The 65,791-nt window shown below is 59.7% G+C and overlaps 8 protein-coding genes and 1 long non-coding RNA gene across 11 annotated transcripts in view; 2 read left to right on the forward strand and 7 right to left on the reverse strand.

Annotated features, from left to right (window-relative positions):
- MRPL4 (mitochondrial ribosomal protein L4) overlaps positions 1–3,141 on the forward strand; it is a 14,107-nt gene extending 10,966 nt beyond the window's left edge. The window contains exons 12-13 of the mRNA XM_039910463.1: positions 1,720–1,968; positions 2,103–3,141. Of these exons, the coding sequence (XP_039766397.1) occupies positions 1,720–1,968; positions 2,103–2,284 (431 nt within the window). The 3' untranslated portion in view covers positions 2,285–3,141. The remainder of the gene's footprint in view (positions 1–1,719; positions 1,969–2,102) is intronic.
- A 3,316-nt stretch (positions 3,142–6,457) lies between these two features.
- Positions 6,458–15,991, forward strand: ICAM5 (intercellular adhesion molecule 5). Its single transcript, XM_039910574.1, has 13 exons — positions 6,458–6,617; positions 6,912–7,211; positions 7,558–7,869; positions 8,197–8,347; positions 9,327–9,907; positions 10,258–10,527; positions 10,775–11,095; positions 12,191–12,487; positions 12,615–12,869; positions 13,357–13,605; positions 14,488–14,760; positions 14,963–15,235; positions 15,577–15,991. The coding sequence occupies exons 1-13, from the start codon at positions 6,458–6,460 to the stop codon at positions 15,780–15,782; spliced, it is 3,648 nt and encodes a 1,215-aa protein (XP_039766508.1). The 3' UTR covers positions 15,783–15,991.
- Positions 15,992–18,122: 2,131 nt separating this feature from the next.
- On the reverse strand, positions 18,123–20,501 carry ZGLP1 (zinc finger GATA like protein 1; the record flags this gene model as incomplete). Its single annotated transcript, XM_029053349.2, has 5 exons — positions 18,123–18,597; positions 19,167–19,298; positions 19,580–19,673; positions 19,883–19,980; positions 20,179–20,501. Coding segments are annotated over 5 exons (765 nt in total), but the record flags the coding sequence as incomplete, so codon positions are not given.
- A 15-nt stretch (positions 20,502–20,516) lies between these two features.
- On the reverse strand, positions 20,517–21,504 carry LOC114807403. The gene is made up of 3 exons (XR_003755490.1): positions 20,952–21,504; positions 20,673–20,750; positions 20,517–20,583 (listed from the first exon to the last, which is right to left on the reverse strand). It is a non-coding gene; the product is annotated as an uncharacterized LOC114807403 (long non-coding RNA).
- A 164-nt stretch (positions 21,505–21,668) lies between these two features.
- Positions 21,669–23,142, reverse strand: FDX2 (ferredoxin 2). The gene is made up of 5 exons (XM_029053157.2): positions 22,976–23,142; positions 22,723–22,762; positions 22,478–22,584; positions 22,142–22,229; positions 21,669–21,915 (listed from the first exon to the last, which is right to left on the reverse strand). Exons 1-5 carry the CDS (start codon positions 23,118–23,120, stop codon positions 21,759–21,761), a joined length of 537 nt encoding a protein of 178 aa, XP_028908990.1. The 5' UTR covers positions 23,121–23,142; the 3' UTR covers positions 21,669–21,758.
- Positions 23,143–23,277: 135 nt separating this feature from the next.
- RAVER1 (ribonucleoprotein, PTB binding 1) lies at positions 23,278–31,281 on the reverse strand. 2 transcript variants are annotated; one of them, XM_029053156.2, is made up of 14 exons: positions 31,053–31,281; positions 29,356–29,422; positions 28,632–29,101; positions 28,198–28,389; positions 27,960–28,089; positions 27,641–27,741; positions 26,715–26,835; positions 26,202–26,407; positions 26,028–26,112; positions 25,767–25,891; positions 25,402–25,473; positions 24,974–25,117; positions 24,755–24,832; positions 23,278–24,514 (listed from the first exon to the last, which is right to left on the reverse strand). In XM_029053156.2, the coding sequence occupies exons 1-14, from the start codon at positions 31,263–31,265 to the stop codon at positions 24,368–24,370; spliced, it is 2,151 nt and encodes a 716-aa protein (XP_028908989.1). In that variant the 5' UTR covers positions 31,266–31,281; the 3' UTR covers positions 23,278–24,367. The 2 variants fall into 2 exon arrangements, with proteins under 2 accessions (XP_028908989.1, XP_028908988.1); XM_029053155.2 differs by having other exon boundaries at positions 26,016–26,112.
- A 1,791-nt stretch (positions 31,282–33,072) lies between these two features.
- ICAM3 (intercellular adhesion molecule 3) lies at positions 33,073–36,911 on the reverse strand. Of its 2 annotated transcripts, XM_007656338.3 has the most exons (7): positions 36,810–36,911; positions 36,238–36,504; positions 35,578–35,898; positions 35,085–35,381; positions 34,725–34,979; positions 33,869–34,117; positions 33,073–33,772 (listed from the first exon to the last, which is right to left on the reverse strand). In XM_007656338.3, the coding sequence occupies exons 1-7, from the start codon at positions 36,862–36,864 to the stop codon at positions 33,567–33,569; spliced, it is 1,650 nt and encodes a 549-aa protein (XP_007654528.1). In that variant the 5' UTR covers positions 36,865–36,911; the 3' UTR covers positions 33,073–33,566. The 2 variants fall into 2 exon arrangements, with proteins under 2 accessions (XP_007654528.1, XP_016080915.1); XM_016225429.2 differs by lacking the exon at positions 35,578–35,898.
- Positions 36,912–37,609: 698 nt separating this feature from the next.
- Positions 37,610–49,728, reverse strand: TYK2 (tyrosine kinase 2). Its single transcript, XM_039910543.1, is given in 23 exon segments — positions 37,610–39,353; positions 39,461–39,571; positions 39,663–39,780; positions 39,862–40,034; positions 40,164–40,282; positions 40,404–40,596; positions 40,717–40,814; positions 40,939–41,089; positions 41,401–41,552; positions 41,684–41,819; positions 42,085–42,212; positions 42,384–42,471; positions 42,636–42,788; positions 43,037–43,140; positions 43,876–44,086; positions 46,357–46,480; positions 46,557–46,714; positions 46,836–46,949; positions 47,062–47,554; positions 47,798–47,961; positions 48,180–48,327; positions 48,492–48,615; positions 48,709–49,728. Coding segments are annotated over 23 exon segments (3,741 nt in total). The 5' UTR covers positions 49,001–49,728; the 3' UTR covers positions 37,610–39,164.
- A 2,102-nt stretch (positions 49,729–51,830) lies between these two features.
- Positions 51,831–56,257, reverse strand: CDC37 (cell division cycle 37, HSP90 cochaperone). Its single transcript, XM_029053490.2, has 8 exons — positions 56,061–56,257; positions 54,124–54,411; positions 53,730–53,835; positions 53,415–53,530; positions 53,169–53,291; positions 52,596–52,778; positions 52,425–52,496; positions 51,831–51,995 (listed from the first exon to the last, which is right to left on the reverse strand). The coding sequence occupies exons 1-8, from the start codon at positions 56,160–56,162 to the stop codon at positions 51,849–51,851; spliced, it is 1,137 nt and encodes a 378-aa protein (XP_028909323.1). The 5' UTR covers positions 56,163–56,257; the 3' UTR covers positions 51,831–51,848.
- Between the last annotated feature and the right edge of the window lie 9,534 nt (positions 56,258–65,791).

Here is a 65,791-nt window from a genome sequence, read left to right on the forward strand (position 1 = left end):
CACCCACCTCTGCCCAATATCAGAACTTGAGGTGGCCCTGGACCATTATGACCCTTTGATGGGAGCTGACTTTGCTTGACCATAACCCCACCTGCCCTCTAGCCCCTACTTCATCTGATCCTGCAATAACACCTGTCCCCACAGTTTCCCCTGCAGCCCATTCCCACACTGGGTTCTAATCATTCAATCAATAATAGTTACTCTACCCAGTGCCTACCGTGTGCAGAGCACTGCACTAAACGTTTGGGGGAATACAGTTGAGCAAGATACACAGAAAGTGCTCTTAAGGAGCTTACAGTCTTAACCTGGGGGACCAACAACCTAAGCCATTCACAAAAGCTCTGGCTGTTTCTAACAAATGTATGGAAGCCTAAAATGAAAACTATGTCAGTTAATTTGAGCCGAGACTACGCATAAGTAAGCTCGTTGTGGGCCGGGAGTGTGTCTGTTGTTATATTGTACTCTCCCAAGCACTTAGTACAGTGCTTTGCACACAGTAAGCACTCAATAAATACGAATGAATGAATGAATGAATGAATATTAAGGGTGGCTGTTTGATTGGACATGACCTGGGAAGGTGAAATTTAATCAGAGAGTACTTCTGGAGGAGGTGGGTTCTGAGGAGAACTTTGAAGATAGAACTGTGGTAGGGCAGATTTGAAGGGGAATGGAGATGGGAGGGTCAAAAACAAAACACAATAAGAAGATGAGCTTTGGAGGAAGGACGAGTGCAAGCTGGGGTAGAGTGGGAGAAGACAGTTGATAAGACGGAGAGATCCTCTGGAGTGCCTTAAGGCAGTGGTCAGGAATTTCTGCTAGATCGGAGAGGAATGAGTAACCCTTTGAGGTTTTTGAGGAGCAGTACAAACAACATAGCAAACAACACTGAAGAACAATGATCCAGGAAGCAGAGTGAAGTAGCCTAACCTTAACTCTAATGGAAAAAGCACAGACCTGGGAGTCAGAGGACCTGGATACTAATCCTGGCTCCATCACTTGTCTGCTATGTGACCTTGGGCAAGTCACTTCATCTCTCTATGCTTCGGTGACCTCATCTGTTAAAGGGGGATTAAGACTGTAGGACAGGGACTGTGTCCAACCTAAGTAGCTGGAGTCTACCTCAGTGCTTAGTACAGTGCCTGGCACATAATAAGCACTTAACGAATACTGGCAGGAGAGTGGAGGGAGGGCGGTCAGTGAAGAGGCTGATACAGCAAAGTCAAGTCAGGAAATGACAAGCCCCTGGACCCAGATGGTACTTGTTTGGATGGAGCGGGAGGGGAGGAAATGTTGTGGAGGAAAGGGTGGCAAGTTAGTGACAGAGTGGGAAAACCAAAACACACGAAGAGTCGAGGAAAAGACCAAGGTTACGACGGGCTTCTGGGATCAGGAAGATAGTGTTGCTGACCGTGATGGAAAAGGTAAGGGGGGGGGTGGGTTTGGAAGGGAGGGTGAGGAGTTTGGTGTGAAATACATTGAGCTCGAGGAGCTGGCAGGACATCCATGCGGAACTGTCTGTGAAGCAAGAGGAAATGCAAGATGGCAGAGAGTAAAAGATCAGGATTAGTGAAATAGATTGGAGTCGGCAGCCTCGTAGAAGTAGTAGCTGATGAAGCCGTGCAAGTGGCCAGACCCAGTTCAGGCTGATTGGGGGGCGGTTCACGGGGCACCACTGGCCCCAGAGCTGATCTCCTCCCTCCTGGTTTTGTGCTCCCCCAGATGGACCACGGATGAATGCCTCGGACTGCCCGGGGAACTTGACGTGGCCCGAGGGGACGGAGCAGGTTCTACATTGCCGGGCCTGGGGAAACCCAACCCCGACTGTGCAGTGTATCCATACTGAGATCAAGAGCACGTTCTTCCCCGGGACCTTGCTGCAGGTCACCCGAGCCCACGCCGGCACCTACCGCTGCACAGCCAGAAGTGAACTGGGCACCGAGGCCAGGGACGTGATTGTGAATGTGGAATGTAAGTGAGGGCAGAGGATGTGGATTGCGCTCCTCTCCTTCTCCTTCCATTCCTTCTTCCCCACCCGCAGGCTCCCCTCCCACCTAACTTCTGCCACTACCCACAATCTTTTCCCTCCATCCTCCCTCTGACAGTCCATGAGCAGAACGTGACCCTCATCACTACCTTGGTCCTGACGTTTGCGTTGATGACAGCTGGACTGGGGATCGCTGGCTACCTGTACTACCGACAGCAGCACATCCGCCAGTATAAGCTAAGGAAGGCACAGGAGCAGGCGGCCTTGATGAGATCTACACCTCAGGGACTCAGGCCCTGAGCCCCTGGACTCAGCCAAAGAGTAATCCAGGGGCAGGACTATGGGTGGGGATGGGGTTGGTGTTGGGGAAGGGGAGTAGGTGGCCAGATTCTTCACCAGTACAGGTCCATCTCCTAGGTGGGTGTATACCCTCCCCTCCCTGCCCCCATGGTCCTGAGACGATGGACCAGACTGGCAGGTGGTTGGGGAGGGGGCCGGCTGCTCTTTCAGCAGCTACCAAACAGAAGGTGGAGGTGACATGATTGGATGGGGTCATTTTCCCACCCCCGAGGTCAGACCAGCAGGAGAAAACAGCAACTCTGGGACCATGGGGGCTTTCAACAGCCCCAGATCCAGGGGTTCCAGAACCAGATCCTCACATCACGCTAGACTGGATGGTCCAAGGAGCTGGGAGCAGGGGACTGGGAACCAGCCAGGTCAGGTCAGGGGGAATGAGCACTGACCCAAAGGACTTAATGAGTTTGGGGAGCTGCAAGTGCAGACATGGACACATGATCATGCAGGGACACAATAGTACACCGGGGGACATCCTGATACTCCACAGGCACGCACACACACACACACACACACACACACACACACACACACACAAATCATCATGACACCCACCCTGGCATAGACTGACACAACACACATAGCAACACAGTAACGTAGACGAAACCAGCGACACACCGATCTGGGGTAGAGGAGCTGCTCCCTATTTCAGGTTGAGAACTGTAGGCCCCAACATGGTATCGTGTTGGACTGGGGCTATATTGGGCCTAAGGACTAGGTACCCCTTCATCCTGGTAATGAGACAGATCACTCACCTTGTAGGCTCCCTATGCCTATTTTCTCAATTAAAAAATATCAATGTATATCTTGGTTCAGACTCTCTTATTGGCAATCAATCAATCAGTCGTGTTTATTGAGCGCTTACCGTATACAGGATACTCTACAACAATATAACGGACATTCCCTGCCCACAAGGAGCTTACAGCCTAGAGGGGGAGACGGACATTAATATAAACAAATAAATTACGGATATGTACGCAAGTGCCGCGGGGCTGGGGAGGGTGGGTGGTGAATAAAGGTAGCAAGTCAGGGCCGACGCAGAAGCGGGTGGGAGAAGAGGAAATGAGGGCTTATTCAAGGAAGGCTTCTTGGAGGAGACGTGCCTTCGATAAGACTTTGTAGGTGGGGAGAGTAATTGTCTGTTGGATATGAAAAGGGAGGCGTCCCAGGCCAGAGGCAGGATGTCGTCGAAAGGTCGGAGGTGAGAGAGATGAGATTGAGGTACAACGAGGAGGTCGGCACTAGAGGAACGAAGTGTGCGGGCTGGGTTGTAGTAGGAGAGTAGCAAGGTGAAATAGGAGGGGGCGAGATGATTGAGTGCTTTAAAGCGAACGGTAAGGAGTTTCTGTCTGATGTGGAGGTGGATGGGCAATCACTGGAGGTCCCTGAGGAGTGGGGAAACGTGGCCTTAACGTTTTTGTAGAAAAATGATCCAGGCAGTATGGACTGGAATGGGGAGAGACAGAAGGCAGGCAGATCAGCAAGGAGGCTGATACGGTAATCAAAATGGGGTAGGATAAGTGATCGGATTCATGTGGTAGTTTGGATGGAGAGGAAAGGGCAGATTTTTAGCGACGTTGTGAAGATCGAACCAACAGGATCTAGCGATGGATTGAATATGAAGGTTGAATGAGAGGGAGGAGTCGAGGATAACGCCAAGGATATGGGCTTGTGAGAGGGGAAGGATGGTGGTGCTGTCTATAGTGATGGGAAATTCAGGGGGAGGGCAGGGTTTGGGTGGGAAAATAAGTTCCATTTTAGACATATTAAGTTTGAAGTGACAGGAGGACGGCCAAGTAGAGATGTGTTGAAGGCAGGAGGAAATGCAAGACTGCAAAGAGGGAGAGAGATCAGGGTGAGGCAGCGTTCTGGGCTGTAGTGGACAGGAAGCTCAGCTCCTCTTGGACAGGCATCCCATTTCCTGTCCCAGGCCAGAGCAGTGGTTGAAGGATCAGTGATTCTTGCTAAATCCCCCTCCCCGTCCCCGGTGATCTGGAAGGGACCGAGCCAGTCCAGATCCTCCACAGGTCCATTACTCAGCATGGGGTGGACGTCTTAGGCCCGGGTTGCTCCGATTATTTTTCTAAAAAATGTTCGGTTTACGTTTCTCCGCTTCTTAAGAACCTTCACTGGTTGCCCATCCACCCTCACGGGATATTAATGATATCTGTGAAGTGCTTACTATGTGCCGAGCACTGTACTAAGCGCTGAGATAGAAACAAAATATTCAGGTTGAAAACAGTTCCTGTCCCACATGGGTCTCACAGTCTAAGTAGAGGGAGTAGGATTTCATCCCCATTTTACAGATGAGGAAACTAAGGCAGAGAAAAGTGAAGTGACTTTCCCAAGGTCACACAGCAGCCAAGTGACCAAAGCAGGATTAGAACCCAGGTCCCCCGACTCCCAGGCCTGTGCTCTTTCCGCGAAGACGCGCTGCTTCCCATGGCATCAAATAGAAGCTCCTCACCATCGGCTTTAAAGCACTCAGTCAGCTCACCCCTTCCTACCTTATCTTGCTGATTGACTAGTTCAACCCGGCCTGCAAGCTCTGCTCCTTTAACACCAACCTCCTCCCTGTGCCTCCATCTCCTTTATCTCACGCTGATTCCTTGCCCACGATATCCCACAGGCCTGGAACTCCCCCTTTACATATAAAAGACCACCACAGGGTGGTCCAGTGGAAAGAGCACAGGCCTGGGAGTCGGTGGACCTGCGTTCTGATCCCAACTCAGCCACTTACCTGCTGTGTGCCGTTGGGCGAGACACCTCACTTTTCTGTACCTCAGTCCCCTAATCTGCAAAATGGAGATTCGTTACCTGCTTTCCCCTCCAACTTATTATATAAGCCCCATGTGGGACCTGATTAACCTGTGCTTAGTACAACGCTTGCCGTATAGTAAGTGCTTGACGAATACATTGTTGTTGTTGTTGTTGTTATTATTACTAACATTAAAATCACATTTTCTCCAAGAGGGCTTCCCTGACTAAGCGCCCATTTCCTCTATCCCTCTCCCTTCTGCATCATCAAAGCACTTGGACCTTTAAGCACTTGATATTCAACCCACCCCCGGGTCCAGTTTCCGTAATTTATTTTAATAGCTGACTTCCTCTCTACCAAACCTGCCAATCAACTCTGTTGTACAGTATTCATTCGTTCAGTCATATTTATTGAGCTCTTACTTTGTGCAGAGCACTGTACCAAGCGCTCCGGGAAAGTACGATGCAACAGTAAACGGTGACATTTCTTGCCCACAACGAGGTTACAGTTTAATAATAATAATAGCAATGGTATTTGTTAAGCGCTTATTATGCAGCAAGCACTGCTCTAGGTCTAGAGGCGGGGAGACAGACATCAATACAATAAATAAAATGACAGATATGTACATAAATGGTGTGGGGCTGGGAGGGGGGAAGAGCACAGGGAGCGAGTCAGGGCGACGCAGAAGGGAGTGGAAGATGAAGAAAGTGGGGCTTAGTCTGGGAAGGCCTCTTGGAGGAGATGGACCTTCAGGGAGGCACCGAAGGCCGGGGAGAGTCATGGGCGGCTCAGAGGAGGGTGGGCCTTCCGGGCCGGAGGCAGGACTTGGCCTAGGGGTCAGCTGGGAGACTGGTGAGCTTGAGGTACAGTGAGGAGGTTAGCACTGGAGGAGCAAAATGTGCGGGCTGGGTAGTAGAAGGAGAGAGACCAGGTGAGGTAGGGCCGGGCAGGGTAATGGAGTGCGTCGGTACTGTCCCAAGCACTCGGGACAGTGCTCTGCACAGAGTGAGCGCTTAACTTAACTTCTCTGTGCCTCAGTGACCTCATCTGTAAAATGGAGATCAAGACTGTGAGCCCCACGTGGGACAGCCTGATTACCTTGTATGTACCCCAGCTCTTAGAAGAGTGCTTGGCACATGGTAAGCGCTTAACAGGTGCCTTAATGATTATTATTGATAATAAATACTATTGACTGAGTGTAAATCCAGGTCCCTAGACACCTCCCTCGAGGGCCCGAGGGGGTGGGGGGGCCGGGGGGTGCTGAGCCTGATAAGGGGGGGCGGGGCGCCTTTATCTTCCCTCCCACTCCCTGGCTGCCTGGGGCCCCAGTAGTCACTGGCATTGGCCCCGGGCTCCGCTCCATGGGGCCACCGCTCCCCCTCGCTCTGCTCGCGGCCGCCGCCACCGTTGCCGCTGCCTCCGGCTCCACCAGTGAGATGCCCCTTCTGCCCCCGGGTCCCCCTCGTTACGCCAGGCCTGGCGAGGGTCGGGAGGAGGAGGAGGGGGAACACAACACGTGTAGTGAGAGGCCGGCTGGGAAGGGAAGGATGGGGCGGAGGGGCGGGATGGAGGCCCGGGAGAGGTCCTCGCCGGCAAGGAATGTGTCTTTATTGTCGTAGTCTCCCAAGCGCACAGTACAGTGCTCTGCACACCGTCAGCGCTCGGTAAATACGATTGAATGAACGAACGAAAGGAGAGGCGGGTTGGGAATCTCCTCCCGCCTCCTACCTTCGCTCTTTGAGCCCTGAAGGAGTAAAGGATCAACAGTTGAGGCCCAGGAGTTGAGGGGCAGGGGGGTGGATGCCTGACCTTCAGCCCGCTCCTCCTCCTCCCCCCACCCCTCCTCAGGATCCCCAGGTTCGTTCCGGGTGCAGGTCCGGCCCCAGCAGGTGTCCGTGCAGCCAGGAGGTTCCGTGTGGCTCAACTGCAGCACGGACTGCCCACGGCCAGACGGTGGGGAGATCCAGACGGACCTGTCCCGGGGCCAGACAGAGCGGGGGCCCGGCTGGCTCGCCTTCCAGCTGCTGGACGTGAGGGCGTGGAGCTCCGAGCCACGCTGCACCTTCCGCTGCGCCGGGGTGACAAGGGAGGCCGTGGCCAGAGTCTACGCTTACCGTGAGGCCGGGGAGGATCGGGGGAGAGGGAGGGGCCCCCCCCCAAAAGATCGGGGAGGGTCGGGAACCGCCGAGGCAGAGGCACTCAGTGCGGGGCGGGGGGCAGTGAAGTTAGTGCCAGATCCCGCACAGATTACAGGCCCAGGCCTATCCCTTCCTCTTCTCTCCCGAAACGCCTCCATCATCAGGCTCATCCTTCCTTGGCCCAGGCCCCGCCCTCGCAGATTGCCACTGCTCCCCAAACCCCCTTCCTCTCCCTGGCCCACCCCCTTGCGCCCTAAGTCTCCACACCTCCAGGGGCTCAGGCCCCACTCCCTCATCGTCCCTCCTTTTCCGTTCCCCAACAGAGTCTCCACGCCACGTGCTCTTGGAGCCGCTGACCCCACTCGAAGACGGCTTGAAGTTCAGGCTGCGCTGCCACGTGACGCGAGTATTTCCCGTGGGATTCCTGACCGTGATTCTGCGGGCCGGGGCGCGCCCCCTGTTTGTGGACCGCCTGGTGGAGCACCGCCGGCCGGAGCCCGCCAACGTGACGGTGACCCACGAGCTCCGTGCTCGGCTCCGGGACCACGGCCTACCCGTCATCTGCCAGGCCCGGCTGGACCTTGGAGGCCAGGTGGTGGGACGCAGCTCAGAGCCCGTGATGCTGTGGGTCCAAGGTGAGGTCGGGCCCCGGGGAGTGGCATTGCGAGGTCTGGGGCAGCAATAGTATCTCCTCTCTGGAGGAGCCACCCTCACCGGAGACCCCCCCTACCCCCCCCCGGGAAATCCTGTCCCTCGGAATTTCCAACCCGGTCCCTCTCCACTGACCAAGGGGGTGCAGGATCCGGGTAGCTCCTTCGCCCACACAGACCCGGCCCCGGGGAAGGCGAGACCAGAGGGTCCGGAGGAAAAACGTGTAGTGGTGGGGGGAGGGGGGGGCGGCAGGGATCGTGGGAAGGAATCCCCATCGGAGAAGGTCTGACCTTCCTCCCTCCTCCGTGCAGGGAGCCGGAAGGCTAAGGTAATGTCCTGGGCATCGATCGGCGCCCTGGCCACCCTCCTGCTCCTCGGCTGCATGTTTCTGTCCGGACGGCACCTGGCTCAGGGACCTCTGAGCGGGGAGGGGGATTCCTCCAAACACACCCCGGGCCTGCCGTATTCTGGAGGGACGCAATACCAATAAAACAGTTTGGATCCTTCACCTCGTCCTATCCCAATCCCCACCGCCGCGGGGGTCGGGGGAGGGAGAGGGGAGCGCAAGGAGGTCTCGGGCAGCTAAGGGGACGGTGAGGACGGGGAAGAGGGCCGCACGGGTCCGGACCTTTCGGTCTCCGGCCGGCTCCTCCGGGGCTTGGACGGTCCTGACGTTTCCTCCCGCCTTATCTCCGGGGTGCAGAAGGTGGTGAGGGGGCGGGGAGCGGGGGAGCCGTCGGGACGGGTTTTCCCGATTGGTTCCGCTCTGGGAGCGCGGCCGCTTTAATTGGTCCATTTACGATCCCCTCCCGAGCCGAGAATAGCGGCTTCCCGGGATGTTGGGACCGGTGCCTGGCACGTGAGCATATTCCCCCTCTCCCTCTCTCGTTCTTTCTCATTCTCGCTCTTATTCTTTCCCTCTCATTCTTTGTTCTCCGCACGCACACACACACACACACCCCCCCCCCGCCCCGAGACAGTCACACTCACGTACACACGAACTCGACACCCCGGCGCGCTAGCCACAGAGCGCTAACCACAAAAACACCCCATTATCGAGCTCTAAATTGAGCACGGGTATACACCTCCACACGCACACATCCACGCGCGCCCCAACACGTGCTTGCCGCCCGGAGACCCCCGCACGGCCTGGAACAGCTCCGCCTCCAGACACCCACGGACTCCGCGAACACACGGCAGCACGCGGAGTCCCAGTCCCACGTGTCTGCCTCCCGAGGTGCCTCGGCGCTTGGCACACCGCCCCCGCCCCGGCGATTCCTCCTATCGGGTCCCTCCTGCTGGAAAGGGACGGTGAGTTTGAGAAACACTACCCCCCCCCCCCCACCGCCCCGGCCCTGGCCTGCAAGCAGGCGCGCACACATAGACACACGCGCGCACATGCACCTGTCGCATCCAGATCGGGTTGAAAATGCCTGGAGAGCTGGGGCAGTTTAGGAATAACGAGACCCCGGTCCCAGCCAGGACCCCGGGCCCCGAGCTGGGACGTTCCTGCCCGGCCAGATCCCGGCGTCCTCTTTCCACAGTGGATGGGCCGCGGGGGCGGGGGGAAGCGGGGCGGCTGCCGGGGCCGCGGAGAAGGCTCCTGTCCGGGATGTGGCTCAGCCCCCAGAGCCGCCCCCGAAATTCGCCCTCCGGGGGAGGTCCGGTACTTTTGCGTGGGTCGGCCACGCACCTTCTGGGCCACCCGCGCGGGTCGGCAGGGCAGCGGTCACTCGGGTGATGTGGTTTGGCCGTGGGAAGATGACAGGGGGAGGGGGGGTTTCGGGGGAGCGTGCCGCCCCCCTCCCCGGCTCCGCACCCCCTTCTCCGCCCCCGCCTTGGATACCGAGCTCCCAGCGTTAAAGCCAGCTCCCGGCGCGCTCGGCTCCGCGCTCCTCCGTGCGCTCCTCGGTTCGGTTGCCGTCTCTCCGGGTCCAGCGGCCCGGCCCACCCGGGCCATGAACCCCAGCCCGCCTCGCCCACGCTGGGCTCTGCTCCTCCTGGGGCTCGTCGTCGGGCTCGGTAAACTCCGGGGCGCGGGGAGAGGGAGGCGAAAGCCGGGAGGGGGGGCGGGGGGGGGGCGACGACGGAGGCTGAGGCGGTCGGGATCGGCCCCGGGAGTCCCCCTCCACCCAGCCCGACGCCGGGGCCGGCTGGAGGAGCCCCGGGGGGCGCGGGAGTGGGCAGGGCGTGCCACCGAGGCTAAGTCCCCGTCCCGATTGCCCTTTTCCTCCCCAGTTCCCCGACCCCGATTCCTCTCCCTCCTCCTTCCCTCCTGCCCCCATCCCCCGGCGCGGCGCCCGGCCTCCGTCGCCGATCCCCGCGCCCCTGAGCCCCCGGGCCTTTGATCGAGCCGCCCTCCGACCCGGCAGGGGCGGAGCGGGAGCCGTACTGGGCCGATCTGCAGCCTCGGGCGGCGTTGGTGGAGCGCGGCGGGTCCCTCTGGCTCAACTGCAGCACTAACTGCCCGCGGCCCAAGCGCGGCGGGCTGGATACTTCCCTCCGCCGGGCCGGGGGGCAGCGGGGACCGCGCTGGCTCTCCCGCGAACTCGTGGACATCCGCGAGCCCGAGAGCCGCCCGGTCTGTTCCTTCCAGTGCGGCCCCCGCCTGTTGCAGGCCCGGGGCGTCATCCGCACCTTCCGTGAGGGTCGAGGCGCGGGGTGGAGGTTGGGAGGCCGTGGTGGACACCGTGGGGGATGCGGGCGAAGGGGAGGGGGGGAAGCGAAGCGTGGACCAGGGAGATGGTGGGGCAGAGTTCGGAGGGGGCGGCGGGAGAGGCGAAGGGAGGGTGGCTGTGCCGGAGGGGTTCCCCGTCCGTCCTCCGCACCGGTCCTTCCGGAGGGGACTGGAGCCCACCGACCACTCACCGCACTCCCTTCTCCCCGCAGGGCCCCCAGAGCGAGTGGAGCTGACGCCACCGCCAGCCTGGGTGCCCGTTGGCGAGAACTACACCGTGGACTGCCGGGTCCCGGAGGCAGTGCCCCTGGAGAACCTCACAGTGGCACTGGTCCAGGGCACCCGGGAGCTGGGGCGCCAGGGCTTCCCGGGCAAGCCGCCCGACACCCAAAACGCCACCGCCACGTTCACGGTCCTGGCCCGCAGGGAGGACCATGGCACCGACGTGTCCTGCCAGGCCCAGCTGGACCTGCGGAGGCTTGGGCTGGAACTCTTCCGCGGCCGTTCGGCCTCCGTGCGGCTTCACACCTTCCGTGAGCACCGGTGGGCCGGGCCGGGCCGGGCCGGGCTGGGGGCGAGACACGTCAGGGGGGTGTAAGTGACTTGCGGGTACGAAACGTATCATCCTTTCTGATTCCGTACTTCCCAGGCATCTGGTACGGTGCGCCACAGCAACCGGGTGTTCGATCACTGTTGCTACTGGATGGATGAAGGAGCAGGAAGGATCCAGGCCCAGGATGAGGACCCAGATAGGGGCGAAGCCCTCTGGCTCCCCCAGCTTCCTGCTCACCTGGAACTCCCTAGTAGTAGTGATAGTAATAATAATGATAATCAATTTTGGTATTTGTTAAGCACCGAGTATAGCACTGTACTAGATGCCAGAGTAGATATAAGATAATCAGGTCAGAAACAGACCTTGCCCTGCTTGCGGGTCACCGTCTAGTAGAAAGGAGAACAGGTGTTGAATCCCCATTTTACAGATGAGGAAACTGAGGCCCAGGGAAGTTAAATGATTTACCCAAGGTCACATAGCTGGCAAGTAGTGGAGCCAGGATGAGAACCCAGGTCCCCTGACTCCCAGGCCTGGGCTACTTCCATAAGGCCATGCTGCTTCTTTAGAAGGCAAAATAATAGCAGTGGCAGTGAGACCCATGGGGGACAGGGGCTGCTCAATTTATAATCTTAATGATGGCATTTGTTAAGTGCTTACTATGTCCGGGGCACTGTTCTGAGCTCTCCTATACCTACCCCAGCGCTTAGCGCACTTAGCGCACTGTGAAGCACTGAACAGATGCTACAATGATTACTATTAGATTTCATTGAGCATCCATTTGGTGTAGTGCGCTAGACTAAGCGCTTGGGAAGTCAGCGCTTAGTACAGTGCCTGGTACATAGTACTTAACCAATGTGCTTAACAAATACTACTATTATTATTATTATTATTATTACATCTCCTGCCACAAGGAACTTATACTCTATCTGTCCTTTTGTGTGTCTCTCTCTATCTGAATTAGCCTTTGGGAGTTTTTTGGACTTTCATTGCCTTGCTGTGGTCTCCTTCTCTGACTGCATCTGTCTTTGTGGTCGCTGGATGTTTGACTTCTTGTCTCTCACTGTTTTGGTTGAAGAATTCAAGAGACTTCCGTGGTTCAGCTCCCCTGCACTCAGTGACTCCTGGCTCCTGGAGGTCGGGGCCGCGACGTCTGTGAGCTGCGAGGCTGAGGTGTTCCCGGCCGGGGAGGCCCAGGTTCACTTGTCCCTGGGGGGCCGGGAGCGGAACCCCACAGTCACCCGGGACGGAGACCGGCTCACGGCCGAGGCCACAGTTCAGGCCGAGGAGGGGCCCGAGCAGGAGCTGGACGTGAACTGCACCGTGGCCGTGGGGAGCGAGAGCCGAACGGCCCACAAAACCCTGACCGTCTACAGTAAGGGGGGGGTTGGGGAGAGTGAGGGAGGGGGGATCTATGGGTCCCGGGAGGGGAGGGGGCTCCCTCAGGTGTGTGCATGTGTGTGTGTGTGCGTGTGTGTGTGTGCGTGTGTCTGTGTCCTCAGACTTCCCCCCTCCCGAGCTGACCCTTAGCGAGCAAAGCCCTGTGGAGAAGACCCCTGTGAATGTGAGCTGTAGGGCCCGGCCCGGCGCCTCAGTGAAACTGGAGGGGCAACCAGAGCCACCCGGTGGGGAGCCTGCTCATCTCCAGCTGATCGCCCGGGAGGAGGACAATGGGCGCCTGTTGACCTGTGAGGCCACCCTGTCGCTGAAATCTGTGCGGCTCGTCAAGCGCCAGAACGTCCAGCTCCACGTCCTCCGTGAGTGTCTCTTTCTCTGTTGTGGAGTTTACAAGTCCCTTGTGATGCCTGACCCCTGACCTCTCTGAACTGTAACCTCATAATGACCTTGCCCAATCTCTGCCTCCAAGGTAGCACTGACACCCCTGTCTCTGCTTGACTCCATGAAGGCCTGACCCTGGGGAGATCCTCTATGAACTCCGCCATCTAGATGATGACCTTACTCTGTACATAGTAGTTGCCCAATAAAAGCTGATAGATAATCCTGTTTGATTTATGACCCCCCCAAATGACCTCACCTGTGCCCCCCTCCCGTTGACTTCACATATCTGATCCCCGCCCCTTGGTCCCTCCTTTACTTAACCCCGACCCTTCAGTGATCCCTAAGCTCCTCTCACTTCTCTTCTAGGTGTGATCTGGCTTGGGTTGCTCAATGGGTCAGGGGAGAGGGGGGTCACAGGACACCGCTGGCCACAGACCTGAACCCCCCTATTACGTATTCCCCCAGACGGACCGCGGATGAATGCCTCGGACTGTCCGGGGAACTGGACGTGGCTGGAGGGGACGGAGCAGGTTCTACGTTGCCGGGCCCGGGGGAACCCGACCCCGACTGTGCAGTGCGTCCACGCTGGGATCAAGGACGCGTTCCTCCCCGAGAGCCCTCTGCGGGTCACCCGAGCCCACGCCGGCACCTACCGCTGCACAGCCAGCAGTCAACTGGGCACCGAGGCCAGGGACGTGGTCGTGACCGTGGACTGTGAGTGAGGGCAGAGGGTCTGAGAGCCCAGAATGCCCCTCTCCTCTGCTTTACCCGAAACTCTCCCTCGGTCCTCTCCTTCCCACTCTTCCTTCCCCCCTACATCCATCCCCAATCCTCCACCCCTGAGTTCTCCCCGCCGCCTCTCCCGTAGATGTCCCCGAGCTGGACGCGTCTGAGGGGGCAGAGGAGACGTTGAGCTGTCCGGCCCGGGGGGGTCGCGCCACCCGCTGGGGGCGGTGTTCGGTCTGGGGCCGGTCCAGCTCTCTACCTGCCTTGTGGAACCGCCGCGGGCTAACAGGGGACATAGAGGCACATGCCGCTGTGACGCCGTGAACGCGTGTGGCTCAGCCTCCAGGGAGCGGGAGTGGGAGGTACAGGAGGAGGTAGAGAAAGGGGGAATGAGAGGCGATCCCAAAGCCACCCACCCCATCCTCTTTTGTCTTCCTCTTCTTTTCCGCGCACCGCCCCCGCCGCCCCCCCGACCCACCTCCCAAGCGGGCCAAAGTATGACCAAGTTTGGCAGCCCTAGTGCCCGGGCTTGGGTGGAGCCAACAGGATGGCCGTTCACCTGTGAGGCTGAGAGAGACCCGGCTCCAGCCATGGTATGTGTCGGGCCTGGGTCGGGGGGCCCGGGGATCCCATGGTTGGGATCCCCACACCCCCAGCCCCTCCTGTCTCCAGCCCCCAACCCAATGTCATGGGCGTCCATTATTGCAACGCGACCAACCGGCATGGGTCCGTGGGCAGGACCATCACCGGCAGTGCCGAGTGTGAGTGGGGAGAGAGGCGGAAAGGTGTACGGGGTGGGGGAAGGTATTCGGGAGGTGGGGGGGGCACGGGGTAGGGCCCTGACCCTCCCTCTTATTTCCCTTCTTTCAGCCCCACCCTGGATGGACGAGACCAGCTGCCCCAGCCACCAGACGTGGCTGGAGGGGGTACGTGGGCCGGCATTGACCTGTGGGGCGTGGGGTACCCCACCCCCTCGGGTCCAGTGTGCCCGGGACGGCGATCTGAAGCGGCTGGAGGGTCTGGAGGAGCCAGAGTGGCCGGAGAGGGGTCGCAGCGTGTCTAGGGAAGACGCCGGCACCTACCGCTGCGAGGCCACGAACGCACGTGGCTCGGACGCCAGGATGGTCACTGTAGGGGTGGAGTGTGAGTGACCAAGGGTCGTGGGTGGAGGGGTGGGGGTGGGGGTTCAGGAGCAGATGACCATGGAGCACTCCCTCCTCAGGCTGGGGAGGGCTACCGAGAGAAGGCTCTCGCTCCTATGGCATGGGCGGAGTGGGCACTCTGCCCTGAGTGGCTGGAGAAAGGGGGGTAACGTGCCCACCTCCTCCCATTCCCCCTCCACCAGACAGGCCAGTGGTGGCGTTGCTGGCGGCCACCCCCTCGGGCAGAGTGGAGCCCGGGGGCAACTTCACATTGACGTGCCGCGCTGATGGGTCCCCACCTGCCCAACTAAGCTGGCACACCCCGTCGGGGGCCAGAGGCTTCGGCCTCTCCTTGTCCGGGGACAACGGGACCCTGAGCGTGGCCGGGGCTCACGGTCGCCACGGAGGTGTCTATGAGTGCATGGCTACAAATGCCCACGGCCACCACGTGCGGCGCATCACCGTGCGAGTGGCCGGTGAGGGGAGGGGGAGAGCGAGGGGGAGGGAAGGAGGGAGGGAAGGAGGGAGGGAAGGGAGGGGAGGGAAGGGGGAGAGGAAGGGGGGAGGGAGGAGGGAGAAAAGGAGGGGGAGATGGAGGTAGAGAGAATAAGAAGAAGAGAAGAGGGGGTGGGGAAGTAGGAGAAGAGAGGAGAGGAGAGAGGAACAGGCAGGGGCACAGAAGGCCTTGCGCCGCCTGGGCTCTAGTGCTCAGGCCAGTGGGATGGAGGGCTGGTGGGGCTAGTGGGGGGCTAGGGCCGTGGGAGGCGTGTGTGCATGATAGAGTGATTCCCTCTCCCTCTTCTCCCCCAACTCCCAGGACCGTGGCCATGGGTTGCTGGGGGCGGGGCAGCGGGAGGTGCAGCCCTGCTGGCGGGCCTGGCTGCCCTAGTCTGGTACATCAAGTCGGCGGCCTGCAAGACGGGGGAGTACAGCGTGCAGGAGGCTGAGAGCGCCGGCCAGGCCGTGGGGGCGGGGACTGAGGCAGGGGACGAGATCTACGCCATCCAGCTCACCGCCAAGTGAGAGGGCCGGCTGGCCGGCCGGCAGGCCAGGAGAGGGGCTGGCCGTGGATCCTTACCCTTCACCGGAAGTTCGGTTCATTTCTTCGTTTCTCCGTTCGGTTATTTCTGTCTCATCCAGGGGAGGGGGTGGGGAGGACCCTTGCCCCACCCTCATCTGTCTGCGAACCTTGAGCAACCACTCCAGTAAAAGACTTTTCATAATAAACAAGACTAGAGCCTCTGACTCCATCCTGAGGGATGGGGGTAAGGGCCAGACTGGACTTCATTGACCCTCAGTCCAAGAGAGGGATGGGTAAGTCACTGCAGCGGGCAGGGTCCTTCTCTTATTCCTGGAGGGAGGGGTGTCGGGGGAGCCGACCTTCCTCTCCCCATCCTGTCTAGCAATCTGATTCGGGGGGGTGGGGAGGTGGTGCACGCAACAGGATGAGCTGCCGTGGTCTGGGGACCCGGCCTGTCCTCTCTCTTCCGTTATCTTTTCTGGCCAGGCTTCCACACCCCTGCCCCCTCCCGCCCCCCCAACTTCCTCCAGGTACTGGGAACTCTAGCGAAGTGACCCTAGAGATACAATTAGTTACGGCCTCGCCCCCATCCCCCTTCCCTCAGGGTCCCTTCAGGATGGGGCCAGGATGAGCTTATCTGGTGTGGGGGTAGCTTCACCTCCTGCTTTCAGTGGTGGCGGAAGAGGGGAGTATCAGTCAGAGTGCCTGGATCCATTTTCCAGATGGGAAAACAGACTCAGAGCTTCCCCCCTCCCCACCCCCTGGCCCCAGCCTAACTGGGACTTTTCCTGCCTCTGAGCAAGGACTGACACTCCTCAGTGATCGTTTCCTTTTCCCCCTCCCTTGCTAGTCCCTCCTGCCCACTTTCTCTTGGGGTTAGGCAGCACGGACCACCACCTCCCACTCTGCTAATCCTGATTTTTTAGTTGCTGGACCCTCCCCCGACCCCAGACCTCCTCCTTCCCTCTCCAATTCCAACTTGGAATTTCAGCCCCACCACCATGCACTCTGGGACCTAGCTCCCAACTCGCCTCTGATTTTTAGGAAGTGGGAAAGGAGGGACACAAAGGCCGGCAGGGTGAGGGTTGGAGGCTTCCTTTCCTGGTGGAGAGCCAGGAACCTAATCTCTCCCGTCCACACCCCTCTACTTCTCCCAGCTCCCCTCACTCCACTTCTTCCTTTCCCCTCTCCCACTATTGAGTTGACTTGAAGGGTACCGCCTCTTCTGACTTCTCCCAGGCCCTCCTGTATGTTTGTGAGAGAGTCTGTACGGGCTGTTTGCGTGCAAGTCCATGCATATGTGTCCAGGAGTCCAGGATGTGTGCAAGGATCTAGGGCTCAGCACAGTGCCTGGCACATAGTAAGTGCTTAACAAATACCATAATTATCTATACATGCTGCGTATATTAGCATGCATGTGTTTAGGTGGGCATCCAGATGCGTGGGGATCCTGGTGGGTGTCCGTGTCCACGAATACCGTGTCTAAGTATTTGCGTGTCTGTGAGAAGGGGCTGTGTGCATTGAATATAGGTCAGGGGAAGCGGGGGAGGGAGAGTGTACACTGAGTATCCAGAGGGAAGAGTCTCTATTTATTGTCAAGGGGTGGGGAGGGGGGGGTTGTGTGTTAGTGTTTATGTGTGTCCATGGGGACTGTGGGTGCCCATCTACACGGGCGTAGGTCCACATCAACTGTGGACAGGTGCCTGATTGTGTGGGCTGTATGAGTGTTCATGTGAATGAGCATCCGTGGGGGCATGCTATGGATTAGTGTTCATGCGGGTATGTGGTGGGTGCGTGTTCATGTCCATGCTCCTGCCCACCCCCAACGCACAAGAGCACCCATTTATTAAATGAGAAGAAGCAGCATGCCCTAGTGGATAGAACATAGGCCTGGGAGTCAGAAGGACCTTTTGTCTTCTCGCCACTTGTCTGTTTGCCACTGGGCAAGTCACTTCGCTTCTCTGGGCCTCAGTTACCTCATCTGTAACATGGGAATTAAGACTGTGAACCCCATGTGGGACTTTTTTTTTTAGGGTATTTGTTAAGTGCTCACTCTGTGCCAGGCACTGTACTAAGCGCAGGGGTAGATACAAGCTTATCGGGGGTTGGACACAGTCCGTGTCCAACACGGGGCTCAGAGTCTTAACTCCCATTTTACAGATGAGATAACTGAGGCCCAGAGAAGTGAAGTGACATACCCAAGGTCACACAGCAGACAAGTGGCAGATCCGGGATCAGAACCCAGGTCCTCTGACTTTCCGTTAGGCCCCACTGCTTCCCAGGAAGCAAGACTCCCACCCACGGGTACAACTTCTTCGCTCCCCCACGGATACGAGTCCAACAAAGCTCCAAAATGGCTGCTTTAATGAAAGTGCACAGGAAACATGAACAGAGCCATTCATTTTCACCTCAAACACCAGCCCCGTGGTCTGGCTCCTCTGATCAAAGTCCAACTGAAGTAAACTCCAACTTCTCCATCAGCCCAGCCCGATACCCAAGGCGGTCAAAATTCCCACCTCCTGCCAACCCTAAGACACACAGTGGCCCATGCAGGCACCCGCCCTACGGTCCGTGGCTGGTCGTCCGGAGGTGTGATCTCATGGTACCCACGTTGATACGAGCGTGCGCGCTGGTGCTTACACGCCACCCCGACTCGTCTGGGCTCCCAAGAGGCAGGGTGGGCTTTATTCAGCTCTCCCTTATTCCCCCATAGCCGGCGGAGGGAGAGAGGTTGGCTCGTTGCTGTTTGACGGCTGGCTAGTTCTCATCCGGCACCTCCGACTGGCAACCCCGTAGTCGGTTGGACCCGACCCTGGACTGGGGAGGCAGAGAGCGAAAGCGGAAGTCTCATCTCCCTCCACCCTGACCTGCCCGAAACATCGCAACCTTAGGCCGAGGTGACGAGCCGCGGGGAGCAGGTCACTGGGGGTCAACGGGAGGGGGGAACCCTGCGGGGGGAGACCGTCCAAGGGGAGCAGCGCGCGGGGGAGAGAAAGCGGGAGAGGAACCCAGGCGCCTACCAGCTATTCAAAGGCTAGGAATCGGGGGTCGGTCCCGGCTGTCCGCCCCTGCCAGCACAATTAGGTCTGGCAGGGAAGGAAGGGCGGGATAGCGAGGGGAGGAAGTCTTGCGGGCCCGCTGCTCTCTGGGGGAAAGAAGCTCGGAGCCGACCGCTTTGTTTGGTGGCAGGCACCAGTCCGGCGCCTCGGGGGGGCCGGAGGGAAGAGGGAGTAGGAGAGATGGGAGCACCCCGGCCCAGCTCTGCCCTACCTTGGCAACTTCCCTTCCCAACCCACTCCAGCAACCCTCAGCCTGGGCCGGGGGAGGGGCAGAGTAGGCGGGGAGGCCCTCCATCGCCCGCTCGGCTCATCCCCCAGGACACTCACGGACTGGGAGCTCCGAGCGGGGGCTGGGGGAGGCAGAGGACACCCCCGCAGCTGGAACACAGGGTTGGTGCCCGGAGGCCTCGGCGGGGAACTGAGCAGCAGCGGGCGCAGCGAATCTTGTACTTCCTGTACCTGGGGGTGGGGGTGGGTGGGGGGGGGGGAGGGGCAGCGCCCGGAGAGACGCACGTGGCTCCCTACTCAGGTCCCGGGGAGGGGGGGAAAAGGCGGTGCACATGGTTCCTCCACCTCGGTTCTACCCTCGGGCTGTGCGGGGCTCGCGGGGTGCAGGGGAGGGAGCGTGCATGCGTGTGAAGTGGATTTTTCGTAGACCTCGGCGCCCCAAACCTGACACACACACACACACCCGCCCCTCCCCCGACACCCCGATTGTCGCAGCCCCCCCGCGCCGGCACCTGATACCGCAGGCATTGCACAGAAGGGTCCCGTCCTGGGCCTCTCTCCAGAGTGGGGTATGCTGAGTCTGGCAGGAGGCGCAGCGCTTTCCCCCTTAAGCAACAGCCACCCCCGGGGGGGGGGGGGGAGGGGGAGGAGGGGGCAGGAGGGAGAGAGAGCCGGGAGGGAGGAGGCGGAGAGAGGGGGGGAGGGGAGGAGGAGGAGGCGACGTTGAGAATCAGACGATCACGGTGGAAACGAAGCCCTCCAGCCCCCTCCCGCAGTTTCCTCCCCTACCCTTTTCCCCCGCTGAGACTACTTACCACTAGGGTCTCCGTCGTAGGGTCCAGGTTCCCCTTCGTAGGCCTCGTATTTCCTCCGGGGAGGGTCCGGCCCGACTCCCGCCTTCCGCATTCCCTTACTGTAAAGTGGGGGAACCGGGGAGAAAAGTCGGGGTGGAGAAAAGTCGGGGTGCAGAAAGGGAGGGGAATTTAGGTTCGAGGATCTGCTCCCCTCTTCCTCTGGGGCCCCTTAAATCCCAACTCGGTGCTCGCCCCCCCACCCCCGCGCCCCCTTTCCTCTCTACCGCCCGCCTCCCAGCTCCAGAGTCCCCCTACACCTGTAGCTCGACGTGATGACCAGCCGCGGCTCCTCGCACACCAAATTCAGGCGTATCCGCAGCGCCACGCCCTCGAAGCCGGGGTCCAGGCCCACCGCTCCCTTGGTGGGTCGCAACTGCTTGCGGGGAGCCCGGCCTCCACCCCGTCCCTGTTTCGGGGGGTCGACGGCCTGGCCGTAGCAGGGTCGGGGGGCCCCGGGCGCGGCCAGGCCGTGGCACTCGAGGGTTAGGAGGGTCAGGGGGTCAAGGGGGCAGCCGGGCTCGGGAAGGGCCGGTGGGAAGTGGGGCAAGGCGGGCGGAGGGCGGCCGGGCCCCGGGGCGGCCGGGCCCGGCGGCTTCGGCAGCAGTTCGGCTGTCTCCTGGAGGAGGCGGAGGGCAAGTGGCACGGGTGAAGAAGCCATGGACCTGAAGGGGGTGATGGCGGCTGGTCACGTCCGGCCGTTTTTCCCTCCCTCCCGCCCCCCGGATGGCGCCCGGGATCGCAGAACCCTAACCTGGGTGAGACTCCCCATTGCAGGCCAAAGGGCAGGGTGAAAGGGCACGGTCGCTGCACCATCTCCGGCCGCTTAGGCCTGTTGGGAGATTGAAACATCTTTTCCGCCTGAGCGGGAGAGGCCTGATCCTAAGCAACCCCCAACTCCAGGGGACGGGGAGGGAGCAAAATCAAAGTAATGCCAATGGGATTCGCCTTTCCTGCACCTTTCCTTCCCCGTGCCGGGGGGTGGGGGCGGGTGAGAGTCCCGCCTGTGAGACACGGGAAGACCCTCGCCCACCTTGTATTATTACTTTCACTCCAGGACTCTGCCGAGGAAACCGGAGTCCTTGCACCGGGGTTCGGTGATGGAGCGGCAGGGGTGGGGTTGGCAGCTCTGAGAGCGGGAGCGGGAGCCGGATCCGGACAGGGCAGCTCCAGGAGCTCCCGGACGAGAGAAAAGTCGGGGACGTACAGTTCCCCCGCCATCAGCACCGAACTTCGGGAGAACCCGGCTCCCGTTTTCCTGCCGTCGTGGGGGAGGAGTCGGAATAGCCCGCCTCAGGTGTGGTGCCTATAGGCCCCTCGGAGCGGCTCCTCCCCCTCTCCCGCCGCTCTACAGGGTCTCCCTGGCTTGCATACCCTCTTTAGCTTTCACCGGGCTCCGCCCCGAGGCTAGGATTGACAGCAAATGGCGGGCGTTGGGGGCAGGTGTAGCCCACGGGATTTACTACTTCGGTATCTCTACTGCTCTGATCCCCAGAACTGACTCTCCCCGCCTTTTTTGCTGAACTCATGGAAGGCAGCCTAAGACACTGGTTGGAGTTAAGGCCCGATCACATAAGGGGTATGCATGCAGGTGTCTAAATGTCTATTTATTGATGAGGAAGAAGACCCCCACCCCCCGTAAACCACCTAATCCACTCCCCCCTCCTCCCCACCCTCTTATCCCTCTCCCTCCTCGTCCCCAACCAATCCCCCCACCCCCTCCCCAATTGGGCAATAAGGAAAGACTCCATAAAGAAAATAAAAGCTTTTATTCCACTGGATGGCCTTCCACTGGGGCCCTGGCCAGCACACTCTCTCCGGCGGCATCCGGTCATCCTGGTCAGTGGGGCCTGGGAACGTGGCCATCCACGTAGAAGTTGCGGGTGACCCTGGGTAACGTGAACTCAACCCCATCTAGGGCTGGCGTCAGGACCAGCTGGCAGCCCAGACGTGAGTTCTCCCGCAGCAGCGGGGCTGTGTCCAGCATGTCTTCCTCTCTGAATGGGGGGGTGGGGGGGGTGGGGGGGGTGGGGGGGGTGGGTGGACAGCGGTCAGCAGTCAGAAAAAGCCATCCCCAACCCAGCCTGCAGGCTTCTAGCACAGGGGCAGGCTGCCCCTTCCTTTGTTGGGGGTAGGTCTGCTGAAAGGAAGCAGGGGCCAGGTCTTGCTGCTCTGGCCCCCTCACCCTCCACTTGCCCCCTTTTGTTACCTCTCATCCGTTACCTCTCGTCCGGTGAGGGCAGCGCATCCAGAAATTCCTGGCTCACGTACACGTGGCAGGTAGAACAGGCTAGGGAGGCCTCACAGGCTCCTGGTTGGGGGGAGGGGGAGGAGGAGCAGAGGGTCAGCCTAGGAGTGTAAGGGGGGTGGGGGGCAGGGGATAGAGGGTCAGTGGGAAAAGGGGAATGCATAGGGGGAAAAAATCCACTCATCCAGGGAATGATGGAACTAGGTTGGGGGGGGTGGGGGTGGGGGATGTTCAGCCCTCTGCAGGGGCTCAGCACTTCCCATCCCTCCCCCTCCGCCAACTCCCCGCATTCCCTCCCTGCCCGCCTCCACCTTCCAGGTCGATGCCGTGTCGCTGTGCCAGGTGTAACACGTTGTCCCCGACTCTGCCGCTCACCGGGACCCTCCTCCCCGCCCGGTCCACGAAGACCACGTTCACCCTGGTGGGGCAGGGCCCGGTCACGGGTGAGAGGAGGCTGCCCCCTCCCTCACCCAGCAGGCCGAATAAAGGTAAACTTGGGCCCCGGGTTCCCCCCCTCCCCCTCGCTTCCCAGGGAGGGCGGCGTTTCCGAACTCACACAGCCTCAGCCGGGGTCTCCTCCTCGGTCTGGTGCGGGCCTGGAAGAACGGCGCAGGAAGGGTGTGAACGAAGTCCGGCGCGGCTTGGAATTTCTGCCGCGCCGTCCCCCGCTTCTGGCCCCAGAGTTAACTAATCCTCCCCGGCCCGGAAGATGGACGCGATTCGGAGAGGGGAGAGGGACGCCACGGCAGGAGGCGTGCCGCAGAGAGGGGAGGGGGGGAGGCCGGGACAAATCCCCTTCCTCTAGTCACCTGCTGTCTGGAAGCCGCTGGCTGGCAGCGGGGAGGGGGCTCGGGATCTAGGTGTCCGGGGGGCCTCGGCTCGCCAAAGGCCGCCCCCAGCCGCCCGCAGCAGCGACCCGGCCTTGTTGCCCCTCCCCGCCATGGAGGCGGCCATGACGGCCGTCACGTGACCCCTCGAGCCGGCCCCGGCCGCCCGCGCCTGCGCACCAGCCGCCCCCTTTTCTGTTCTGGGCGGGCGCAATGGCGGAGGGGCGCGCCGGCGGGAGGGAGTGGACGGTGGGAGGGCAGTGCCGCAAGAACCAGCCAGGTGGGACCTTTCATTAAAATCACTTTTACTTAAAAACTTTTAATTCAGCAAAAAAAAAAAAAAAGGGACCGGGGAAAGGAAAGAAAAACGGCAGACGAAGGGAGAGCGGGGAGAGAGACGGTGAGAGCGGCCCGGGGGGAGGGTACTGGCGGGGGGCGGGCCAAAGGAGCCCCAAATGCCCGGGAAAGCCCCAGTGCAAATGGGGGGGAGGGGGGTAGTCCTCCCCAGTCTGGCCCTTCTAACCGGGTTACGGCCACTGGGGGAGGCACGGGAGCCGCCGAACCGAGGCCTCGTTTCGGAGGCTGCAGGGAAGTCCCTAGCAGGCCACACCACTAAGGGATCAAAACGCTACCGTTCCCAGGCCGCGTGGGAGGTGGGGAAGGGGCCACGGGGGATGGGGGAGCTGCTTCGAGGCAAGAGAGAAGCCAGCGGGCAACACGGCCCGGGCCATAATGAGGGTGGGATGGGGAAAAGGACCAGAAAAAGAGAGAGAGAGCACCAGGAGACGGGAGGTAAGGGTGGATGTATAAGTGTCAATCAAAACCCATCCCTCCTCCAGGGGACAGGACTCTTCCCCTACATTTTATAAAACAAAAACCTTGAAGGGGAAGAGCCCCAAAAGGTTCACTTGAGAAAGGAAAAGAAGCATTTTGGGGATGGGCAGTTTCCTCAACTTCCGTCTCCGTAGCCATCAGCCTCGCCTAGGGGGCATGGCGGGGGAGTGGCCAGCGGGAGACGGCATCCCGAGGGAGACAGAGACGGGGGTAAGAGAACAGTGACAGAAGGGAGACTGAGTCTGCGCACCACCCCCACCCTGCTGGACTGCTCTGTTAAAACTGCAGTGGGAGGTGAGGGCTCAACTAGGCCAGGACCCCTGGGAAATGAGGAAAAGGGCAGGCCGGACCCCTTTCGGCCTCCCTTGAGATGGGGTGAGGAAGGTCTGAACTCCCAGACGGGCCCCCACCCCCCTCCTTTAAAAAGCAAAGTCCTATTTTTGACTCTTCAAAAATAGATCCATAGCCAAAAGGCATCAGGGCAGTGTTGCTGGGGGGAGGGGGCGGGGAGAGGGGGAGGAGGAGGGGGGCTGGACGTCGCTAGAATATCCTCTTCCGCTTCAGGTAAGAGTCAGCATAGTGGCCTCCCAGTCCCTGTGAATGCTGGCCCACGTAGCCACCCTCAGGACTAGGCTCTGGAGATGGTAGCAGGTGTGAGGAGCCTCGCTTCTGGCCGGCGACTGGAGTCTGATAGGGGAGGGTGGAATCAATGAATAGTATCTGAGCACTTACTTGGTGTAGAGCACTGTACTGAGCACTTGGGGGGGGGGGGAACGATGACAGAACAGGTGGCAGATCCAATCCCTGACCACAAGGAGCTCAAAGGCTAGCAGAGCAGGTCAAAGGGCATTAGACGACCGCCCCCCGCCAGCCTCATTCCCCCGCCCCCAGCCTCCATTCCCCCCTCCCTCCTGTCAGAAGCTCTACCTTTAGGTTGCTGCCGTGCCCGCTGGGTCCGTGGCCCAAAAGACCCTCTCCTGAGCCCACTGGTGGCATGCCCACAGCCTAGAAGGGAGGAAGGGGCAAGGGTCAGGCCTAAGGGCGGGGAAGAAAATCACCGCAGCCCCAGAGCCCAAACCGGGAGAGTCACCCATTTCCCACCACACGCAGACAGCCATGCCCTCTTCCCCTCTCAGACCATCTCACCTTGTTCAGATGGCTCTGCTGGAGCCCAGCCTGCAGGCCACTGCTGAAGTAGGAGGTGGGGGAGCCAGAGTACAAGGCGGGGAGGGGGCCGCCCCCACCCCCGCCGGCACTTCGCTCACCGAAGCCAGCAGATGCTGGAGATATCTGGAACGAGCATCGGTGGTAATGAGGGAAAGGAAGGGGCAGAGGGGACAAGAAGTTAAGGCCGAGGTGGGGAAGGGGAGCGGCTGGAACAGTGGAAGGGACAGGAAGTCTAGGCCCAGGGGAAGATAAAGAGCAGGAAAGGATGGATGGACAGGGTGGCTGGGAAATTCAGGGCTAAGGGCAGACAAAAAAGAAGGTGTGTATGTGCGTAGGTTGGCAGGTGGGAAAGCAATTGAGCAAGGTACAGGAAGCCAAGGCAGCGGGGAAGGCTGGGAGGCTGTTACCTTGTGCCGGCTGGATCCAAATGGCCCCCCGGCTTCCCGAGGGTGATGCAGGAACCCCCGTCTCCCCAGTTCCTTTATGGGAAGAAGAGCCACAGACAAGTTAAAATGGGGTGCGCGTGCTGGGGGGCGCAGACCAACACAGCGAACCCAGGAGAAGACTGAAGGTTGTGGGGGAGGGGGAGAATGCGCTCAGCACTCAGAATCTGGGGCCCCAGGGACTGTTAGCACACAGCTGGTGAGAGAGAGCTGGAACTTCAAGAGCCCAAAGTGGGTGGGAGGGAAGAAAGTGGTTCAGAGGGACAGGGTTGCAGGGGCGGGGGGGCACGGCGAGGAGCACCCACAGGAAGACCCCACCGTACACGCACCGGCTGGTAATCGAAAGTGAAGCCATCAGTGGGAAGACCTAGCTCGTTTGGGAGCTGAGGGTTGGGGACGCTGCCAAACCCCCCGGATTTCAGGTTAAAAGGCTTGCCGGAACTCCCGCTGGCACCTGAGGAGGTGGGGGGAGGGAGGAGGGGCGAGACAGAAAAAAATCCATCAGCTTGTCCTCCGCCCTCCCTCCTCCGGCCCCGCCCCGCCAACCCTCTGGGAGAGTCCCCGGCCTCCCCCCTCACCAGAGAGACTACCAGCAGGTAGCAGGCTTTGCAGGTTCAGGTAGGGGTTCAGGGGGATCTTGAAGTCCTTGGGCGGCTCTCCCAGGAGCGAGGAGCCCTGCGAGGGAAGAGGCAGGGTCACCCCCACGAGGCACGGCTCGTGGGGATACTGAGACCCGGGGAGTCTTGGGGGGCAGGGGTCCTTACTCCGGAGGCAGGCGGTCTGTCCTCCCCCAGCTTCGGCAGGCCGGTGACGACAGAGCCCAGCAAGGCAGAGGGAGGCGGGGGGAGCTGGCTAGCCAGCACCCCCAGCCCTGCCGCCTCTCGCTCCCCCCCCGTTGGGCCCAGGAGGGGTGGCAGGAGAGGGGAGGGCTTCCCGCGCCCGGGGCCGACTTCGGAGGGCTGGGGTCCCCCTGGGGAGAGAGAACCAGGTGGCAGTGAAGGGGCTGACATCCTGCGGGGTCAGAACCGGAGCTTCAGCCCACGCACCCCACACCCCCGCCGCTCTAGCTCGGCCCGGCAGCGGGCCTGACCGATGGTCACACCTGACGACTTGCTGCCTGACCCGGGGGGGTCAGCTGTCAGTCGGTCTGACTGCGGCACCACCCCCACAGCTGGGGAGCAGCCTCGCCCTGCGCCCGGAGTCAGCTCGCTGGAGAGACCCAAGGGAGACGCCGGGTAGGGGGGTCGGGGTCGGAGAGGGGTCGGGCCCCCACTTACCGGTGGGCAACTCCCCGAGATGGGCGCCCCCGGGCTGGCTGGACCCTGATGTGGCATTAGGCAGGCTCAGGGCCCCTGGCTGCAGGGAGCCTAGCGGGGAGTCTCCCAGGATTCCTGGCTTCTGCGAGAGAAAACGCATTTCACAAGACACTCTTGTACAGGGGACGGGGAGGAGGGGGCAGGAAGCCCAAGACCCAGCAACTGTCCTGAAAGCAATGGGGTGGGGAACACACGGCGAGGGGGGTGGGGGCAAAGCAGCAAGATGGTTGGGAGGGGGCAGGATGCCAGGCTTGGACGGAGCCGACAGTGAAAAAAGGCATTGCATCCTTTCCCCCCGCCACCCACCCCCCAACCCTCGTGGGGGACAGAGCAAGGCCAAAGGACATTGTTCTGGCCTTCAAAGTTGTTTGCACAACTGGGTACGGCAGTCCAGTGGAGAGCGGACACAATGTGCCTGCTGGCTCCAAAAAGCCCCAACAGGCATTTCCTTAATGATATAAGACTTTCCTGCCCGCTGGGCACTGTGCCCGGGGCAGGGAGCTAGACGAGGGACCTGAAGTGGACACGAAGCCACAACGCGCCCCACCCGGGGCCAAGGAGGCAAGGAGTGGGCTGGGCGGAACGGCTGGTGCTCTGAGAACAGAGGGTAGACGGGCAGGAGGGGAGGGAGAAACCCAGATGGAGAGGCTGACGTGGTGCTGGGGCGAGGGGGGTGGGGAGGATACGGCAAACCGGGAGTGGGAGCAGTGAAAGCCGCTGGTTTGGGGGGCTAGGGAGAGGGAGCACGGGGAGACGAGCTGGTTGTGAGCCACAGACGAGCCTGTGCCGACCTCGGCCCCCGGAGGAGGAAGTGTCCCGAAGGTGTCCTGCCCCTACCCGCCTCGGGCAGGGCTACAGCTCTGCAGGGTTGGGAGGGGCCCGGGTACCTGCTGGGCCTGTGCCTGGCTCTGTAGCGCCAGCTGGAGGAGCGTGGTGGACAGGGCTGGGCCGGTCAGCAGCGGCAGGGTCGGGGGGGCACCCAGGAGGCCTGCGATTGGGGGGCGGAGACCAGGGGGTCCAGGGGCAGCCATGGGGGGCGGGGGAGAGGGGGCCTACCCGGGGGGGGGAGACCCTGCCCCGGCTCATCCCCCCACCCCCACAGTCCCCAGTTTGGGGATCTTTCCCAGGGACAGACCCTCCCGTTAGCAATAATCCCCGAGGAACCTCTCCCCCCGCCCGGTGCCCCCCGTGCCCCGGTGCCGGTACCCTGCTTGCCCCCCACAGTGCCATGCAGCAGTGGATTCAGCAGCAGCTGGAGCGAGGCCGGAGGTCCTAGGCTGTTGAGGATCTGCAGGATGTTGGGCTCCGGCAGGAGCCCCTTCCCCCGGTTCTGGGCCTGCGGAGACCCGGCACGGGTTTCACCGGCCCAGCCCCCCGCCATCCCCCCCCGGGACCCCCAGTCTGCCCCCTGCCCCCACCAACCCTCCGTCGGCCCCCTCCGTACCGTGGCCTGGGCCGCGATGAGTGCGGCCAGCATGCTGCGGCCGGGCGGGCCGGGGGCGCAGAAGGACACCCGCACGCGGTGGCCAGCCAGGGCCATCCCGTCCGCCTGCTGCTGCGCGGCCTCCGCCATCTCGGCCGTCTCGTACTCCAGGACCGCAAACCCCTTCAGCTGCCCATCCTGCCCGTACGCCAACTGGGGAGGGACAGGCGAGGGGGAGGTTAGAGAGGCGGCCACGGGCCCCATCCCCAGCCCAGCGAGGTCCCCTCAGGGAAATTCCCCCCCCACCCCCGGCGTGGGGAGGGGAGTCACCAGAGTCAAGGTAGCCCCTCCCCGGCGCCCCTCCCCTCCCCACCCTCCCTTGCCGGAAAGCAAGGGAGGAGGGACGGTGGGGCGGAGGGGGGGTTCCTGGTAGAAGGGCAGGGGGAGGGGGCTACCTGGCAGAAGGTGGGGGGATGGGGGTCACTGCAGGCTCGAGCCAGTTCCTCTGCATCGCTGTACCCGGGGGGCAGCCGGTCCACACACAGGCAGCGCGAGTGCAGCCGTTCAGCAGTCAGCTGCCCAGCATCAGTCCAGTGCACGTACAGCGTCCGCGGCCCCAGAGGTTTCCCGAGGAGATCCGACTTGGCCCGGGCGGCCGAGTCCTTCTTCATGTACTCGGCGAAGCCGTAGCCCTTGGAGTGGCCCGTCTGGGCGCTGTACACCAGGAAGCAGCGTTCCAAGCTGCCGAACGGCCGCACCAGCTCCTCAAACTCTCGCTGGCTCAAGGCCCGGGGCAGATTGGCCACGCACAGGAGGGCATCCGTGGGCTGCAGCTGCACCGACAGCTCCTTCTCCCGCAACCGGCTCTGGTGAAACGTGCGAATGGCCGACTCGGCCTGCTCCCCATTCAGCAGGGTCACGAACGCTGTAGGGGCCGGGGAGGACGGGATCAGCGACGGGAGGAAGGGAGTTGGGGTGGGTCCAAACAGGGGAGAGGTCCTCTCCTCCGTCACCCGTTATGTCATTGAAATAGAAAGAAAGAGGGAAGGAGGCGGCGAGAGAGGGGGCGGCGAGAGAGGGGGCGGCAGGTGGGTCCGTGGGTCGGCTCTGCTCCGAGGACAGGGGGACCGACCCCATACTCCCACCCCCAGTGCGCTCCTCCTTTGGGGCTGCGCTCACCTGTTCCTTTGTACTTGTCCACAAAGCAGTACTTGAGCTCGTAGTCACTCAAAAGGTCATGAACTTCCTGGGGAGATGAAAGGTCAGAGCAAGAGAGAATGAGGGGAAGATACTTTTTTTTTGGTGGAGCGGGGGGGAGGAGGACAGAGCAATGGGTGCAGGAAGTCCTGGAGGCTGTGTCCATGGCCTATGGGTGGGCGGGGCTTAGTACAGTGCTCGGCACATAGTAAGCACTTACCAAATACCGTAATTATAACAGCCAGGGTCAGTCCCCAGGATCTCCAGCCAACAGCTAAGGATTAGCCCATCCTCCCATTCCCCAGCAACCTAGTCCCACAGAACCCAGAAGTCCCCGGTCCCCAGCTATCAAATCAGTGGAATTTGGGCATATACTGGGTGCAGAGCACTGTACTGAGCGCTTGGGAGAGTACGATACGAGTTGGTAGACATGCTCCCTACCCACAAGGAGTTTACAGCCTAGGGGAGAAGATAGGCCTTAGGGAGAAGCAGCGTGGCTCAGTGGAAAGAACGCAGGCTTGGGAGTCAGAGGTCACGGGTTCTTAATCCCGGCTCTGCCACCGGTCAGCTGTGTGACTTTGGGCCAGTCACTTAACTTCTCTGTGCCTCAGTTATCTCAACTGTAAAATGGGGATTAAGACTGAGCCCCATGTCTTACCTTCTATCTACCCCAGCGCTCAGAACAGTGGTCGGCACACAGTAAGCGCTTAACAGATGCCACCGTTATGATGATGATGATTTAGCAAGGCTTAGTGGCAAGAGCACGGGCTTGGGAGTCGGAGGGCCTGGGTTCTAATCCCGGCTGTGCCACTTGTCTGCTGTGACCTCGGGCAAGTCACTTCACTTCTCTGGGCCTCGGTTACCTCGTCTGGAAAATGGGGATTAAGACTGTGAGCCCCACGTGGGACAAACTGAATGCCTTGTATCTACCCCAGCGCTTAGAACGGCGCTTGGCACACAGTGAGTGCTTAACAAACACCATCATTATTAAATTACGAGAGGCCTAAGTTTAACGGGTACAGATCCATATGCTTGGGCAACACAGCGGGGAGAGGGAGTAGGGGCAATAATAATAACTGTGGTGTTTGTTAGGTGCTTACTATACGCCAAGCACTGTGCTAAGCGCCGGGCTGGATAGTCCCTCTCCCTCATGGGCCTCACAGTCTCAATCCCCATTTTCCAGATGAGGTAACTGAGGCCCGGAGAAGTGAAGCGACTTGTCCGAGGTCACCCGGCAGACAAGGGGCGCGGCCGGGATTAGAACCCACGTTTAGGCGTGGAAGATCGCCTGAAGGTGGGTTTTAGGAGGGCTTTGAAGGTGAGGAGAGTAACTGTGTGGGGGATATGAAGGGGGAGGGCGCTCCGGGCCAGAGGCGGGACGTGAGCGAGGGATCGGCGGCCAGAAGGACGAGATCGCGGGGCGGCGAGGAGTCGGTGTTGGAAGGGTGTCAACGGATCTCTCCCTACACCCACCTACCTCTCCCCCCTTCTTTTCTTTCCTTTTTCTATCTCTGCCTCCGTCCTCCCCGTCGGGCCCCCACCGGTCCCTCCCTTTACTTTCCCCCGCTCCGTTCCTTCCCCACGTTCTTCTCCAGGTCCCCCCCCCCCCCGCCACTCCGGCTCCGTTGGTCTGGCCCGCGCACTGCCGCGTCGCGCGCCGTTTCCGTGTCCCCCCGCACCTGGTTGGTCACGTCCCCTGGGAGGCCCCGGATGAGGATCTTGCGGCGGTTGCGGAATTGTTGACTGGTTCGTTCCAGGCGGCTGTGCACCTCGTCGGGCTCCAGCGGCGGCAGCTCCTCTTCGGGCGCCCGGCGCCCCGCGACGTCACTCTCCTCGGCCTCGGCCTCCGGGCTGGGCAAGGGCCGGTGAGTAACGGACACGTCGGCCGCCATCTTGGAGGACCCAGCGCCTTCTGGGACGTGTCGGGCCGTGGCCGGGGGGGGGGGGGGAGGGAGGAGGGACGGGAGAGGGGAGCAAGAGCGGCAACGGCATCTCAGCGGCCCATTGGCTGGAAGGCATCCCTCGTCCCGCCCTCCGCCCGTTCTCATTGGTCAGCGGCCCCGCCTGTCCCTGCCTTTCGGACTGTCGATTGGTCGGAGAGAGGGGCGACTCCCCCCTCTCCCTCCGCCCCGCCCTAGGGGCACGCGGAAGTCCTGGGGAGATATCGAAAGGCAAAGGAGGAGGGAAGGTAATCGTCGTCGTTCGTTAAGCCCTCACAATGAGGTAATGATCATTCATTCATTCGTATTTATTGAGCGCTTACCGTGTGCAGAGCACCGTACTAAACGCCTACTACGAGCCCAGCACTGCTAAACAGGTCGGTCCCAGTCCCTGTCCACATGGGGCTCGCACTCTTCGTCCCCATTTTCCAGATGAGGGAACCGAGGCCCGGAGAAGCGAAGTGACTTCCCCTAGGTCACACGGCAGACACGTGGCGGAGCAGGGGTTAATAATAATCACAATAATGTTGGTATTTGTTAAGCGCTTACTAGGTGCAGAGCACTGTTCTAAGCGCTGGGGGAGATACAGGGGCATCAGGTTGTCCCACGTGAGACCCACAGTTAATCCCCGTTTTACAGATAATAATAATAATAATGTTGGTATTTGTTAAGCGCTTACTAGGTGCAGAGCACTGTTCTAAGCGCTGGCGTAGATACAGGGTAATCAGGTTGTCCCACGTGAGGCTCACAGTTAATCCCCATTTTACAGGTGAGGTAACTGAGGCCCAGAGAAGTGAAGTGACTCGCCCACAGTCACACAGCTGACAAGTGGCAGAGCTGGGAGTCGAACCCATGACCCCTGACTCCCGAGCCCGGGCTCTTTCCACTGAGCCCCGCTGCTTCTCTCGTAGAGACCCAGCTCCTTCTGACTCCCAGGCCCCGGCCTCTAGCCACCGAGCCGCGCCGCACTGTACTAAGCACTGGGGTGAGAGAGAGGATCATCAGGTCAGACGCAGTCCCTGTCCCACATGGGGCTCACAGCCCGAGTCGGAGGGAAGAGGTGGAGGAAGGGAAGGAATGAGAGAGAAAGGGAGGAGGGAGTGATAGTAATAGGATTTCTTAAGTGTCTGTGTGCGAGGCACTGTATTCAGTGCTGGGAAAGAGCAGCGCTGGGAAGCAGCGTGGCTCAGTGGAAAGAGCCCGGGCTTGGGAGTCAGAGGTCATGGGTTCTAATCCCCGCTCCGCCACTTGTCAGCTGGGTGACTTGGGGCGAGTCACTCTGCTGCTCTGTGCCTCAGTTATCTGTAAATTGGGGATTAAGACTGTGAGCCCCACGTGGGACAATCTGATTATTTTGTATCTACTCCAGCACTCAGAACAGTGCTCGGCACATAGTAGGCGCTTAACAAATACCCCCATTGTTTTATTGGGGCCCTGTCCCTCAAGGAGCTCATAATGTAAATATAAAAGGGGGAGCAGGGACTGAAGACAGATATATAAGGAGAGATGAAACGACAAAAAAAAAACCCACTAAAATAAGACAAGGAGAGGGAGCAAACCCCCCACACCCAGGATCTAGTTTCTCGTCCTTTCCCCTGTACCTTGCCCCACATCTCCCCTTCTTGCATCTTCTGCACTGTGCCAGAGGTGAACCCTTTCCTTTCAACCCTCTTTTCATCTCCCCACAGTATAAGAGGAACCATGATTGGGACCAGACATCCCAAAAACACCCCCCCACGCACAACACTGAACACTTAGGTGAATACAGTGGCACATTTTATTTGCAAAAAGACCGCACATTTCCAAGTCCCCAACTTGAGCCTTGGGCTCTGAAGTGTTTGTAGGTGTGGGACCAGTTTTGTTTTTTTGGGGGGTGGGGGGAAGGGGGAGCGGTATATGTTAAGCACTTACTATGTACCAGGCACTGTACTAAACAATGGGGAAGATACAAGCTAATCAGCTTGGACACAGTCCAAATACCACATGGGACTCAGTATTAATCCCTATTTTTTAGATGCGGTAACTGAGACCCAGAGAAGTGAAGTGACTCACTCGGGTCACACAGCAGACAGGTGGTGGAACTGGAATTAGAATCAGTTCTGGGGGTTCTGCTGGCAGCCATCAGGCAGGAATCCCGTGGGACCCCAGGGCTATGGGATGCTGGCTGCAGTCGAGCTGCATGGCTTAGGAGGAAGAACTTCAGCTTTCATTTCAAGCAGTTTATGGATAGGGGGCTGATTATGGACCTATAGGCTAGGAGTTGGAGAGGCAGGGAGGCTGAGGGTTCATCATGTCCCTTTTGGGTAATTTGTTCATAGCCCATCTTTGGGAATTCTCCACCTGGTAGAGGCCAATCCGCGGCTGTCTGTAGTGCCTGTAGCCTGCGATCCCCAGTCCAGCTGCGATGACCCCGATCACAAGCACCACGGTGACGATGGCGACCACATTCACATCGTTGACTGGCGGAGAGAGGGGAGGGTAAAGGTAAGGCTACCGAGGGGGGGGGGAGTGGGAGTGGAGCATCCCAGACCCTCAGACCCTCTGCCCTCACTCACAGTCCACGGTCACGACCACGTCCCTGGCCTCGGTGCCCAGTTCACTTCTGGCTATGCAGCGGTAGGTGCCGGCGTGAGCTCGGGTGATCTGCAGCGGGGTCCCGGGGAAGAACGTGCTCTTGATCTCAGTATGGATACACTGCACAGTCGGGGTCGGGTTTCCCCGGGCCTGGCAACGTAGAACCTGCTCCGTCCCCTCCGGCCACGTCCAGTTCCCCGGGCAGTCCGAGGCATTCATCCGCGGTCCGTCTGGGGGAGCACAGACTTGGCCAACTGTGGCCTGGGAACCCCCTCCATCCACTGCCCGCCCTTCTGGCTCTCCCCACTGAGCAGTCTGAGCTGGTGGGTGCAGGGTCAGAGGTCACTGGGGTCAGATGAGGTAAGCATGGAGGACCGGTGGAGTTGAGAAGGGGCAAGGGCTATCACAGGGGCAGTGGCGCTTCAGGGCCACCCAGAGGCTCGAGGTTGGGCAGGGTCAGGTGACTGACCCCAGACTAAGCCTTGCTTTTCCTCATCTCCCACTCCCTTCTGCGTCACCCTGACTTGCTCCCTTTGCTCTTCCCCACCTCTTCGCTCCACCCCCCCCTGTACTCATGTATATATCTATGATTTATTTATTTATACTGATATCTGTTTATTTGTATCGATGGCTGTCTTCCCCTCCCAGACCGTGAGCTCATTATGGGCAGGGATTGTCTCTTTATTGCTGTATTGTACTTTCCCCAGGCGCTTAATACCGTACTCTGCACACAGTAAGCTCTCAATAAAAACGATTGAACTGAATGAACGAATGACTGACTGGGAAAGGGATGATTTGTGAAATCTGCACCCGAGACGGTCAGAGAGAGAAACTCACAGAGGACGTGGAGCCGGATGTTCTGGCGCTTGACGAGCTGCACAGATCCCAGCGACAAGGTGGCCTCACAGGACAGCAAGCGCCCATCGTCCTGCCCCCGGGCAATCAGCTCGAGATAGGCAGGCTCTCCAGGGGACTGCTCTGGTTGCCCCTCCAGTTTCACTGAGGTGCCGGGCCGGGCCGTACAGCTCACATTCACGGGGGTCTTCTCCAGGGGGCTCGGCTCGCTGAGGGTCATCTTGGGAAGGGGGAAGTCTGAGGACACAGACACACACACACACCAAAGCTGAGGGAGCCCTTTCCCCTCCCGGGATCCACAGATCCCCCACTCCTTCCATCACCCCAGATCACCCCCCTTACTGTAGACGGTCAGGGTTTTGTGGGCCGTTCGGCTCTCATCCCCCACAGCCACGGTGCAGTTCAGGTCCAGCTCCCGCTTCGGACCTTTCTCAGCCCAAACGGTGGCTTCGGCCGTGAGCCGATCTCCTTGCCGAGTGACTGTGATGTTCTGTGCCTGGCCTCCCAGGGATAAGTAGACCTGGGCCTCCTCGACGGGGAACACCTCAGCCTCACAGCTCACAGACTTTGGAGACTCGGCCTCCAGGAGCCAGGTGCCGTTGACCTCAGACAGGTTCAGCCTGGGGAGACTCAAGAATTCTGCACCAGAGATAAAGAGATTCAGAGAGAGGCAGGCACCCAAAGACAGAGAGCATCAGAGAAAGAGGTTGACATACACGGCTAGAAGTCCAGGTGGGCAGGAAGGGGAGGGAGTCCGAGGGTCTGGCCCCCATTCTGGGACTCAGGCTCTCCCTGCTCCTTACTCACCCCCAAGGCCTGCCCCTCTGGTGCTCACCAAAGACGCGGAGCCGGATGGGCTCCGAATGGCCTTGGAAGATTTCGAGGCCCAAGTTTGTCAGGTTCAAGTCAGCCCGGCAGGACAGATTGGCCCCGTGGTCCTCCCTGTGGGCCAGGGATGTGAAATTGGCCGTGAACTCTGGAAACTCGGATGCCTTTTCCTGGAAACTCTGGTGCCCCAGCTCCCGAGTCCCCCGCAGCCACACCACAGTGAGACTCGTAAAGGGCACTGCCCCCACGACCCGGCAGCCCACGGTGTAGCTGGCCCCCATGGACAGCCAGTATTGCGGTGGCACCAGCTTCACGTGCTTTGGGGGCTCTGTGGGGAGAAAGAGGCACGGTGAGGGATGTTGGGAGGCCAGGCTAGTGCCTTCTCAATTCCCTCTTACACCTACCTCCGTGCTCCCCCTCTGCTCCCCGCCCGACTTCCTGTGCTTGGCCCCCGTCTTCAGGAGGGTAGCATACATATGGGGGTATTTGGTAACTTCTCCACCCTTCCCTTGGATGGTACTTTGACCTACCGCCCCCCTGCCCCCAATGGGCCTCACCAGGAACCCCCCGGAAGAAAAGCAGCGGCAGGTGCCGGCTTCCCCACGGAGGGCTCGGTGCTCAGGAAGAACGGGGGCCCCGTGCCCGACCGTGGGTCGTCTCCACTCACCGTAGGTGGTGATGTTGACCTCGGTCTGCATCTGGGTCCCATTACAGTTGGCGAAGCAGAGCACCCGCCCTTGGTCCGCACCCGCCTTCACAACGTATGTCCGCCAGTGCGTCCCGCTGGCATTCACAGCCTTGTGCAGGGACGTCTCAAGCCCCAGCTTCTCCAGATTGGGGCAGTCCGAGCTGCAGTTGAAGAGCAGGGAGCTCCATGTCCTCACGACGGCCTCCTGGGGTTCAATCCGCAGGGAGAAGGGGGATCCCCACATCCCTAGAAGGACACAGGGTGTTCAAAGCCCCCCCGACCCTGCCCTTGCGGCGGGCCTCCAGTGCCTCGTGGCCTATCTCCTGCGGCACACCCTTCCTGACTGCAGGAGGGGTGGATGGAGCCCCACGGGGTTCTGTCCACAGCATGGGGGACAGGAGGGGGCAGTCCAATGACACCCCCCCCACCTCCAGCACCAAGAAGTCGAAGAGCAGGAAGCTGGTGCTTCGGGGTCACGGCCCGTGCCGTGCCTCCCCTCCTCCTGAACCACAGCGCTTTCTCCTCTAGGTCTTCCCCGTCCCCCAGCTCACCCGGGTAGAGCAGAAGCAGCAGTAGCAGCAGATGCGGTAGCCCCGGGAACGGCATGTTAAAACGGAAACGGGGAGGGAGGCAGGGGTAATTATATTCTGGCAGAGGAGGGGAGAGGAAGTAAAACCCTTCCGAATCCCGGAAGCCTTGCAATTCTGTAACAGTAACCAACTGAGAGGTGGGGACTGCATGCTCTGCACTTTGCTTTTGTTCTCAAACATTTCTTGGCCTCTTCCTCCTTAGGGAGGAGTCACGAGGGCTGTTGGACAGGGTGGACAGAACTCGGCTGAGCGCCAATACCAATAATTTTGTGGTATTCCAGATTTGGCAGGACACCCCCACTTCTACCACTGGGCAGACGCTGTCATTTACCTGGGCTTCTTTGGGGCGAGTGGGGGTACAGTCGGTCGGTGGGGTCAGGCTGGGTGGAGGGGGGAGAGTAGGGGTGGGACCCACGTGAGCATATCTGAAGGACAAGGGGTTGTTGTAACCATCAGGGTGGAAGGAAGTAGCAATGAGGCTGGTGAATCGGCAGTGTGAGTGATGATTGGTTAAAGGACTGATTCCGGACTGCAGCTTCTGACCCTCCTTGAACCCAGGCCTAAGAAATTAAGTCCCTGCTGCTGGGACCCCACCCACCAAACCCCAATCTTCATTTTCGGCCAGCTCTGTGGGTCAGATCTTATCCTAACCTCCCCCAGACGCCCCCCCATCCCCAACACACACACACACACACACACACACACACACACACACACACACACACATATCCCCTCCCAATCCTGTCCTTCTTTTCCCCAGATGCACACACAGATTAGCAGTCCAGAAGGATGACAGCTTTATTGGGACAGGTCACGGGTGGTTACTCAGATTGCTCTAGGCCAGGCCCCCCGGCTCCCTCTCCAGTGTGCCCTGGAGGATCCAGTCTGGTGGGAGGGACAGCTTCGGGTGCTGTCCAGCAGCAGGAAGGTGAACCTAAAGGCAAGCTCGGTGCCCATCGCTGGCTTTGGGGAAAGGAGGTGGCCTAAGAGGGGGGTACTGATCTCCCCGTAGCAGGTTGTACACACCTGCACACACACGCACCTAGAGACTGTCAACATTCTGTCCATCCATGTGCTGACGCCTCAAGATCTGGCTGACATTTTGCCTAACCATGGGCTGCTGATGGCTCTAGGCCGGGTGATAAGGCAAGACCTGAGCCCTACCGCCACCGTGTCCTCCAGAACCTCTAAGGCAAGCCACCTCCACGGAGTATCCCTGGATGGATGGGAAGACTGCCGGCAGATTCACGGCTCCCGGAGGGGACCGGATGACGTCGCCGGACCCCAACTGCGGCCGGGGCAGGAGGTGGGGACCTGAAACACCCGGGGACGATGAGGTGGGAGAGTGGAAGAAAGTCAGGCAGAGAAGCCCGGGCCCACCGGTAAGCGCTGATGGAAAGATCTGGGGAAGCCCGGATCCAGGGAGAGATTTGCGGTTTATAACTGGATTGGATCTAATGCTATTTTGACCTTGTACTGCAGCAACCTTGTTATCTGCTGTGAGCCCGTTCGCTTCCAATTGTCGCTTATGACTTTAACATGGAAACAAGCTTTCTTCAGCTTTAGCAAAACGTTTCTATTCTTTTCCGGGAGAACGGCGTGTGACTTGGGTTTCCAGGCCCCCGCGACCGTATCTGGCCGGCACTCCCGAGGGAGGGGTTAGCCGACCCCTGCCCCTATTAACAACGGACAGCAGGGTGGGAGAGTGGGACCCCAATGAGCCCTGTGCTTATGGGGCGGGGGAGTAAATCTGTAACTTCAGGGCATGGCTTGGTGGCAGTAATTTGACCTGAGTAATCATTTGGGGGGGTGGTTGGGTATCCAACTGGGGAACGGCTGGAGGGGGACTGATTATAGTAAAATCCAACAACTTATTGGCTGGTGGCCACAGGCGGGTAGAAGCCCTGGGACAGGGAGGGTTTAGACAAGGAATCTCCACGCTGGGCCCCGACCGACCGAACCGCCACCCAGTCTGCCCTGGAACACGCATGCACGTCCAGGCCCCCGGCTCCCTCTCCAGTGTGCCCTGGGCCAGTTCCAGCCATCGTCCGTGATACCACCTGTGGACGGGGAGTAGTGCGGGTGGGGGGGCAAAGATGGGTGAGGGACCCCACCCTCGCCCAGGAAGCAGGGCCACAACCTCTTGGCCTTTCAAAGCGGGGAGCATGCCAGCACACTGAGGGTCGGGGATGCGGGACAGCCCGGAGCCGGGGATCTGGCCCAGCCAGACAGGAAAGGGAGGGCTCTGGGCTGTGAACTCAAACCCCTCCCTGCCCATCCCGGCCCTCAGACCTCCCATCTCACCCTCAAAACGTTCTATCCTCCGAGACGTGGGACTGGAGGGGGACCGAGTTCCAGACAGGAAGGGGAAGCAGGCCTGCTGAAGACGGAGGGGGCCTGGCCCCGGTACTTTTCCCGGAAGGCCCCGAGAATGGGGATGAGGTTCTTGAAGGTTGGGCGGAAGGATGGGTCGGGCTCCCAGCAGTTCTTCATGAAGAGATAGATCTGGAGTTGGAGGGGAGCAGGGGCGTCAGGGTTGGGGAGGAGGGAACAGATAGGGTGGAGGAATGGGAGAGAGAGGGGGCAGGGTGGAGAGGGAGAGACGGTCTGACCTCCCAGGGACAGTCCTTAGGGCAGGGCAACCTCTGGCCTCGGTCCAGCAGGTCAATGAGCCTCAGCACAGTCATCTGGCCCTGGGTGGTCCCGATGAGCTCCACTAATTTCTGACCCAGAGAGAGAGAGAAAGAGAGAGAGACCCTCAGTTAGCAGGCTGGCTGGTTGGGCGGGGGCGCGGAACCCATCGAAGGCTCTCACCGTCGGGGGACTCTGGCCGGGGTCGCAGTGGGTCAGGAGCTCATAGAGGGTGACCCCAAAGGACCAGATGTCGGAGCTGTAGTAGAACTTGCACTCCTTGAGGCACTCCACAGCGTACCTGGGAGGAGGGAAATGGAGTTGGGGGCTTGGTGGGAGGGGGGAGGCCCAAGCCCAGCCTCCCGCCCCGCTCTCGGCTCACCAGAACACGGGACTATCGCCGTCCTCGCGCACACGGTAGTAGTCCTGCCCGTCAGGCACGGCCTTGGCCAGGCCGAAGTCCCCAATCTTGACCACATTGCCATTCTCCAGCAGCACGTTGCGGGCCGCCAGGTCCCGGTGGACGTAGCGCTGGGAGTGGAGGTAGGACATGCCCTGGCAGGGAGGTGGGGGAGGCAATAGGTCAGGGAACAACAGTCGGTGGCCATTCACGGGGGCTCCGTGGCCCTGGCCTTGCTTCCCTCCCTCCCGCCCGCCACCTACCCCTCCCAGTTTGGGCCGCACCTCACAGATCTGCTGGGCAAAGAGCAGGATCTGGGCCAGGCCCACACTATGTTTGGGCAGATAGTCCCGCAGGCTGCCTAGTGGCATGTACTCCATGACCAGCTGCAACACCTTCTCCCCTGCGGGACAGAGCGGGGCAGTGGGAGCCAGGGAAAGGAGGGAGGAAGGGAGGAAGGGGGGAAAGGGGGGGAGAGGAAGAGGAGGGAGGGAGGGATGGGGCGCTTCCTACTGGCCACCCACCTTGATCACTGCAGCAGCCCTTGTACTTGACAATATTTTGGTGATAGAGCGCCCGCAGAATCCGGATCTCCCGCTCCCAGCTTCCCCGGAGCCGTGAGCCACAGTCGGCCTTGAGAGACTTGACGGCCACCATCTCGGCGGTGCCGTCGCCCACGGGGTCGTAGCAGCACAAGCTCACTTGGCCAAAGTGGCCCTGGAGGGGGTGGGGAGAGCGGGGCCATCACCACCCTCGCCCGGGCCAGCCCTGCCAACTGCTCCTTCTCTCCACCGCCCGCCACCACTGGCCCCTGCCCCCCGACCTCTTCCCTCTCACCTCCCCCAGGTCTCGGACTTTCTTCAGGTAGCGCTTCTGGAACAGCGAGGGGTCCGCGGCGGGGGCATCGGGCCTGACCGCGATGACGCCGAGCAGGTCTGAGGAGCCAGGTCCGACGTCAGCCCCTCGGGCCTCCCCGCCAACTGCCTGACCCGACTGAGCCCTGATCCGGGCCACTGGGGGAGGAGGGAGGGGGGAGCAGAGGTCGGGGGATGCCCTTACTCTGTGGTTGCAGCTGGGTGAGGTCACGCAGCACGGTGCGGAAGGAGGGCCGCTGGCTGGGGTCGTAGGTCAGGCACTGGCCAATCAGGGTGGCCAGTTCTCTGCACGATGGCTCGGGGAGCGGGTGCTGCTTCTCATAGAAACGCTCCTTCTGCAGGGTGGGGGGAGGACATTGAACCTCGTTCCACTGGTGGGGGGGAGGGGACGGAGAGCAGGAGGAGGAAGAGGAGGAGGAGGGACAGAGCAAGGGGCCGAGAGGGGACAAGCCAGGATCGTCTTTCCCTTCCCCTTTCCCTGCCACCCCCCCCCGCCCCGCCCCTCCAGATGACCAGCAGCTTGTGTGTTTGGCAGGGAAGGAGGGTGAGAGGGAGGGTGGCGGTGGGGCTCCCCAGCACAGCCGATGGGCCGGGATAGGGGCCGGGAGCGGGAGTGGCGGCAGGGAAGCCCGGGCCGGTGGTCTACCTCGGAGGGAGTGCGTTCCCGGAGCGGAGCGTCAGCATCGAAGCAGATCTCCAGGAGTGTCGTGCCAAAGCTCCACTTGTCCGCGGCCGGGCTGCAACCCGTCCCGCTCTGCACGCACTCGGGCGCGATCCAGGGGATCCTCTCCACACGCTCTGCCGGAGGGCGGGGTTGGATCGAGGGTGGGGGGTTGGCGGGGGTTGGGACCGTCAGCTACTGGTGGGGGAGGTGAGGTGAGGACCCTTACCCTCCTCTTCTCCCCTGCCCCGCCCCCCACCACTGGCACCTTCCCGGGATAGCACAGCAAAGCTGACTCCAGGGTCACTGAGCTTGATGAAAGGCTGCAGGCCGTCCTCCAGGCCCCGCCGTGCCAGCAGGACATTCTTAGCGCAGACGTTCCCGTGCATCAGGTTCTTATCCTCCTAGAAGGGGAAGAGTTCGGCTTCGGTGACTGGGCCCACGGTGGGGGGTGGCGGGGGGACTCGACCCGGTAAGGTTCCGAGCCGTGACCCCCACCCCCGGGGGAGCCCGTGGCCGAGATCCTGTCCCCGGGGAGCTGGCCACGGTCCCTCCACAGAGTTGCAAGTGGCCCAGCCGGCGGCCATAGCTTCGCCACCGGGGTGCTCGCCTGCCCCTTTCCCCGCCGTTCTTGAGCACCGCCCTCAACCCTCAGCCCCGGGCACCCACCAGGTAGCTGAGGGCACTGGCCAGCTGTTGGGCCACGGTGACCTTCCAGGCCACAGGCAGCCGGCCTTTCTCCCGGCGGAGGCAGACATCCAACGGGCCGGGCTCCACAAACTCCTCCACCAAGATGTCTGTCACCGGCCCGGAAGAGGGGAAGAGGGGACATGGGGAATGGGGTTGGGGGACATGGAGAGCTGGGCGTTCGGCAGACTCCTCGAGAGGAAGGGTCCTGGGACCCCGGCTCTAGCCTCCCCAGTCCCCGCAGACACAGTTCCGCCAACCGCCCCGGCCCCGCTCCTCACTCTCAGAGCCTCGCACACAGATGCCGTAGACGAAAGCTAGGTGGATGTGGGAGACCTGGTTCATCAGGCTGGCTGTCTCGAAGAACGCCTGGTTGGGAGGAGACACGAGAGGGGGTGGGCCGGGGCGGGCACCTGAGTGGGCACCGTGCTCCCACTGGGTCCCGCCAGTGGGTCAAAGCAAAGGCCACGACGACCCCAACCGGCAGAGCCCGCTGCCCCCCAGTCCGCCCGACCCGCAGCCCCGGCGCTCACCAAAGAGATGTTCCGGTGGCTGGGGTCCAGCACCTTGAGCACCACGCGCAGCTCCTGCTGGTTGTTGTTTGGCTCCGAGAGGCTCCCCGCGGCCCCCACGTGAAGGCGGCCCTCGTACAGCTGTGTCCGGGTGCCCTGGCCCAAGTGGGCCAGCTGAATGCAGACCGAAAGGAGCCTCCTGTCACCACGGCACTGAGGGCCGAGGAAGAGGGAGGAGGTGCGTAGGGGATGGGTAGGAGGGGGCATGCCTTCTCGTGACTGGTCCTAAACTACAGGTGCAGGGTACGGGTGGTGAGGGGTGACCTGAGCTGCCAACTAGGCTCTTCTAAATGCTGAGACCCTAGTTTCTTCCCACTGCCAGCTCTGTCCTCGCGCCCCCGCTGCCACCCCCCATCTCCTACCTGGGTGATCTCGTCCTTGTGGATCTGGTGGAAGCTGAGCTGGGTGAGGCTGGGTGGTTTGGGGCTGTCCCAAGGTCGCCGGGTAATGATCAGGTTGGAAATCTCTGCAAGGTGGCGGTGGGGGTGGTGAGGGGGGTGGAGAAGCGGATGACCCATACCACGTGCGGGGTGAGAAGGAAAATTTCCAGTGGGGAATAGCCCAGACAGAACCACTGAGGGAGGGGAGGGGGACCCAGCCATAAACTGGACAGACCCATTTGTGTGCTTGGGTGGGGAAGGAGACCCGCTCAGTGAGGACGGCTTGGATGGCACTATTTGGACGGTACTATTCCCCTTCAGTTGGGAGCCCCTTGGGAGACAGGGTCTGGGTCCATCCTGAATCTCTTGGGTCTACCCAGTGCTTGGCATATAGTCAGCATTTAGCAGGTAATAATAATAATGATGATGGTATTTGTGAAGCGCTGACTATGTGCCGAGCACTGTTCTAAGTGGTGGGATAGATACAAGGCTAACCGATTGTCCCACGTGGGGCTCACGGTCTTCATCCCCATTTTACAGATAAGGTAACTGAGGCCCAGAGAAGTGAAATGACTTGCCCGAAGTCACACAGATGACAAGTGGCAGAGCCAGGATTAGAACCCATGACCCCTGACTCCCAAGCCCGTGCTCTTTCCACTAAGCCCGCTGCTTCTCTACATAATAATGAGTACCACTATTATTATTCACTATTATTATTACCAGGGAGGGAGGGGTGCCACCTACCTGAGAGCTCAATGGTGCCAACCTCCCTGCTCCCTCCCCCTGCCCCACCCACCCCAGCTGCATCCCTCCCATGGTACCTCCCGGCCGGGGTGGGCAACAGCGGCGGATGGTGAAGCTGTCAGGGCCAGAGCGCAGGCTGCAGTCCTGGAGGGCAGCCACGAGGTCGCGGATGGTGGAGAAGCCGCGTTCCCAACCCTCCAGCTGGAACGTGGGGCCCTGGCGCTGCCAGATGTAGAACTGCTTGTAGGTCAGCTTGGGGAGGGCGGCGGCGGGAGCGGGGGCCAGGGCCTGGGCAAGAGGAAGATGGCCAATTCCCCAAGGATGCCCATAGAAACTTCTCCCCTGGGACCCCAGGCTACGGGGGTCTCTCTGTCCCCCTTTCACCACCCCCCGCTCCATTCTAATCCTCCTTGACCTCTCTGCCCCCTCCGACACCAAGGACCAACTCCTCCTTTAAACACTCCCAGACCTCGCTTCTGCCGGCCCCATCTGTTCATGGTTCTTTCTTTTACCTCAGTCTCATTCGCAGGCTCCTCTTCTGCCCCTAACTCCCTCCCTGTGGGTCTCCCTCAACATGCCCCTTCTTTGTGGGAGGCTCATCGCTCGCTCTCACGGCCTCAACACCTGCTCTCCGTGGCAGACTCCTGCCGGTCACTACCCCATACGGCCCCCTGAGGACGCCACGGTGACGTCACTGGTGCCATTTTGCACGATTCTAGAATGTCTCTCCAGAGGGACACCTAATCCCTCTGCCGGCCTTGGCACTCCCCGCTCAGGTCTGAGGGAGGCTGGTGGCCAAAAGAAAAACAAACCAGACATGAAAACATCCAGTTCCATATCAGAACCCTCCAAGTTAGAATGGGAGCCCCATCTGGGACAGGAACTGTGTCTTCCCCAGTGCTTAGTACAGTGCCCGACCCAGAGTATGTGCTTAATTAACACCACAATTACCCTTATTTGAACTGGACAGGGAACAGGCCAGCTGAAATTCAGACTGTTCAAAAGAAAACTAGACCCACTCTGTACTCCCAAATCTACCTAACACCTAATCTAAAATACCACATTTCCTCCTGCTTCTGAGACCTTCCGTGTGATAGGGCACTAGACTAGAAAGGTCTCTAGAAGGTGAGCTTGTTGTGGGCAGGGAATGTGTCTACCAACTCCGTTGTACTGTACTCTCCCAAGCGCTTAGTAAGCGCTCAATAAATACCACTGATTGACTGAAATGCGGATGGCCAACTATAACATGTCCCAAATCCCTCCCCGGATCACTCCTAAATTTCCCATCTCCGGCAAAAAAAAACCCCACCAGCTTTCCCATCCCAAATTCCAGCAGCCACTTTCTCATCTTCAAAGCCTTACTAAAAATCACATCTCTTCCAGGAAGCCTTCCCTAACTAGACCTCCCTTCTGCATCGTCTATGCACACCTTAAGTGCTTGGGTTCTCGCCCCATCCCCAGCTCCACAGCACCTACGTCCACCTCCTTACGCTCTACCGCTTCCTCCTACCTATAATTTATCTTACAGTCTGTCTCCCCGGCTAGAACGGAAGCTCCTTGAAGGCAGGGATCATGTCCACCGACTCTACTGTACTGTAATCTCCCTGGCACTCTGTACACAGGAAGTGCTCAAAGAAACCACTGAATGACACTGACTTCTTCCTCACATCCATTTAATTGCTACATCTTGACCGTTCCCTCCACAACATCTCCCCGATGCGCCCCTCCTCTCCTCCCACAAAGCGGCTAGTCCTGTGGTCAAATCACCGTTCACATGACCGCATCGGCTTCCCCACCGGCCCTCCGGCCTCCAGACTCCTCGCTGTTGCACAAATCAACACACGTCTTTCCCCGCTTCTCGAAAGCTATTGATGGCCGCCCACCTTCCGCTGCCGGCACCAAACCGCACCCCTCGCCGTCGGCTGCGAGACCCTCCGCCAACTCACCCCACCTCACAGATCGGTCCCCTTCACCCTCTACTTCCCAGTCTGCTCTCTCGGTTTCTCCCAAGCCAACCTTCTCCTCACTGCACCTCATTCCTGCCTCTCCTGCCTCTGTCCGAGCCCTCGCCCACGCTGTTCCCCCTCCCCTAAGCCGCCGGGTCTCGGCTCATCTCATCTCTCGAGTCCCTTCTAAAGTTCCACCTCCTTCAGGAAGCCTTCCCCGATTCACGCACGATGCCCTAGAGTTGCCTCACCCTCCCAGAACCCCCACCCTGGGCATTTGCCAACTTTAATCCTATTCTCGGCCTTTGTGTCCAAAGGGACATTTGGACTTTTTTTCTTTCAATTTAAAGGTACTATTTAGAGATCTATCTGTACATTCAAGTGTTGGGACGGATGCCTCTTTTATCCTGAAGTGGATGTGCTGCTCCCTGCTTGGTCCTGTTCTCCCCGTGGCTTTCGCTCTCTGAAAATAGAGTTCCACCTGTCTCTCCGGTTAGAGTGTGAGGCTCCCCAAGAGTGGGGAACATGGCGTCTCGCTCCCATCGTGCTTTCACAAGCACCCAGTACAGTGTCTAGCCCTCAATCAAATGCCATTCTGATCGACTGACTCACCCTGGCGCGATCCCACCCGGACACAGCCAGGATCATCTTGTGGAAATGACAGGCGCTCCAGTGGATCAGGTACAGCCCATCTTCTGGTTCTTCTCGCTGCAGCTTGGCCCAGACGTATGCCTCCCTGCGGAGGGGAGGGGAGCAGGAGTGAGCGAGGCCCCGGCCCTCGCCTCCAGCCTCCCCCAGGCCCCGCCACTCACCTGAGGGGCCCGTGAATGCCGTTCGTGATGCTCATCACCAACTGGGGTGGAGCTACCTGACGGCACAAGTAGTGGCTGGCATCTGTGGTTAGCCGGAAGTAGCCGTCTACCAGAGAGATCAGGGAGAGGGCGGCTGCCGGGGTGGGGAGGGCCAGTTCCTGCACAAGGTGTAGGGGGGAAGTGGGGGCGGGGAGAGACACACACGTGTGGGGGACGGGGCGGGGGGGAGCGAGAACCGGGTCGCGACCCTCTGCGCCCACCCCGTGCCGCAGGTCTTACCAGGCTCTGATTGTCCCGCTGGTGGATGGTGACGCGGCTGCCCGTGAGGACGACGTGCGTGATCTCCTGGAAGTCACAGAAGCGTTCCCACGGCGCCTCTTGGCCCACACCCGGCTCCCAGCACTCAACCCTCCGGGCTCGGAGCCTCGGCCTCCTGAGGCGGGAGCCGCCACCGGGGAAGGGGCCCCTCTCCGGGCCCAGAGCCGGGTCCTGAAACCGTCCAGACAGTCCCTCAGCCGAGGGCCGGGGAGGAGGAGGGGAGAAGGAGCGGTAGCATCCAGCCACCCCCGCCTCCACCTCCAGCCCCCATCCCGCTCACCTGGGCCGGCAGCGGCCGCCACGCGATGCCCCCGGTGCCAGTCACCAGCACCTCGTGGGTGGCCGTTTGATCCCCGGGGGCCGGGGGGCCAGAGCGGGCATCAGGCGTGAGCAGAGGGTGGCTGCTGGGGACGTAGCCCGGTTCCGGCTCCAGCCTCGGCCCGACCGGCAGCGCCAGCTTCAGGGCCGGGAAACGCTCGGTGCCGAAGCGGGGGGCCAGCTGCTCCAGAGTGGCCAGGTACTTGACCATGACGTCCTGGGGGCTGAGCTGCCCGGGCCGGGCCGTCTCCGTCTGGAAACGCCGCAGGAACTTGCGGAAGACGTTGCGCATGCGGAAGCGGGTTAGAGAGCTGTGGCGCTGCATGTGCCGGTAGAAGGAGCGCGGGATGCAGTCCTTCAAGCTGGCGGGGAGGGGAAAGGGGGCCGTCCTGGGGTCACGGGAGCCGAGGGCAGGCCGGGCCCTGGACCGTTGGGCCAACGGGTGCCAGCCCGGTCCTGGGGCCCACAGGGCCAGGTGGGGGTCACGAATGGGAACAGGCCGGGGGCCCGAAACGCGGCCCGCCTCAGAGCGCCCCTCTCCCCCACTTCCCACTGGGAAGGAAGGCTCTCGCTTGGGTCAGTAGCTCCCCCCGGGGCCCAGGAACCTGGTGGTCTTGGCCACGTCCCAGATGGGGACGCCTTGCCGGAGGGCCAGGTGAGCGAGGTGCAGGACGGCCATGCCCAGACTCTCGTTCTTGAAACGGCAGACTTCAGCCTCGCTGGGCTGCTCCCACAGGGACACGACGTCGTTCACAAAGTCAAACTTGCCCTGGACGGCGGAAGTCAGGTGAAACCACAGGGCACCCAGCGCGTCACCCAGACGAAGGCACCCTCTCCCCGCCTGGGCCTGCGCTGGGTCCGGCAGAGCCTCCCGCCCAACGGTCCAGCTCCCCCGCCCCCAAGATCGTGTCGTCGTCCACCCCTGCCCTGGGGACCGCGGCTCGTCTGACCCCCTGCAGGCATCCTGGCTCTTGGCACCATGCCCACCTGCTCGAAGAGATACTCGAACGACGCTTGGTCCAGCAGCCCCTCTCCCTGCTCGGCCCGCTCCCTGGGGCCCCCAGTGGCCTGGGGCCCGTGGCGGTACACGGCCAGCTCCCGGGTGTGCAGCCCATGCCAGTTACGGAAGTAAAATCTGTGGGAAGACCCCCCAGGACCCCGCCGATGACTCCCAAATGCCACCCCCGTATGCCCGCCCATCACCCCCGACCTCCAGGAGAGGGGGTTCCCCTCGCCCTTCGGGACACGCGGCCGGCCGGTGACGGCCGGGGGCCTGTCCATCAGCCTCTCAGCCCCCACCTCATGCGGAAGTGCAAGCTCCAACTGCTATCCCGGCCGACCTCAAAGACGTGGCTGGGAGGAAACCAGGTCTGGATCTGTGGGTCATACAGGGCAAAGAGGCTGTGGCAGATGGGGGTGATGCCTGAGGAGGAAATAGCAGAGGCAGAGAGTCAGGAGCACTGGCTCCGGCCAGGGTCCCACCTCCCCTCCCCCGCCGCCGCCCCCTTCCCAGTACCGATCTTCTGGGCGATCTGGATGCAGATCTCCTCGGCGGTCAGCGGGCCCAGGCCGAACACCACGTGGCCCTCCCCACCGGCACTCCAGTAGAGGAAGACCCTCAGGCCTCCGGTCACTGAGCCCTGGGCCTTGTCCTCGTCCGACTCGCTAGAGCGCAGGGAACAGCGGCACAAGGGCATGGCACCCGCGTCGGCTGCAGGAGGGCGAAAGAGAGATGGGCACGGCGGGTGGGGTGGCGAGCCTGGTGTCCGACCCCAGGGGGAAGCCCGTGGAGTCCCGGTCTCCCACATCTCCACCACGACTGGCCCTCTACCTGTCCCCCAGCCTGGCAGAAGACAGGTAGGGAGCAAGAGGATTAGGATTCTGCGGTCTGAACAGATACAGGCTGAAAGCTGACAGGATCTTGGAGGGTGCAGACGGGGCAAACACAGAGTTGCCGTTTCCCAAATGCCTCAGCACCGGGAGGAATCTGGAGGGAGGAGGCCTCCAAACATACAAAAGGAAACACTTCTCGACAGCACACGGAGACAGGGAGTCAGAGGGCCGCTTGTCCCGCAGAGAGATTCAGGAGCAGACGGTCCATATTGGGTCACCAGAGGGAGAGACGGAGCCGGTGGGATGGCCCATCGCTAAGCCCGAGATGCAGCCCCGCCGTCGGTCCGGGGGAAAGGGCTCGGACGTGGGAATCGGCAGACCCGGGTTCTAGTTCCGGTCCTGTCCGGAGCTGGCGAACGCGGGCAGAGACCACACGCGTGCCGTGCTGCAGCCCTGCCCGCCTCCTCGCTCGTCGCCCTCCGCGCCCCGAGGGGAACAGGACCGGCAGAGACCGGAGGATGAGACTGGGGCCGCGACAGGCCACTAGCCCCAGGATCGATTCCTCCGTACGGGTTCTCGGCCCCGAAGACTGAGGTCCGTCCGTCGTCCCCGACAGGAGGCCCGCTTGACTACGGCAATAGAGAAGTAGCGTGGCCTAGCGGAAAGAGCGTGAGAACCTCAGAGTCAGGAGACCCGGGTCCCGACCTCGGTTCAGCCACTTGCCCGCCGTGTGGCCCCGGGCCGGTCGTTTAACTTCTCCGCGCCTCGGTCTCCTCGGCGGCGAAACGGGGCTGCGGTGCCCGGGCTCCCTCACCCTTCGACGGGGAACCCCGCGCGGTACGGGGACCGGGTCCACGTCCGCCTCATGCTCGGCACGGTCGGCGGTCAACCGACGCCACCGTTAATTTCATCGACCCGGCAGGTGGGTGTCCGAGAAAGCCGCCGGGACCGCGGTTCTTCCAACTCTCCCGGAGGAGGCCGGTGGGGGGTGGGGGGACCGAGTCCCGTTCACCGGCCCGGCAGCGACCGGGGAATTGACAGCCGCGGGGCCGTGAGGAAGGGAATCGGGGCGACGGAGCTCTCCACGGGCTCCAAGCTAAAGCATGGCGGACACACGGGCGGGCATGCGGGCTGACAGGCAGGCGGACGGCCGTCCCCTTCAGACCTGAGAAAAGGTTACGACCTCTCCCCCCATGCGGCCCAGCTGCATCTGCATCATCTGCATCATCTGCGTCATCTACATCCTCCTCCCCGCCCTCCCGGGCCCTGAACCCATCATCCCCTCGGCTAAACCGCGCCCGGCTCGCTCCTCTTTAGGGCGGGGGGGGGGGGGGGGCGTCGCTCCCACCTGTCGCTCCTGGCTCAGATGCAGCCCGTCCCTTCCGCGACTCTGCCGGCTGCCAATAGGCCGCTCCTCATTGGGCCGCTGCATCGCGCCTTTCCATTGGCCCACCTCCCCGTCGCTCAGGGCACTGGCCGCCGGAACGCGCGCGCCCTCCCTCCCCGGAGATCTCGGCCCGCCCTAGCCGTTGGCCGCGTTAGGTGACTTATCACTAACGTTAACGAGGGTATTTGTCGAGCGCCCCCAACGAGCCGGGCACTGGACTAAGCGCTGAGGTGGGTACCGGCAACTCCTGTCGGACACAGTCCCCGACCCACGTGGGACTCACAGGCTCACCTCCGTTTGCAGAGGAGGGAACTGAGGCCCAGAGAAGCGGAGCCACTTGCCCGAGGCCACACGGCGGACCAGCGGCGGCGGTTAGAACCCCCGACCTTCGGCCTCTCAGGCCCAAGCCCTATCCACTCCGCCATGCCGCTTCTCTTCAGCTTAGGGGGGCGCGGGGCACCCCGGCATCCCCGAATCGGGGAGAGGCCTCGGTGGGGCCGCGATTGGGCCGAGGAGGAGTGAGGTTCCGCGTCATTCTAGGAAACGGTCCTCACGGCCCACCCGGGGGAGAAGTCGGGACTCGGTGGCGGTGAGGCACTGGTCCCTAGCCCCGGGCGGTATCGGTAGGGACGGGGACCGGGTGGGGAGAGACTTCTCCTCACCTACTGACCCCAAACTGGCGAGTCAGGCTATGGCTCTGCACTCCAGGGTCCAGGAGACCCTTCGCCAGGTTCGCTCCCCCCGGCCCTGCTTGGGGAGGGAGGGCCGGACGCCCTTTGCACTTTGGTGCACTTCGGTACTGAGGGACGTGCGATGGGAGGCGAGGACGGGGAGGCCGTTCCGCTGTCGCCGCGACCACCGTGGGGACCGCGGGACCCGGGCCACGGCTCCCACCTAGCCAAATTAGCCATTTTGGGGTCAGGTTCCCCGACAGCGCTCCTCCGTGGTCAGGAGGCAGAATGGCTCAGTACAAAAGCTTCTTCTCCCACAGCACTGGGAGCCTGGCCATCGAGTCAACTCCCCTCTCAGTTCATCCAACTCTTTTTTTATTTTTCTGATTTTAATTGGGTTCCCGCCCCCGCCCCCCCGCCCCAGCACACTCCCCACCCCCCTCCCCGCCCGTCCCCCTGAAATGAAAGAGAAGCAGCAGCCCGTCAATTGAGGAACAGGGCTCAAAACCACCTCCAACACACTAAGCCTAACATCTGATCCTGCTCTGACAAACAGACACCCCACCCACAGCCCCTTGGGAGGCTGCCAGCAAAGGGTGGGGGGCAAGGAGAAGGGGTCAGGGGGAGGTCAAGTCCTTGGAGCTAGGGGTGCTGGGGGAGGAAGTGAAGCTGAGTGGTGGGGGAAGGTAAAACATGTGGGCCCACATTTCTTTGTCCCTCAGGGAAGTGTGAGTGTATGTGTGTTCGTGTGTGAACGTGTGGCCCTCAGGGATGCTCCTTGTCCTCGGCCTTCTTGGCCGCCGCCGACAGCAGCGCCGCCTCCTCCTCCCCTTTGTCCAAACTGGAGGCTGGTTTTGCGTTCGGCACCCAGAGCCCCGAGTCGATACAACGCTGCATGTGGTACTTTGCTTCCTGAAACAGAGATGCAGGAGGTGGAGGCAGAGTGAGGTCACCCTGCCCCACCGATAACCCAGCTCCCATCGGCTCCTTCTCTCCCCCGCCCCCACAGGCTGGTCCGAGGTCCCCCCCACCCCCCGATGCCCAGACTCAATGCCTGGCTGGCGAGCGGACTTGCGAGGGAAACTTCTAATGCCAGTTCCCGGCTGCCCACCACCCCTGCTTTTCGCCTTGCCCCCTGCAGGTGGAAGGACAGAGACCAGGAGGGAGGTAGGGTCAGAGATGGGTCCAGAGGGTCAGAAGTCAGAGTGGAGAGAATAGCCGGTCTTTTCCCAGGCTGGGCTACTTCCACAACGGGGGACAGTCATAAGGAGGGGATGCTGGGAGTCAGCCGGCCCCCGGCCCCTGCCCAGGAGCTACCGGTCACCCCTGGCCCCAACTCACAGTGGGATCCATCTGGCTGATGGTGTCCTGTAGCATCTGAACATCTTTCACATCAAAGCACTTTTGCAGTTTCTGGAAGAGGGGGAGACAGGGAGGGGAGTGAGCTGGGGGCTCCCTAGAATGTCGTTCCACCCCAACCCCCTCACCCCGCCAGCCTCCTAGGTCACGTACCACAGGCAGAGCCTCGTACACTTCCACAGGGTCCAGGCCGCCGGGACCCAGCCGCTTCCGGCGTTCCTCCTCCTCGTACTCCTGCAGGGCCCGCTCGACCCGCACCTTGGCCCGGCCCCGCACCCGTTCCTTGAAGGACTCCAGTTCATCGTTAAAGCCCTCCATGTACTGCTGGTCGGCTGTCTGCACACCCGGGGGATGGACACAGGGAGGGATGAGAACACACGGACGCACAACCCCCACCGCATCCCTGGCCCCGGGGTGGGAGGGCAGATCCATAGATGACATGGAGACATTTGGCACGGATCCACCCCCCTCCCCCAAGTCCCTGCTGAGTCTAGCCCTTGACGGGGGGATTTCTGGCTGGTGCAGTTCCTACCCTCCAAGCAACAGCAAATCATGATTGGCATCCCTGACCCTCTTAGCAGAAGTGTCTTTTGGATGGCGGTGAGAGGACACTGAGGGGATGGGGACTGACTGACACGCACGTGCATATATATACACACACACCAATGATCATTGGGGCAGTTTGGGGGGGGGGGGGCAGAGGGAGGGGGAAGGGTGAGCCCCCACCTTGATTTTGGTGAAGAATTGGCGGAAGCAGGCACGGGGATCAACCTTGAGGCTCTTAGCCAACTCCAGGATGAACTGCATGACTATGGTCTGGTGGGCCACTTGCTCCATCAGAGCACATTTCTGTGGAGGGAGGGAATAAGGCGGTCACTGTGGAGGACAGGTTCCTCCCTGCGCTCTCTCCCCGCCCCCCAACTGGTTCTTGCCGAGGACCCCCGCCCCACAACCTCTGCACCGGCCACTCACCTCTTCCACCTCCAGATCGATACACCAGATGACCAGGTAGTTGGCTGTCTCCTCACAGACCAGATGGGTGTGATCAGACAGATATTTCTGGCTGTCATCCCAGCGCCGCAACATACCTGCAGGGAGACCAAAAAAAAGCGTGGTGGCTTAGAAACAGCCACACACGCCCACGCCCCCCCCAACTCTTCCCGCCCCAGCAACCTCTGGGAAGGGAGGAAGGGAGGAGTGTGAAGTCAGAGGGCTCCGGCCTGAAAGAAGCCTAGACGGCTGGGGCCGCTCAGCTCCCAACCCTCTCCCCCAGGCTCCCAGCCTCACCAAAATGCTTGATCTGAGCCTCATACTTCTCCACGAAGGTTTTGTGTTTCTGCTCTTTCTGCTCCTCCGACTCTTCTTCCTGGTCTGGCTTCACATTGAAGACGCTCTGTGGGACCAGAGATGGGCCTCAGGCCCGGGTCTGGGCCCGAGCCGGGAGGTGCAGCAGGAGGAAATCATCTCCGCTACCCGCCTGGGGCCCTGGCCTGGGGGTGAGTGAAGTCGAGGGGAGACCTTGGATGAAAACCGGATGGGTCTCCGTTCAGCCGGGACCTGACAGGGGCAGGCCAGTGGCTTCCTCCCCCAGATCCTTCCGCCCGTCCACCCGTCCGCCCCAGCCCCCGCGGCCTCTCCCCCGTGGCCACGGGGGCTGGGGCCATCCCAGCTCGGCACCCACCTTGCTGAAGCCATCCCGACTCAGCGTGTCCACATTCCACGGCATGCTCTTCTCCTTCCGGTGCAGCTCGTCCAGCTTCCTCTCCCAGGTCTTCTCTTCCTTGCGCAGTTCCTGGGCCTCCGCCTGCAGCCGCTGCCACTCGCCCTGGGCCCCTTCCCCCTCCCTGTCAGCCACTTCCAGCGCTTTCAGCTTCTGTTGGCACTCGGCCACCTTGCGCTGGCAGTCCCGGCAGCCCCGGTCCAGCTCCTCCTTCTCTTTCTGGAACTGCTCCATGCGCTCCACACGGGCCTGGGCACCGGGGAGACGGCAGGGGAGGAAAGGGGGGGGAGCGGATGTTTACCCCCTGCAGGGGGAGGGGACCGACCAGCACATGGTACCACTCCCTGTCCAAGTTCCCATGCCGGCTGAGGTCTGCGGTGGGTTCCAGCTCAGCTGGACTGGGCCCCCGCCCAAAATTAACATCACTGACGGCCGGCCGCTTTCCGCGTTTGGGAACGCTCAACAGAAGCGAGAGGGAATCCCTGCTCTCAAGTAGTATAGAGTCTGGCGGTGGCGGAGGGGGGCAGGCAGACGGAAATGGTCATTCACAAAAGAGGTGCAAGAGAAGGCGCCCGGTCCAGCGCTCTGCTCAGAGTCGGCACCCGGTACGTACCGGTGGTGGTGACGGTGACCGTGATGAAAAGCAGAGAGGTAAAGGCAAATAAACCGCCTCATTGATCAGAGAGACAAATCCACGCTTTAAGGGTGGTGGCATGACCCGAAAGGTGAGGGTCTCGATCTGGGAAGGTCTCCCCGCTGGCTTTATAGGAGCCTTTGAAGGCGAGGAAGGGACCGGGCTCTATTCACCCAGGTCTCCCATCCTCATCTCCTGACCCACGGAGCCCGTTGGGCTGTTCGTCCTTTCCCGAGGGACTGGTGGAAAACCCAAGGGAGTTCGGTCTCTCCCTGTTTTCCGGGGGAGGCCATTTGGACTCCGGACTCCGGTCACCGGGGTGGGGTCCCGGGCTCGGGAATGGATTACCCCTGCGGCCCTCGGTCCTGCTGACTCCACTCCGGGGAAACGGAGACACAGAGCCCAGCAGGCCGTGGCCTACTTCTGCCTCCCGCCTCGGTTGCCTTTTCTTCTCACCCCAGACCCCGGCTGGCGGCTCAACAAAGGAGTCGCTCACGGCAATTATCACCGGGGGAAAAGGGAGGCGGGGTGGAATGGAGGGAGTGTGTTTTCCTCAGTTCGGGGACGAGGAAATGCTCGGCCTGCATTTTGGGGAGCCGCCCCAGGCAAGTTACAATGGGGACCCAGGTGGAGCCGGCCCAAGCATCGGGCGGGAAGTGGCGGGCTGCGGGGGGGCGGCTGGGAAGGGATCGAGACCCGACCCGAAGAAGGAGAGATTCGGGGGGAGGTACACATGTGGCCGCGGCACCGCGGCCCAGGGGAAAAAGGGAGGAGACAAGATGAAGGAGGAGGAGGAGGGGCCCCAAGGAGAGAACTGGTCTAGGTAGGCCTGGATGGGTGGGACATCAGAAGGGCTAAACAGGAAGTGTAAGGAGAAAGGAACGAGGGAGAAGGGCGGAAAGTATGGAACGGAAAGACAACACCCTTAAAGCCAGGTGACGGAATCGAGAAAAGAGCCGGCCCTGACGCCCGGCAATGGCGGAGCCGGGAACGGCGCGGGGGGCCGAGGGGATGAAGCAGGCGGAATGCCCCGGGGGCCGGGAGAGGGCCGGGAGAGGGCCGGGAGGCTGGGGTGGGGGTGAGGATGGGGATGATCAAGGGGACCGGGATGGGAGAAACGCGTGGCGGAGAGTGAGCCTCCGTCGGCGGGGATGGGGGAGGAGGCGGGGTCAGATCAAAGACATCGTTTCTAGATGGAGTGGAGTGGGGGCGCGGGGCGGCATCAGGGGCTCGAAGGCGGAGCCCGAAGCGAGCCCCGGCCCACCTGGTGCCGCCATCGGAAAAGACTGGCCGTATCGATGTTGGGATGCGTCTCGTCCTCATCGTCCGACACCTCGATGTGATCCCACACGCTGTAGTCCACCATCTTCGTCGGGCTGCGGAGCCGCTCCTAGCGGCCGAGGCGCCTCCGGAGCGGAGCAAGAGCTGGAGCTGGAGCTGATCCTGGCCCCGCCCCCGCCCTTTCCGCTTCCGTTGCGCATGCTCCGCCCCCCGCCCCTCTCCGGCCCGGGCCCATTGACTCGTTGCCCCAGCAACGGTGCGAGTTTCGCGCGCGGCCGGCGATGATCATGGCGGGCTCTCCGATGGCCCGGTCGGGTTTTTTTGCCTTTCTTGCTTCCTTTCGCTCTCTCTGTCGTGTCTGTTAAACGCTTCCTCTGGGCCGGGCCCCCTGTTTAGTCCCGGGGGGGGGGGGATATCGGATCTTCGGGTGGAACACGGTCGAAATCGAAGGGGGGTTGGGAGGGGTTAATCTCCATTTTACAGATGAGGTCGTTGGGGCGCAGAGAAGCCAAGTGCTTTGCCCAAGGTCACACAGCAGGCAAGGGGCAGGCCTGGAATCGGAACCCGGACCCGCCGACTCCCAGGCTCCTTCTCAGTCGATGGTAGGGGGTGAAGTACTAGACAAAGGAGATCGAGCCCGGGAGCCCCACGTGGGACAGGGATCCGGCTTGCTCCTATCCACCCCAGCGCTCAGTACAGTGCCTGCCACATAGGAAGCGCTTAACAAATACCACAACTAACTACTACTACAAAGCACTTGGAAAAGAATAACACAATCGAAGCAAGACACCCCTCTCCCCCCACCCCCCCCCCGCCCCCGAGGCCCGCAAGGAATTAGCCGATCGATAGAGAAGCAGCGTGCCCTATTGGCTAGAACACGGGCCCGGGAGTCGGAAGGACCCAACAGTTATTAACAATAATAATAATGACGATGATGGTATTTGTGAAGCGCTCACTAATGTGCCAAGCACTGTTAACTGTAGTATTCGTTAAGCACTTATGTGCCAGGCACTGCACTAAGCACAGGGGTGGGTAGAAGCAAGTCGGAGCGGATATGGTCCCTGTCCCACGTAGGGCTCACAGTCTCAATCCCCATTTTACAGATGAGGTAAATGAGGCACAGAGGAAGGGAAGTAACTTACCCAAGGTCACACAGCAGGCAAGTGGCAGAGCCGGGATTAGAGCCCGTGACCTTCTGACTCCCGGGCCCGGGCTCTATCCAATATGATAATAATAATAATAATAATGTTGGTATTTGTTAAGCGCTTACTATGTGCAGAACACTGTTCTAAGCGCTGGGGTGGATACAGGGTGATCAGGTTGTCCCATGTGGGGCTCACGGTTTTAATCCCCATTTTACAGATGAGGTAACTGAGGCACAGAGAAGTTAAGTGACTTGCCCACAGTCACACAGCAGACACGTGGCAGAGTTGGGATTTGAACCCACGACCTCTGACTCCCAAGCCTGTGCTCTTTCCACTGAGCCACGCTGCTTCTCTAATCCCAGCTCTGCCACTTGTCTGCCGTGTGACCTCACGCAAGTCGCCTCGCTTCTCTGTGCCTCAGTTCCGTCATCTGTAAAATGGGGATTTAGACCGTGAGCCCCATATAGGACAGGGACTGTGTCCGACCTGATCAATTTGTAACTGCCTCAGGGCTGATTGCGGAGCCTGGGCACATAGAAAGCACTGAACAAATAACGTATAAAAAAGACAGAATATATGATCTCTGCTCTTAAGGAGTTTACAGACCAATGGAGGAGACAGACACTTAGTCATAGGGTCTAACTACGTAAGGGCTATTGCGGCGGTTGGAGGATATAAAAGGGGGGGAGATAGAGATGAGGGGGGGAAGGCCCTGGAGGAAATGTGATTTCAGAAGGGCTTCAAAAATGTGAAGACCTGTGGTCTGTCAGCTATGAAGGGTGGGAGTGGGGGTGGGCGGGGGAGTTCCAATCAGAGGGGAGAAAGTGAGCAAGACCAGAATGAGAAGAACGAAAGAGAGTATGAGGTGGGGTGTAGTGGGGGAAGTGAGTGGGTAAGCAGGATGGAGAGATAGCATTTCTACGTGGTGCAGAATGGAACGCGCAACCACTGGAGGTTTTTGAAGAGTGGGGAGGTCAGTGCGGGATGCTGTTTTAGAAAAATGAACTAGGAAGTAGTGAAGTACGGATTGGAGAGGGGAGAGGCTGGAGGCAGGGAGATCAGCAAAGCTAACAATAAAATGGAGTAGACGGTAGTATTGATAGTAATAGTATTAAGAACTTATTGTGTGCAGAGTCACTGTACTAAGCACTGGGAGATTATAACACTGCTGGGCATTAGACATGGTCCTGGTCCTAGCAGGTGGGAGCTCACAATCTAAAAATATAAAGGGGAAGAGGAGATTGGTGACAGACACATAAGAAGAGATGAAACAAAACAGAAAAAACAAATTTGTAAATGAAACAGGAGGAAGAAACAAGGCCATAAAAGGAAGTTGTAGGACTATATCAGGGTGATATGGGTGAATAAATAAATGCACTAATAAAATATACATATGTTCATAGGGGCTGAGGTTAGAAATGAAATACAAAAGCTGTTAGGGGGTTGTGAATTAATCAAGCAAGGCTTGAAAGAGGTGGGATTGTAGGAGGGCTTTGAAGACAGGGAGAGCTGTGGTGTGGTAGATTTGGTAAGCGAGGGAAGGAAGTGTCAAAAACACTTCCAAACTCTGTCCAAAACAAGAGGACAGCGTGAGAGAGGGGTCAGAGGCGGGGAGAGTTGAAAGGATAGTGCAGTTAGAAGGAGAACTTGGAAGGAGAGAAGAGCATGAGCTAGGGAGTAGAGGGTGAAGAGAGCCAATGTGTAAAATGGGGAGAGTTGAGAGCTTTGAAAACAACTTTGAGGAGTTGGCTTGATGCAAAAGGAGATGGGCAGTCACTGGAGATCTTTGAGGGGGAGTGGAGCGACAGGTATCCAGCGACGCTTCAAGGAGATCCGTGCCGCAACAAGTAGTAAAGACTCAAGTGGGGGGAGACGGGAGGCAGGGAGACCAGCGAGGAGGCTGATACAGAAGTCCAACTGTGATAGGCTAAACACGGGATGGGGTGGTGGCTATCTGGGCGGAGAGGAAGAGGCAGGTCTGGGAAACGCGGCGGAGGATTTAGCGGTTTATTGGATGTGAGAGCTGAAAGATGGGACACCGGGGGGCCCATGGTCTCCTGCCCTATTCCGGAGAAGGACTCGATCATCTGCAGCCACATCAGCCGTCCTTGGGTCCCTATCCCCGGGGGCCAGCCGCAGGGGAAGGACGCTGACCCTTCTCCGGGACACTGAGACTCCCATGATTTCCCGCTGTGGGCCGGGGCAACCCGTGACCTTCCGAATTTTAGAACTTTGAGAAGGTCAGCAAAGTGGCCGCCGCTGTGACTTCTGTGACCGTAGGTCTGAGCTAGGTGGAGCCTCACTGTGGGCAGGGAATGTGTCTGTTTACTGTTCTATTGTAAACTCCCAAATGTTTAGTACAGTGCTTTGCTCACGGTAAGCGCTTAGTAAATATGAATGAATAAATGAATGAGCCTGAAATCCCTTGGCCCTTTTCTTGTTTGCCATCACCTCGTATTTTGTATTTTTGTTCGCCTTATGTGTCTATCTCGTAAAAGCAATCTGGGCCAGTGGAAAAAGCCTGGGACTGGGAGTCAGAGGACCTGGTTTCTAATCAATCTATCAATTGTATTTATTATTAATATTATTATTATTATGGTATTTGTTAAGGGTTTACTATGTGCCAACCACTGTTCTAAGCGCTGGGGTAGATACAAGGTAATCAGGTTGTCCCAAGTGGGGCTCACAGTCTTAATCCTCATTTTACAGATGAAGTAATCAAGGCCCAGAGAAGTTAAGTGGCTTGCCCAAGGTCACACAGCAGACAAGTGGCGGAGCTGGGATTAGAGCTCACATCTTCTGACTCCCAAGCCCGTGCTCTTTCCACCTAAGCTTACTGTGTTCAGAGCACTGTACTAAGCACTTGGGAGAGCGCAATATAGCAGAATTGCTAGACGCCTTCCCTTCCCATCAGGAATTTAGAGTTCAGAAGGTGAGACAGACATTAAAATAAATTACAGAAACGTACATAAGTGCTGTGGGGCTGAGAGTGGGGTGACTATCAAGTGCTTAAAGGAGACAGATCCAAGTATAAGGACAATGCAGAAGGGAGAGGGAGTAGAGGAAAGCCTCTTGGAGAAGATGTTATTTTAGGAGGGATTTGAAGGTGTGGTGAGTGGTGGTCTGTTGGCTATAAAGGGGGAGGGAGTTTCAGGACAGAGGCAGGATGTGGGTGAGAGGTCAGCGTCAAGGTAGACAAAAATGAGGTGCGGTGAATAGGTTGGCATTAGAAGAGCCAAATGAGCGAGAGGGCTCTAATCTTGGCTCCGCCACTTGCCTACTGCTTAACGTTGGGCAAGCCACTTCACTTCTCTGTGCCTCAATTTCCTCATCTGTAAAATGAGGATTAAAGGCTTGTTCTCCCTCCCCACTAGACTGTGGGCCCCATATTGGTCAGGGACTACATCTGCCCTGATTATCTTGAATCTATCCCAGCGCTTAGTAGCCAGCGAGGAGGCTGATGCCACAGTTGAGCTGGAATATGACGGGATCAGCGTGGTGGCCTTTTGGATGGAGAAGAAGGGGCGGATGGGGGGGCGGGTGGCTAGAGGGTGTCCACAGGGTCGAAGGTAGGTGAGAGCTCAAGGAGGATTAGGAGGATTAACACGGAGTAGAGAGGCCATTAGATTTGGTAAAGAGATCATGAACAATGGGGATTTCCCTCAGGCACAGAGAATAATGGGCACTGGGGCACTTGAGCAGCCAACCAGTTCAGCCCACTGCCTCCGGGCATGGCTAGTATCTGACCTAAAGACGACTGGTGCCGAATCAGGGGAGCGGAGTCTCCAGTCATAAAGGACGGACAAACCACCGCCGGGTCGGAAGCCACTGCAGATAAGGACCAGTGCGAAGAATTGCTTTTAGTTGGCGCGGCTCTACTCGCACTCTCTGATTCCTGCCAACCCTCTTTCCATTGGGGCATGGAGGGCAACGAGTGAGGAGGCGGGCGAGGCTTGCAGCAAAATGTGAAATGCAGGCAGAAGGGTTTGGACGCATTGAAGGCCAAAGTAACTGCAGCATCGTGCCTATTCGAAGCTAAAGCATCATAGACCAGCAGGCAGTTGCCAGGGTAGCTGCTGCCATCTCCGCTGCTCATGCTTGCCAGCTATTTTCAAGATTCCTACTGAGCCTGTCCAGCACACAAAGCACAGTTAGCGGTTCCCGATCCTAAACCTTCGGCTCTGAAAGCCTGGGCCTAGCAAGCATTTTCCTGCTTCTGGCTATTTCACTCCTCCACGTCAGATGGGGGAGAAGAGGGGGCACGGCAGCCTCTTCACCGGTCTCCCCTCCTCCGACTTGGTAGGGTGCAGCTAGACCATTGCATCTGTTTCTTCGCCAGTCTCCCTGCTTCCAGCCTCTCCCCTTTCCAGTCTCTACTACACCCTCCTGCATGGCTCATCTTCTTGAAGTGTCATCATCTTCGAGGAGCAGCGTGGCCTAGGTTTGGTTTGTTTGCTAGAGCACTGGGATTCTCCAGTAGAGACTGCTGTGCTACTTAGGGAACACCGGGAAAGGAAGGAGAAGCAGCATGGCCCGGTGGATAGTGCACGGGCCTGGGAGTCAGAAGGAACTGGGTTCTAATTCCGGCTCAACCACGTGTCTGCAGTGTGACCATGGGTAAGTCACTTCACTTCCCTGGGCCTCAGTTACCTCATCTGTAAAATGGGGATTAAGACTGTGAGCCCCAGGTGGAACAGGGACTGCGTCCAACCTGATTACCTTGTGTTTGCCGCAGCGCTTAGAACAGTGCTTGGCACATAGTAAATGCTTAACAAAGACCACCGTTGTTATTGTTAGTGACTGGTACAGCCAGTGTGAGTGTCTCTCTCCATAACAATGACAATGGTATTTGTTAAGCACTTACTAGATGCCCAAGCACTGTGGTAAATACAATATAAGCAGAGCAGGCAGTTAGACTGTGCGTAGTTAATCCCCATCTTGACAGAGGAGGAAACCGAGGCCCGGAGACATCAAGCCACTTGCCCAAGGTCACACAGCAGACAAGTGGAGGAGCCAGGATTAGAACCAAGGTCTCCTAACAACCAGGCCCACGCTCTCCCCCCTAGGCTAGGTTGCTTCTTGACACTCCACACATCACAACAGTATACTAACCAGACACAGCAAGATCTGCTCCTGAGAGAATGTGTAGAGATATGCTGTTTCAGATTGTAAACTCACCGTGGGCAGGGATTGTGTCTGTTTATTGCTATATTGTACTCTCCCAAGCGCTTAATACGGTGCTTTGCGACCGGTGAGCGCTCAATAAACACAATGGAATGAATGAATGAATGGCCGCTGACTTCAATCAATCGACTGACCTATAGTATTTACTGAGCACTTACTCTCTGCCGAGCACTGCACTAAGTGCTTGGGAAGGTACAATACAACAGAGTTGGTAGACGCAATTGCTGCCCATAAGGAGTTTACAGTCTACAGGGGAGGCAGACATTAACATAGATTAGGAATTAGGGGAAACAGAAGAGTATTTATCGAGTTTGGGAGAATTCAGTAGAGCTAGTAGACTCGATCCCTGCCCTCAAGGAATTTACAATCTGCAGGGGAGGAGGGGAGAAACACCACAATAAACTAATTGAAGATCTCTACAGAGATAGGTACACAACTGCGTATGGAGTTGCCAATCGGCAACAATGGGGGGTTGGGGGGGGGAGAACTCAAGTGCTTGGGTGATGGGGAAATGCTGAAGTGACCGTAGGGAAGGAAATAAGTACCATTATATCATTATTATTATTATTATTATCTCCATTCCTCTCAAGCCAACCTACTGTCCAGTGGCTGACCGCTCACACCCTCCCCGTGGCCAGGAACTCCCTTCCGGATCACCTCCCGGAAGCCTTCCCCACATACGGAACCCTCTAATCCTACTCTTTATCCCAGACTGCCGCCTCGGTTCATTCCCGTCACCTAAGTACTTAATGGTAGTAAGAATAGTAGTAATAATAATAGAGGAGCAGCACGGCCTAATTGATAGAGCCAGGGCCTGGGAGTCCGAGGACCTGGATTCTAATCACACATGTCTGCTGTGTGACCTCGGGCAAATCACTTCCCTTCTCTGTACCTCAGTTTCCTCCTGCCTTAGGACCGTGAGCCCCATGTGGCAGAGGGACTGTGTCCAATCTGATAACTCTGTCTCTACCACAGCGCTTAGAACGGTGCTCGGCACATAATAAGCACTTTACAGATACCATAATTAACATGTATTGTGCACTTACTGAGCACTGAACTAAGCACTAGGAGAGAAAACCCAGAGGGGAATTAGACTCGGTTCCCAGGCCCTCAAGGAGCTCACAGTCTAAGAATATAAATTGGGGGAGTGTGGACGGACGACAGACACAGAAGGAGAGATGAAATAATAAGACGCTAAAATAATAACAAAGGGAAGGACGAATACAGAAGATAAAAATGAAAATCAGTAGGGTGCTGCGGCTAGAGGAGCAGAATTTCCAGCTCCTAGGGCTCAGAGTTCAGGATACGCTGCAGCCACAGCGACCGCTCCAGCCGCCGCCAGTCTTCTGGGGGTTTGGCGGCGGCGGCCTCCGGCTGCGGGGGCTTTTCTCTTTCCCGCCGGAGTGGAGGGAGGAAGGACAGGATGGCGTCTCCTCCGTGGTGCGGAGGAGAGCCAGGGTCGTTTCTCGAGGAGACGGTGTGGCTGTCTGTCAGTCTGACCGGCTGGCGGGGGCGGTGGGAGACACTGAGGGCACTCAGCTGCGGCTTGAATCCCCACAGCCCGGCAGGCACGCAGAACATTTCAGGAGCAAGGGTCCTGGGTGATAGAGAGAAGCGGCAGTTAGCGGTTACGTACTACAGCTCCCGCTGCACTTAAGTACTTATGTTCTAAAGGCTCTAATTTATATCCTTTATTGAAGTGTCTGTCTCCCCCGCAAAATTCTAAACTCCTCAAGGACAGGGATCGTGTCTCCCAACTCCTCTGTACTCCCCCAAGAGCTTCGTAAAGTGCTCTGCACACAGTGAGCGCCGAAAGGGGTCACGGTAAAACGAAGCTTCCGACAAGGCTGCATCCCAGCCAGAACCTAGGAGTCAATTGCCAAGGATAGATGCGCGTGGTGCACTGCTGTCAGGAAACGAGCGACTCTTTTTGAGCAAAAGCTCTGAGAAGGATGAGCGACGAGGAGGCAGAAGAGAAAACAGCACGGCCAATAACTATGACAACACAACCAGGGAGATAGCCTTTCTGTGTATAAAATGTGGCTACCACTGTGGGTCCCTCGTCGGCCTTTTCGGCCATACGTGCGCTTACAGGTGTCCTCTTGGAATCCAATGGACAGATCTCTATCTAGCCACTCAATACACGCTTCTGGTGATGACGATGATGGATCTATCCAGATCCCCGCGGAACCCGCTCCCGTTTCCGACTTCACGGCTTCCTGGGGGAGCAGATCACGTGTGCTTCTCCCTGATGGGTGAAAAACTGTTTCCCTTTATTTTTCTGGACCTGCTGCCTTCCTCCTTGAATGGGGGGAGGGGGCTCCCCCTCATCCTGGAGGGGAGAGATGTAGGGAAGGACAATTCCGCATCTGCCCTCCCCACCGCTTTCAGGATTCGCTACACTTCAGCCCTGTCTCCTCTCAGCCTGCGTCAGTCCAGACTGCAGAGTCCTGACCCTTTCGATCTCTCCTCACATGGCCGCAGCCCCGCCCCACCGATCATCCTGTCTGCCTGTCCGCCCCTCCCACGCCACCACCGGCCTGTTGAGCCACACGGCCTACGACTGTGCCTCCCCCACCCACGTCTGTTGGCCGGGAAGGAGTTGGCTGTGGCTGCCGCGTCTCTTGGACTCTGGCCAACCTGGCCACGAAGAGCCTGACAACGGCTCCTTCAACCGCCAGGTTCTGGTGCGCCTGGTTGTGTTCTTACACTGCTCTATCTGTATGTAGTTGATCTTTCCTCCTGTGCCCCTTGCCAATCTCCCCGCTCCCCTTTCTGATTTTGAGCCCCCTGAGGGCCAGGGGACCGAGTCTTCCCCAGCGCTTAGTACGGTGCTTTGCACAGGGTAGATGCTCAGTAAGTACCATGGAATGGATGAGTGCCCGTTCCTGCCCCTACTCTAGGGATAGTCCTGGGATACGGAGTCCAGAGTTATGGATAGGGTTCTCAGGGCCAAAGGGCAAAATCCAATCGTAATCTCTTCCTTTTCCTCTTGTTTGGGACTTACTGGACAAGAAGAAAATAAACAACACCATTCCAGGATCCGCTCCCTAGTCTGTCCAACCCTAGAGAAGCAGCACAGCCTAGTGGGAACAGCCCGGGGCCTGGGAGCAGGAGGACCTGGGTTCTAATCCCAGCTCTGCCTGCTGGGTGACCTGGTGCAAGTCACTGAACCTCTCTGTCCCTCAGTTTCCTCATCTGTCGAATGAGGATTCAATACCTGTTCTCCCTCCTACTTAGACTGAGCCTGATTGACTTGTATCTACCCCAGCTCTTAGTACAGTGCTTGGACATAGTACACACTTAACAAATCCCACGCTTATTATTACCGGGACCATTTCCAACAGGATGCCTGGAGAAACATTAATGTTTATTTATGTGTAGC

This window comes from Ornithorhynchus anatinus, chromosome X2 (assembly GCF_004115215.2).
Source record: "Ornithorhynchus anatinus isolate Pmale09 chromosome X2, mOrnAna1.pri.v4, whole genome shotgun sequence".
NCBI lineage: Eukaryota > Metazoa > Chordata > Mammalia > Monotremata > Ornithorhynchidae > Ornithorhynchus > Ornithorhynchus anatinus.

Excerpts from the sequence above, each read along its gene's own strand:
- ICAM3 (XM_007656338.3), bottom strand. The coding sequence starts at position 36,864 with ATGCCGTTCCCGGGGCTACCGCATCTGCTGCTACTGCTGCTTCTGCTC. Across the intron at positions 36,505-36,809 it reads GCTGCTTCTGCTCTACCCGG|GGATGTGGGGATCCCCCTTC; the intron begins GTGAGCTGGGGG and ends GTGTCCTTCTAG. Across the intron at positions 35,382-35,577 it reads CATCCGGCTCCGCGTCTTTG|AATTCTTGAGTCTCCCCAGG; the intron begins GTGAGCACCAGA and ends TCTCTGGTGCAG.
- CDC37 (XM_029053490.2), bottom strand. The coding sequence starts at position 56,162 with ATGGTGGACTACAGCGTGTGGGATCACATCGAGGTGTCGGACGATGAG. Across the intron at positions 54,412-56,060 it reads TTTTCCGATGGCGGCACCAG|GCCCGTGTGGAGCGCATGGA; the intron begins GTGGGCCGGGGC and ends CCCGGTGCCCAG. Across the intron at positions 52,497-52,595 it reads TGTACGAGGCTCTGCCTGTG|AAACTGCAAAAGTGCTTTGA; the intron begins GTACGTGACCTA and ends CCCCTCTTCCAG.
- RAVER1 (XM_029053155.2), bottom strand. The coding sequence starts at position 31,265 with ATGGCGGCCGACGTGTCCGTTACTCACCGGCCCTTGCCCAGCCCGGAG. Across the intron at positions 26,113-26,201 it reads ACAGACCGCCTGCCTCCGGA|GGCTCCTCGCTCCTGGGAGA; the intron begins GTAAGGACCCCT and ends CTTCCCTCGCAG. Across the intron at positions 25,892-26,015 it reads ACCTGCTGGTAGTCTCTCTG|GTGCCAGCGGGAGTTCCGGC; the intron begins GTGAGGGGGGAG and ends CCACCTCCTCAG.
- FDX2 (XM_029053157.2), bottom strand. The coding sequence starts at position 23,120 with ATGGCCGCCTCCATGGCGGGGAGGGGCAACAAGGCCGGGTCGCTGCTG. Across the intron at positions 22,763-22,975 it reads CAGCGGCTTCCAGACAGCAG|GCCCGCACCAGACCGAGGAG; the intron begins GTGACTAGAGGA and ends CCGTTCTTCCAG. Across the intron at positions 21,916-22,141 it reads CTGCCCTCACCGGACGAGAG|AGAGGAAGACATGCTGGACA; the intron begins GTAACGGATGAG and ends CCCCCCATTCAG.
- ICAM5 (XM_039910574.1), top strand. The coding sequence starts at position 6,458 with ATGGGGCCACCGCTCCCCCTCGCTCTGCTCGCGGCCGCCGCCACCGTT. Across the intron at positions 8,348-9,326 it reads AAACACACCCCGGGCCTGCC|CTGGGGCAGTTTAGGAATAA; the intron begins GTATTCTGGAGG and ends ATGCCTGGAGAG. Across the intron at positions 14,761-14,962 it reads GGTCACTGTAGGGGTGGAGT|ACAGGCCAGTGGTGGCGTTG; the intron begins GTGAGTGACCAA and ends CCCCTCCACCAG.